At 44.1% G+C, this 71,624-nt stretch overlaps 3 protein-coding genes, 1 long non-coding RNA gene and 1 pseudogene across 9 annotated transcripts; 1 reads left to right on the forward strand and 4 right to left on the reverse strand.

Moving 5' to 3' along the window:
- Nucleotides 1-13,324: 13,324 nt before the first annotated feature.
- LOC123395298 lies at nucleotides 13,325-15,679 on the reverse strand. 2 transcript variants are annotated; one of them, XM_045090278.1, is made up of 2 exons: nucleotides 15,479-15,679; nucleotides 13,325-13,712 (listed from the first exon to the last, which is right to left on the reverse strand). In XM_045090278.1, exons 1-2 carry the CDS (start codon nucleotides 15,544-15,546, stop codon nucleotides 13,466-13,468), a joined length of 315 nt encoding a protein of 104 aa, XP_044946213.1. In that variant the 5' UTR covers nucleotides 15,547-15,679; the 3' UTR covers nucleotides 13,325-13,465. The 2 variants fall into 2 exon arrangements, 1 of the variants encoding a protein (XP_044946213.1); XR_006609695.1 differs by lacking the exon at nucleotides 13,325-13,712 and adding an exon at nucleotides 14,151-14,970.
- Nucleotides 15,680-16,445: 766 nt separating this feature from the next.
- LOC123452900 lies at nucleotides 16,446-19,728 on the reverse strand. Its single transcript, XR_006632668.1, has 3 exons — nucleotides 18,261-19,728; nucleotides 17,885-17,968; nucleotides 16,446-16,774 (listed from the first exon to the last, which is right to left on the reverse strand). It is a non-coding gene; the product is annotated as an uncharacterized LOC123452900 (long non-coding RNA).
- Nucleotides 19,729-20,067: 339 nt separating this feature from the next.
- LOC123452898 lies at nucleotides 20,068-22,194 on the reverse strand. Of its 3 annotated transcripts, XM_045129632.1 has the most exons (3): nucleotides 21,778-22,177; nucleotides 20,285-20,368; nucleotides 20,068-20,194 (listed from the first exon to the last, which is right to left on the reverse strand). In XM_045129632.1, exons 1-3 carry the CDS (start codon nucleotides 22,085-22,087, stop codon nucleotides 20,139-20,141), a joined length of 450 nt encoding a protein of 149 aa, XP_044985567.1. In that variant the 5' UTR covers nucleotides 22,088-22,177; the 3' UTR covers nucleotides 20,068-20,138. The 3 variants fall into 3 exon arrangements, 1 of the variants encoding a protein (XP_044985567.1); XR_006632667.1 differs by having other exon boundaries at nucleotides 20,068-20,368; nucleotides 21,479-22,194; XR_006632666.1 differs by having other exon boundaries at nucleotides 20,068-20,368; nucleotides 20,522-22,194.
- Nucleotides 22,195-22,505: 311 nt separating this feature from the next.
- On the reverse strand, nucleotides 22,506-26,997 carry LOC123396534 (annotated as a pseudogene).
- Nucleotides 26,998-29,031: 2,034 nt separating this feature from the next.
- LOC123452901 lies at nucleotides 29,032-41,138 on the forward strand. Of its 3 annotated transcripts, XM_045129635.1 has the most exons (23): nucleotides 29,032-29,384; nucleotides 29,519-32,017; nucleotides 32,144-32,288; nucleotides 32,392-32,724; nucleotides 32,831-32,912; nucleotides 32,992-33,095; nucleotides 33,225-33,602; nucleotides 33,979-34,638; nucleotides 34,742-35,035; nucleotides 35,123-35,281; nucleotides 35,377-35,709; nucleotides 35,825-35,872; nucleotides 35,960-36,127; nucleotides 36,329-36,505; nucleotides 36,601-36,933; nucleotides 37,059-37,134; nucleotides 37,228-37,331; nucleotides 37,469-38,608; nucleotides 39,005-39,086; nucleotides 39,172-39,275; nucleotides 39,355-39,636; nucleotides 39,734-40,393; nucleotides 40,502-41,138. In XM_045129635.1, exons 1-23 carry the CDS (start codon nucleotides 29,271-29,273, stop codon nucleotides 40,525-40,527), a joined length of 8,301 nt encoding a protein of 2,766 aa, XP_044985570.1. In that variant the 5' UTR covers nucleotides 29,032-29,270; the 3' UTR covers nucleotides 40,528-41,138. The 3 variants fall into 3 exon arrangements, with proteins under 3 accessions (XP_044985570.1, XP_044985568.1, XP_044985569.1); XM_045129633.1 differs by having other exon boundaries at nucleotides 29,519-32,288; XM_045129634.1 differs by having other exon boundaries at nucleotides 29,519-32,288; nucleotides 32,840-32,912.
- The last annotated feature ends 30,486 nt before the right edge of the window (nucleotides 41,139-71,624 follow it).

The following is a 71,624-nucleotide window of genomic DNA, read 5'->3' on the forward strand; positions in this document are numbered from 1 at the left end:
ATGTGAAGCGGAGTACATGGCTGCCTCGGAGGCGGCTAAGGAGGGTGTCTGGATGAAGCAGTTCATGACGGATCTTGGAGTGGTGCCAAGCGCACTGAATCCAATAACCTTGTTCTGTGACAACACTGGTGCCATTACCTTAGCAAAGGAACCGCGGTTTCACAAGAAGACCAGACACATCAAACGACGCTTCAACCTCATCCGCGACTACGTCGAGGGAGAGGACGTGAATATATGCAAAGTGCACACGGATCTGAATGTAGCAGACCCGCTGACTAAACCTCTTCCACGGCCAAAACATGATCAGCACCAGAACTGTATGGGTGTTAGATTTATTACAATGTAATTCACATGGTGATGTGAGGGCTAGATTATTGACTCTAGTGCAAGTGGGAGACTGTTGAAATTATGCCCTAGAGGCAATAATAAATATAGTTATTATTATAATTCCTGTACCAAGATAATCGTTTATTATCCATGCTATAATTGTATTGAATGAAGACTCATTTACATGTGTGGATACATAGACAAAACACCGTCCCTAGCAAGCCTCTAGTTGGCTAGCCAGTTGATCAAAGATAGTCAGTGTCTTCTGATTATGAACAAGGTGTTGTTGCTTGATAACTGGATCACGTCATTAGGAGAATCACGTGATGGACTAGACCCAAACTAATAGACGTAGCATGTTGATCGTGTCATTTTGTTGCTACTGTTTTCTGCGTGTCAAGTATTTATTCCTATGACCATGAGATCATATAACTCACTGACACCGGAGGAATGCTTTGTGTGTATCAAACGTCGCAACGTAACTGGGTGACTATAAAGATGCTCTACAGGTATCTCCGAAGGTGTTAGTTGAGTTAGTATGGATCAAGACTGGGATTTGTCACTCCGTGTGAACGAAGAGGTATCTCGGGGCCCACTCGGTAATACAACATCACACACAAGTCTTGCAAGCAATGTAACTTAGTGTAAGTTGCGGGATCTTGTATTACGGAACGAGTAAAGAGACTTGCCGGTAAACGAGATTGAAATAGGTATACGGATACTAACGATCGAATCTCGGGCAAGTAACATACCGAAGGACAAAGGGAATGACATACGGGATTATATGAATCCTTGGCACTGAGGTTCAAACGATAAGATCTTCGTAGAATATGTAGGATCCAATATGGGCATCCAGGTCCCGCTATTGGATATTGACCGAGGAGTCTCTCGGGTCATGTCTACATAGTTCTCGAACCCGCAGGGTCTGCACACTTAAGGTTCGACGTTGTTTTATGCGTATTTGAGTTATATGGTTGGTTACCGAATGTTGTTCGGAGTCCCGGATGAGATCACGGACGTCGCGAGGGTTTCCGGAATAGTCCGGAAACGAAGATTGATATATAGGATGACCTCATTTGATTACCGGAAGGTTTTCGGAGTTACCGGGAATGTACCGGGAATGACGAATGGGTTCCGGGAGTTCACCGGGGGGGCAACCCACCCCGGGGAAGCCCATAGGCCTTGAGGGTGGCACACCAGCCCTTAGTGGGCTGGTGGGACAGCCCAAAAGGGCTCTATGCGCCAGGAAGAGAAAATCAAGAGAAAAAAAAAGGGAGGAGGTGGGAAGGAAGGGGGACTCCCTCCCACCAAACCAAGTCCAACTCGGTTTGGGGGGGGAGTCCTCCCCCCTTGGACTCGGCCGACCCCCTTGGGGCTCCTTGAGCCCCAAGGCAAGGTCCCCTCCCTCCCACCTATATATACGGAGGTTTTAGGGCTGATTTGAGACGACTTTTCCACGGCAGCCCGACCACATACCTCCACGGTTTTTCCTCTAGATCGCGTTTCTGCGAAGCTCGGGCGGAGCCCTGCTGAGACAAGGTCATCACCAACCTCCGGAGCGCCGTCACGCTGCCGGAGAACTCTTCTACCTCTCCGTCTCTCTTGCTGGATCAAGAAGGCCGAGATCATCGTCGAGCTGTACGTGTGCTGAACGCGGAGGTGCCGTCCGTTCGGTACTAGATCGTGGGACTGATCGCGGGATTGTTCGCGGGGCGGATCGAGGGACGTGAGGACGTTCCACTACATCAACCGCGTTCACTAACACTTCTGCTGTACGATCTACAAGGGTACGTAGATCACTCATCCCCTCTCGTAGATGGACATCACCATGATAGGTCTTCGTGCGCGTAGGAAATTTTTTGTTTCCCATGCGACGTTCCCCAACAACACCAGCCCACTAGGGGTTGGTGCGCCACCTTTAGGCCTACTAGGTCCCCTCCCGGGTGGGTGGCCCCTCCCGGTGAAACCCCAGAACCCATTCGTCACTCCCGGTACTTTATCGGTAATGCCCGAAATCATTCCGGAAGCCAAATGAAACTTTCCTATATATCAATCTTTACCTCCAGTCCATTCTGGAACTCCTCGTGACGTCTGGGGTCTCATACGGGACTCCGAACAAATTTCGGTCACCAACATACATAATTCAATAATACTGAAACGTCACTGAACCTTAAGTGTGGAGACCCTGCGGGTTCAAGAACTATGTATACATGATCGAGACACTCACCGATCAATAACCAATAGCGGGACCTCGATGTCCATATTAGCTCCTACATATTCTACGAAGATCTTTATCAGTTGAATCTCTATGTCAAGGATTCAGTTAATTCGTATGACATTCCTTTTGTCCTTCGGTATGTTACTTTCCCAAGATTCGATCGTTGGTATCTCCATACTGCTACTTCTTGAGCTTGCGTTGGTTTTCCCTTGAAGAGGAAAGGGTGATGCAGCAAAGTAGATAAGTATTTCCCTCAGTTTATTGAGAACCAAGGCATTAATCCAGTAGGAGGAACAAGCAAGGCCCCAATCGTAGTACCTACACAAACAATCAAACACTTGCACCCAACGCTAAAAAGGGGTGTTCAATGGTGGCTCGTGCGCCACCTTTAGGCCTACTAGGTCCCCTCCTGGGTCGGTGCCCCCTCCCGATGAAACCGTGGAACCCATTCGTCACTCCCTGTAATTTACCGGTACTGCCCGAAATCTTTCCGGAAGCCAAATGCAACTTGCCTATATATCAATCTTTGCCTCCGGAACATTTCGGAGCTCGTCGTGACGTTCGGGATCTCATCCAGGATTCCGAACAACTTTCGGTCACCAACATACATAACTCAATAATACCGAAACGTCACTGAACCTTAAGTGTGTAGACCGTGCGGGTTCGAGAACTATGTATACATGATCGAGACACTCTCCGATCAATAACCAATAGCGGGACCTCGATGTCCATATTGATTCCTACATATTCTACGAAGGTCTTTATCGGTTGAACCTCTATGTCAAGGATTCAGCTAATCTCGTATAACATTTCTTTTGTCCTTCGGTATGTTACTTGCCCGAGATTCGATCGTCGGTATCTCCATGCCTATTTGAATCTCGTTACCGGCAAGTCTCTTTACTCGTTCCGTAATACAAAATCTCGTGGCTAACTCGTTAGTCGCATTGCTTGCAAGGCTTGTTGTGATGTTTTATTACCGAGTGGGCTCCGAGATACCTCTCCATCATACAGAGTGACAAATCCCAGTCTTGATCCATGCTAACTCAACGGACACCTTCGGAGATACCTATAGAGCACCTTTATAGTCACCTAGTTACATTGCAACATTTGATACACACAAGGTATTCCTCGGTGTTAGTGAGTTACATGATCTCATGGTCATAGGAACATATACTTGACATGCAGAAAACAGTAGCAATAAAATGACATGATCACATGCTACGTTCATAGTTTAGGTCTAGTCCATCACATCATTCTCCTAAAGATGTGATCCTATTATCAAGCGACGACACTTGCATATGGCTAGGAAACCTTAACCATCTTTGATCAATGAGCTAGTCAACTAGAGGCTTACTAGGTAGAGTGTGTTGTCTATGTATCCACACATGTATCTGAGTTTCCATTCAATACAATTCTAGCATGGATAATAAACGATTATCTTGAATAAGGAAATATAATAATAACTATTTTATTCTTGCCTCTAGGGCATATTTCTAACATCTCCCACTTGCACTAGAATCAATCAAATAGACATCAAATGCCCATGGATCTAACGTGCCCCTCATGCTTGGGTTATGGAAGCGGCTTAGTCAACGGATCAGCGACAGTTGCATCTGTGTGAATCTTGCATAAATTAGTATCACCATTTTGTACGATCTTTCGTATCACGTGATATATTTGGTCTATCTGCCTGGTCTTGTGGTGTTGTCTCGGCTCCTTGGCCTATGCAATGACACCTGAATTATCGCAATAAAGGTCCAACGGTTTTGACCAGCCCAGGAACACACCAATATCCTCCAGGAACTTTTGAATCCAAACGCCTTCCTTTGCAGCTTCACAAGCCGCAATGTCTTCGGCCTCTGTTGTGGAGTCGGCCACCGTATCTTGCTTGGAACTCGCCTAGCTCACTGCTCCTCCATTCATGACATACACGAATCCAGTTTGCGATCGACAATCATCCCTGTCGGTTTGGAAACTAACATCAATGTAACCTTTATGCTGAGCTCCTCCTCGCCTCCATAAACTAGGAATATCTGTTTAGTCCTTTTCACGTACTTCAAGATAGATTTCATCGCTGCCCAGTGACTCTCACCTCGGCCGGCATGGTATCTGCTTGTTAAGCTTATTGTATAGGCAACATCAGGTCGTATACATAGCATGGCATACATGATGGATCCTATTGCCGAAGCATATGGAATCCTACTCATCCGGTTTCGCTCATCAGAAGCCGTAGGACACCGAGTCTTGCTTAGCCTTATACCATGTGAACGGGCAAGCACCCTTTCTTAGCCTCACTCATGTTGAACCGCTTCAACACTTTGTCTATGCATGTGTTGTGGCTTAAGACGAGTAGCCTCCTCGATCTATCTCTATAGATCTTGATGCCTAAAATGTACACTCCTTCATTGAAAACTTGCCATTCAATGATTCCTTGACTGAGTTCAGCATCGAAACATCATTTCCGATCGGAAGTATGTCATCCACATATAAGATCAGAAATACTACCGAGCTTCCACTAGACTTCTTGTATAAACAATAGTCCTCTTCGTTCTTGAAGAAACCAAGGTCAACGATGACTTCATCAAAACGAATATTCCAACCCTGAGTTGCTTGCCTCAATCCATAAATGGATCTCTTGAGCTTGCATATTTTACCAGCGTTAGTTGGTGATGGGTAACGTAGCATAAATTCAAAATTTTCCTACGCCATATTCAGATCTTCCTATGGAGAGACCAGCAACGAGAGAGGGAAGAGTGCATCTTCATACCTTTGAAGATCACTAAGCGGAAGCGTTGCTAGAACACGGTTGATGGAGTTGTACTCGCGGCGATTCAGATCGCGGTGTGATTCCGATCTAGTGTCGAACCACGGCACCTCCGCGTTCAACACACGTGCAGCCCGGTGAAGTCTCCCGCACCTTGATCCAGCAAGGAGGAGGGAGAGGTTAGGGAAGATCTCCGACAGCATGACGACGTGGTGTCGATGGAGAGACGAGGTCTCCCGGCAGGGCTTCGACAAGCACCGTGGGAGAGGAGGAAGAAGAGGGACATGGTTGCGCTGAGGGAGAGATGGAAAACCGTGTCTCCAATGGCCAAACCCCCCACTATATATAGGGGGAAGGGAGGGTGGCGCCCCCTTTAGGGTTTCCCCCTTGAGGGGGGCGGCAGCCCTAGATGGGGAAAGGGGTGGCGGCGAGGAGGGGAGGGGGTGGCGCACCCCCTGGTGGGCTTTAGGCCCACCTGCGCTAGGGTCCCCCCCTCCCCCTCTTAGGCGCCATGGGCTGGGTGTGGTGTGGGGGCGCACCAGCCCACCGAGGGGCTGGTTCCCTCTCACACTTGGCCCATGTAGCCTTCTGGGGCTGGTGGCCTCTCCCGGTGGGCCTCTGAAACCCTTCCGGTGGTGCCCGAAACATTTCTGGCATCCAAACCCATCCATCCTATATATCAATCTTTACCTTCGGACCATTCCGGAGCTCCTCGTGATGTCCGGAATCTCATTCGGGACTTATAACAACCTTCGGTAACCTCGTATAACAATTCCCTATAACCCTAGCGTCATCGAGCCTTAAGTGTGTAGACCCTACTGGTTCGGGAGGCATGCAGACATGACCGAGACACCTCTCCGGCCAATAACCATCAGCAGAGTCTTGATACCCATGGTGGCTCCCACATGTTCCACGATGATCTCATCAGATGAACCACGATGTCAAGGATTCAATCAATCCCGTATACAATTCCCTTTGTTTGTCGGTATAGAACTTGCCCGAGATTCGATCATCGGTATACCTATACCTTGATCAATCTCGTTACTGGTAAGTCTCTTTACTCGTTCTGTAGCACGTCATCTTGTGGCTAACTCCTCAGTCACATTGAGCTCATGATGATGTTCTACCGAGTGGGCCTAGAGATACCTCTCCGTCACACGGAGTGACAAATCCCGATCTCGATTCGTACCAACCCAACAGACACTTTCGGAGATACCCGTAGTGCAACTTTATAGTCATCCAGTTATGTTGTGACGTTTGATACACCCAAAGCACTCCTACGGTATCTAGGAGTTGCACAATCTCACGGTCGAAGGAAAAGACACTTGACATTAGAAAAAGCTTTAGCATATGAACAACACGATCTAGTGCTATGCTTAGGATTGGGTCTTGTCCATCACATCATTCTCCCAATGATGTGATCCTGTTATCAATGACATCTAATGTCCATGATTGGGAAACCATGTTCATCTATTGATCAATGAGCTAGCCAACTAGAAGCTTGCTAGGGACACATTATGATCTATTTATTCACACATGTATCACTGTTTTCTGTTAATACAATTATAGCATGAACAATAAACAATTATCATGAACAAGGAAATATGATAATAACCATTTTATTATTGCCTCTAGGGCATATTTCCAACAGTCTCCCACTTGCACTAGAGTCAATAATCTAGTTACATTGTGATGTATCAAATGCCCATAGCATTGTGGTGTTGATCATGTTTTGCTCGAGAGAGAGGTTTAGTCAACGGGTCTGCAATATTCAGATCCATGTGTACTTTAGAAATATCTATTACTCCTTTGTGGACCTGGTCCTGGATGGAGTTGTAGCAGCGTTGGATGTGCTTGGTCTTCCGGTGAAATCTTGGCTCCTTGGCTATGGCAATGGCTCCAATGTTATCACACAAGAGTGTCATCGGACCTGACGCGCTTGGAACCATTCCAAGGTCAGTGATGAACTCCTTCATCCAGATCCCTTCATGAGCCGCTTCCGAAGCAGCTATGTACTCCGCTTCACATGTAGATGTTGCCACGACGTCTTGCTTGCTGCTGCACCAGCTCACTGCCCACCATTCAAAACATACAGGTATCCGGTTTGTGACTTAGAGTCATCCGGATCTGTGTCGAAGCTAGCATCGGCGTAACCCTTTACGACGAGCTCTTCGTCACCTCCATAAACGAGAAACATCTCCTTAGTCCTTTTCAGGTACTTCAGGATATTCTTGATCGTTGTCCAGTGTTCCATACAGGGATCACTTTGGTACCTCCCTACCAAACTTATGGCAAGGTTTATATCAGGTCTGGAACACAACATGGCATACATTAGAGAGCCCACGGCTGAAGCGTAGGGGACAGTACTCATCTTCTCTCTGTCTGCTGTCGTGGTCGGTGACTGAGTCTTACTCAATCTCATACCTTGCAAAATTGGTAAGAACCCCTTCTTTGAGTTTTCCATATTGAACTTCTTCAATATCTTGTCAAGGTATGTACTTTGTGAAAGACCTATGAGGCGTCTCGATCTATCTCTATAGATCTCGATGCCTAATATGTATGCAGCTTCTCCAAGGTCCTTCATTGAAAAACTCTTGTTCAAGTAGGCTTTTATGCTCTCCAATAACTCTATATTATTCCCCATCAATAGTATGTCATCCACATATAGTATGAGGAAAGCTACAGAGCTCCCACTCACTTTCTTGTACAGACAGGCTTCTCCATAAACCTGTATGAACCCAAACGCTTTAATCACCTCATTAAAACGAATGTTCCAACTCCGAGATGCTTGCACCAGCCCGTAGATGGAGCGCTCGAGCTTGTACCTTGTTAGCACTCTTAGGATCGACAAAACCTTCTGGTTGCATCATATACAACTCTTCCTTAAGATACCCGTTAAGGAACGCTGTTTTGACGTCCATTTTCCAAATTTCATAATCATGAAAAACGATAATTGCTAACATGATTCGGACTGACTTCAGCTTTGCTATGGGAGAGAAAGTCTCATCGTAGTCAACTCCTTGAATTTGTTGAAAACCCTTTGCGACAGGTCGAGCTTTGTAAACGGTCACATTACCGTTTGCGTCAGTCTTCTTCTTGAAGATCCATTTATTTTCTATAGCTCGTAGATCATCGGGCAAGTCCACCAAAGTCCATACTTTGTTCTCATACATGGATCCTATCTCGGATTTCATAGCCTCAAGCCATTTGTTGTAATCCGGGCCCGCCATTGCTTCTTCATAGTTCGAAGGTTCACCGTTGTCTAACAACATGATTTCCATCACAGGGTTGCCGTACCACTCTGGTGCGGAACGTACCCTTGTGGACCTTCGTGGTTCAGTAGCAACTTGCTCCGAAGCTTCATGATCATCATCATTAACTTCCTCTTCAGCTGGTGTAGGCGCCACAGGAACAATTTCCCGCGCTGCGCTACTCTCCGAATCGAGAGGGGGTACAATTACCTCATCAAGTTCTACTTTCCTCCCACTTACTTCTTTCGAGAGAAACTCTTTCTCTAAAAAGGATCCGTTCTTGGCAACAAAGGTTTTACCTTCGGATCTAAGATAGAAGGTATAGCCAATACTTTCCTTAGGCTATCCTATGAATACACATTTCTCCGCTTTGGGTTCGAGCTTTTCTCGTTGAAGTTTCTTCACATAAGCATTGCAGCCCCAAACTTTTAGAAACGACAGCTTAGGTTTCTTGCCAAACCATAATTCACATGGTGTCGTCTCAACGGATTTAGACGATGCCCTATTTAAAGTGAATGCTGCAGTTTCCAATGTGTATCCCCAAAATGATAGAGGTAAGTCGCTAAGAGACATTATAGATCTTACCATATCCAATAAAGTGCGATTACGACGTTCAGACACTCTGTTACGTTGCGGTGTGCCAGGCGGCGTCAGTTGTGAAACAATTCCACACTTCCTTAGGTGTGTGCCAAACTCGTGACTCAAATATTCTCCTCCACGATCAGATCGTAGATACTTTATTTTTTTGTCAAGTTGATTCTCAACCTCACTCTGAAATTCCTTGAACTTTTCAAACATCTCAGATTTGTGCTTCATCAAGTAGATATACCCATACCTACTCAAATCATCAGTGAGAGTGAGAACATAACGATAGCCACCGCGAGCTTCAACGTTCATTGGACCACACACATCAGTATGTATTATTTCCAATAAGTCGGTTGCTCTCTCCATTATTCCTGAGAATGGAGTCTTAGTCATCTTGCCCATGAGGCACGGTTCACATGTGTCAAATGATTCAAGGTCAAGAGACTCTAATAGTCCATCAGTATGGAGATTCTTCATGCGCTTAACACCGATATGACCAAGGCGGCGGTGCCACAAGTATGTGGGACTATCATTATCAATTTTACATCTTGTAGTACTCACACTATGAATATGTGTAACATCACGATCGAGATTCATCAAGAATAAACCATTCACCAGCGGAGCATGTCCATAAAACATATCACTCATATAAATAGAACAACCATTATTCTCTAACTTAAATGAGTATCCGTCTCGCATTAAGCAAGACCCTGATACAATATTCATGCTCAAAGTTGGTACTAAATAACAATTATTAAGGTTTAAAACTAATCCCGATGGTAGATGTAGAGGCAGCGTGCCGACGGCGATCACATCGACCTTGGAGCCATTCCCGACGCGCATCGTCACCTCGTCCTTGGCCAGTCTCTGTTTATTCCGCAGTTCCTGCTTTGAGTTGCAAATGTGAGAAACAACACCGGTATCAAATACCAGGAGCTACTACGAGCGCTAGTATGGTACACATCAATAACATGTATATCATATATACCTTTAACGTTGTCGACCTTCTTGTCCGCTAAGTACTTGGGGCAGTTCCGCTTCCAGTGACCTTTTCCCTTGCAGTAGAAGCACTCAGTCTCAGGCTTGGGTCCATTCTTTTTCTTCTTTCCTGTATCTGGCCTACCGGGCGCGGCAGCGGCTTTGCCGTCTTTCTTACCCTTGCCCTTCTTGAAACTGGTGGTCTTGTTGACCATCAACACTTGATGCTCTTTCTTGATTTCTACTTCTGCAGATTTCAACATCGGGTACAACTCGTGAATGGTCTTCTCCATCCCTTGAATGTTGTAGTTCAACACAAAACCCTTGTAGCTTGGTGGGAGAGACTGGAGGATTCTATCAATTACAGCGTCATCCAAAAGTTCGACTCCAAACGAAATCAGACGACCGTGTAACCCAGACATTCTTAGTATATGCTCACTGACATAACTGTTCTCCTCCATCTTACACCTAAAAAACTTATCGGAGACTTCATAGCTCTCGACACGGGCATGAGCTTAAAAAACTAGTTTCAGCTCCTGGAACATCTCATATGCTCCATGTTGGTCAAAACACCTTTGGAGCGCCGTTTCCAAACTGTATAACATGCCACAGCTAACCAGAGAGTAGTCATCACTCCGCGTCTGCCACACGTTCTGAATGTCTTGGATCGCTGCGGGAGCAGGAGGGTCACCTAGTGGCGCATTAAGGACATAAGCCTTTTTAGCCGCTTCGAGGATGAGCTTCAAGTTGCGGACCCAGTCCACATAGTTGCTACCATCATCTTTCAGCTTGTTTTTCTCTAGGAACGCGTTGAAATTGATGTTGACAGGTGCGTCGGCCATTGGATCTACAATATTTGTAAAGACAACTTTTAGACTGAGTTCATGATAATTTAGTTCATTTAATCAGATTAAGTATGAACTCCCACTTAAATCGACATCCCTCTAGTCATTTAAGTGATACATGATCCATGTCGACTAACCCGTGTCCGATCATCACGTGAGACGAACTAGTCGTCATGGTGAGCAACTTCATGCTGATCATATTCAACCATACGACTCATGTTCGACCTTTCGGTCTCTTGTATTCGAGGTCATGTTTGTACATGCTAAGCTCGTCGAGTCAACCTAAGTGTTTCGCGTGTGTAAATCTGACTTACACCCATTGTATGCAAACGTTAGAATCTATCACACCCGATCATCACGTGGTGCTTCGAGACAACGATCCTTCGCAACGGTGCACACTTAGGGGAATACGTTCTCGAAATTTTATGGGGGATCATCTTATTATGCTACTGTCGTTCTAAGCAATAAGATGAAAAACATGATAAACATCACATGCAATCATATAGTGACATTATATGGCCATTATCATCTTTGCTCCTTCGATCTCCATCTTCGGGCATCGCATGATCATCATTGTCACCGGCGTGACACCATGATCTCCATCATCGTGTTTCCGTGAAGTCGTCACGCCAACTACTACTACTACTATAACTAACCCGTTAGCAAAAAAGTAAAAGTAGTAAACACATGGCGTTGCATCTCATACAATAAATTAAGACAACTCCTATGACTCCTGTCGGTTGTCATACTCATCGACATGCAAGTCGTGAATCCTATTTACAAGAACATGGTCATGCCATACATTACACATGTAACATCACAACTTTGGCCATATCACATCACATGTCATAGCCTGCAAAAACAAGTTAGACGTCCTCTAATTGTTGTTGCAAGTTTTACGTGGCTGGTTTGGGTTTTAGCAAGAACGCCTTCTTACCTACGTGACAGCCACAACGATGATATGCCAAAGCTATTTACCCTTCATAAGGACCATTTTCATCAAATCCGATCCGACTAGAGTGGAAGAGACACACACCCGCTAGCCACCTTATGCACCTAGTGCATGTTAGCCGGTTGAACCAGTCTCACGTAAGCGTACGTGTAAGGTCGATCCGGGCCGCTTCATCCCACAATGACGTCGGAAAAGAATAAGACTAGTAGCAGCAAGCAATTGACAAATCAGCGCCCACAACCTTTTGTGTTCTACTCGTGCATGGAATCTACGCATAGAAAACCTGGCTCGGATGCCACTAATGGGTAACGTAGCATAAATTCAAAATTTTCCTACGCCATATTCATATCTTCCTATGGAGAGACCAGCAACGAGAGAGGGAAGAGTGCATCTTCATACCTTTGAAGATCACTAAGCGAAAGCGTTGCTAGAACGCGGTTGATGGAGTCGTACTCGCGGCGATTCAGATCGCGGTGTGATTCCGATCTAGTGCCGAACCACGGCACCTCTGCGTTCAACACACGTGCAGCCCGATGACGTCTCCTGCACCTTGATCCAGCAAGGAGGAGGAAGAGGTTGGGGAAGATCTCCAGCAGCACGATGGCGTGGTGTCGATGGAGAGACAAGGTCTCCCGGCAAGGCTTCGCCAAGCACCGTGGGAGAGGAGGAAGAAGAGGGACAGGGCTGCGCCGAGGGAGAGATGGAAAACCGTGTCTCCAATGGCCAAAAACCCCGCTATATATAGGGGGAAGGGAGGGTGGCGCCCCCTTCAGGGTTTCCCCCTTGAGGGGGGGCGGCAGCCCTAGATGGGGAAATGGGTGGCGACGAGGAGGGGAGGAGGGGGTGGCGCACCCCTTGGTGGGCCTTACGCCCACCTGCGCTAGGGTCCCCCCTTCCCCCTCTTAGGCGCCATGGGTTGGGTGTGAGGGGCGCACCAGCCCACCCAGGGGCTGGTTCCCTCTCACACTTGGCCCATGTAGCCTCCTGGGGCTGGTGGCCTCTCCCGATGGGCCTCCGAAACCCTTCGGTGGTCCCGACACTTTGCCGGTGGTGCCCGAAACATTTCCGGCGTCCAAACTCATCCATCTTATATATCAATCTTTACCTCCGGACCATTCCGGAGCTCCTCGTGACGTTTGGGATCTCATCTGGGACTCCAAACAACCTTCGGTAACATCCAGTATGGGTAGAGAAAGCGGTTGTGTCGATCACCAATGGACAATGGTAGGCGTGACACAAAGTCAAATGAACGGCCACACTGTGAAATAAGAATATTGTCTTCTCTCTTACTCATTTCATTGACTAAGTGACAAAGTAGGGAAATCTACTCTCATTGTAAACAATAACAAACAACTTGAAAAATGTAATTTTGAAGAGTCTAATAGAAGGAGACGGACAACAATGTAATTTAACAAGGTCACACTGAATATTTTGGGCAGCCGACACCACTACAGTGAGCATTGTGCGAATTATGTCCAACAAAAAAATAAGACTGAACTGCTACATGCACTTGTGTGTGACCTAACTCAGCATTGATATGACTTTTCACATGGTTAAGGCCTGAAAATGAGAATCAATAACTGAAGAGGTTCTTAGTTGGGATAGTTCATCCCTGAAAAGGTTGTAACCCCTCTTCATTGCTTTACTACCTAAATCATTTTTTATTAGATCTCCCAACTCTATACATGCATTAGTTACCTCGCACTTTGTGATTATGGAGAGATTAACAAGATAATGTCGGTGTATAGTGTACTCTTGGGAGTCCTTGGCATCCATGGGCGCCCCAAAAAAGCTGCATATATTAAAGAAAAATGATGCGAGCAAAACTAAAATGATAACATCAATTAGATAATATACATGGACAAACTATATCAATAAAAACAAAGAATCTATGAGTAAAGAATAATGTGGAATGCTGCTAGGGGAACGTGGAACAAAGAAGTTCCGCAAGCCTCTTCAGTGTATTCCTTGAAAAGTAATACGAAACAACTAATATAAACATATAGTGAAAGCCAAGGAAGCAAAGCCATGAAAAGAAGCATGGTCAGCCTGTCCGGACACTGGTGGTGAAGAAGGTATCCCCCATGGACCGTGCTTCATCCTGGTATCTTATACTCCAGTCAACATCATATAAAATCACAGTTGGCAAATGTAGTAAACATACCAATTTCTTTCAAAATAGAAATTCCCTTTCATGGTGTACATTTGAAACTAGATTTAGAAGTAGGCATACACCGACTAACTTCACCTCTTGAGTTTTGAAATATATTAAATGTTGTACAAACAGAACCCATGAGATTAAACATTTGCAAATTTTTCTTGCACCAAAATTGCACTTACCAAGTCCCCATAGCATCACCCTCCAAGGTAACAAAAAAGTAATTGATATGTTAGCACACAACCACAAAATTTACAAAACTGAAAATAATGCACAACTTAACAAGTTGGCCTCATTAGCAGATAATCTTCATCCAAAATAACACCAACTTCATTTATCTTATACCGGTGATGCTGGAGCTAAGAGGCTGAATTCGTCAAGGCCGTTGGAATAGAAATCCTTGCTCTTGACCGATCTTCATGGAGAATACAATTATGATTACTGGCAGGATGATTTTGTTCCTTGTAGGTTGCAGTAACATCTTTACATATCTCCCTAAAGGAACATATTTAATGGGAATAATTGAGCAGAAATATACAATCCTATATACACTACACTAAGAAGGACGAGCAGTTAGTATTTGGTTCATCTAATCCATTTTGACGTACTAAATCCAATGGTCTTGAGAACCTGGCAACCCGTGCAAGTGTACCATATGCCCATATGTGCAAGCTCCAACTCGTTGAGAAGGTATTAGTATAATGAGGAAGCAGTGTTAGGGCCTGTTCGGAAGCCCTCCGCTCCGTAACCCCACTCCCGGAGTTGGTGGAGCAGCACTTAAAAATCGTGAAGCCGGGAAAAGGATGCTCCACAAATCCTCAGATTTCACGGAGTTGGAGTATCGCCGAACAGCTCCTTAGTATTGTGGAAAGTTTAAAAGTACCTAGGAAAACTGAAAGAAAATTATTCAAACGCACTTCAACTCGTGTCGTCGACATGTCCACAAAAACTGTAGCAAAGTTCCTCGTGCTAGGACAGATGCAGTATCTAGCCTCATGTCTTCTTTCAAGGAAGTTATATGACAAATACTTAAATAATTGGAAATTCACGCACCACAACTATTGCATAGAATCCAAGATCTGTCGGCAAAATAAGCAAATACAGCTACTGGAAATCTTGTTAAAACAAAAAAAAAACGCACTTATACAAACAATTGAACATATGCTCAAATAGAAGTGTTCGATTCAGAAATTCCTTGCGCGTTCATGGGATCGATGTGGCTCCCAACTCGGACATGGATACATGTAGGTGTATGTTCTCATCAGGACTTGGGGGGATCAGATCAGATTAGTTTCGTCTACTCCATCCAGCGCAAGAATTTCTAGATTTACTTCTTGTGGAACTTGTGATCAGCTCAGATCAATTGATCGACCATGGTTGTCGTCCTCGATGAGGCGTACCTGAGTTCGATGGCGGAGGTCCCGGAGCTATTGATGGCGGTCCACGAGGCACTGGCGGCGCCGGACATGGCGATCCATGTCCCGAACAGGCATCCACGACCGGGGCCGAGGGTCCCCTCCTGTTGGCCACGACCGAGGATCGTGACGGAGGGAGGTTGTAGAGCAGAGGGACGCCATTCACGGGAGGGAGGGAAATGAGTGGGGGTGTGGCCGAGCGGATAGGGATCCTGGAGGGGTTCGATCAGTCCTAGCCAAACGGGCCGGGCCGGCCTACGTGCCCAGCCTTCCGGCCCAGTCACGACACGGAAGCTATACGGACCGGCTCGTGGGCACGCCAGGCCCGCTAGCCTATTAGTTTTTTATTTACTAGCGAAATAACCCGTGCGTTGCCATGGAAGAAAGAAAAAACATAATCTTCAATGACGATCACCACATTATGTTCACATATCATCGTTTGATTTAGAAATTTTATGTACAAATGCAAAAAAATGTTTCTTCTTTTAAATTTACTAGTTTAATGCCCGTGCGTTGCCACGGGATAATATATGCTAGCTACATGGGTAAAATGATAGATCTTTTTAATAACACATATGTCATGTTTCCAGTTTACTCTCGCTAAATATTGACAACTACCAAGCACGCAGTCCTTCCTCGCAATGGGACATCTCCTTCTCCATCAGGCCGTTAGAGGACAAGTTAAGTGTCTTACTATCATCTCAATCTACCATGACAAAAAACATACTAAATAATAATATCTCCATTGTACACCCTCCGTCAACTAATTTATGATGTTTTGAATATTTAAATATAGACTACATAATGACTGAAATGAATGAGAAAGACACATTCTAGAACGTGTCTATATACAAGTCGGAAAAGAGTTAGAACATCCGATATATTTGTGAACAGAGGGAGTACTAAATAAAATTAAAAGCATGGAAGCAAAACCGGAAATAATTGTTGAAAAGGAAGCAAACATTCAGATCTATAATTTGATTGTAATATTTACAAGATAAATGAAATCCATGTTAGAACTAAATTGTAATGTGCTCCGAACGAAAACAAACATGTATAAGAGAAAGGGGCAACCACATTTAGCTTGTACAGTATCTTGAGCTTTTACACCCCCAACCCACTTCTCGTCAACAGTGCATGAGAGACATCTCTTCCTCTCACATCAATTGCATCTTGTTCAAACTCCAATCCTCATGGTCCAATCTTTCGATGCCTCAGACACCAGATTTGAAGCTCTGAGGTGGGGAAGATGTTGGTTTGGGCACCATTGCCTCCTTTATCCTAGGGCAAACAGAGTGGCCAGATGTTGATGTGAGAAAGAAAATTCACCAGTGGGAATAACAGGCACCCCAACGCTACATCCCAATGCCATCTGCCCTTTAATTTGAACTCAAACCAGCCTGGAGGAAGGGGACGGAATCTACCAAGGCACTGGTGAAGGATAGCAATCCTAGCAAGGCCTTGAGTTATGTCCGTCACCAGGCTATATAATGCTTGTCCTCTGTGTGTCAGTGTTTCCTTGCTAAAGCCAGCAGCATGAGCCAAGAATGGCACTATCCAGGAACCCACAAGCCAAAATGTCGCAATCCACAAAAACATGACTTGTATTCATAAAATATAACTGGGTACCATTAATATCAAATTCATGTAAAGTGCAAAGAGATCATTATATTCAAATCAACATTCCCTGTTTAACTGACATCTTTAGAAAGACAACCAATAACCAACAGGAATAGTCATCCATTCCTTTCTATTATATATGTACATAATATGCTACACATGCATCATAACTTATTTTTCTTTAAGGGGGCATATTTTTATACCCAGCCTGTTTGGAGTGGCCCCTGTGTTATGATTGTGACTTTAATCCCACATTAGAATTAGAAGCCTAAAGGTGAGTGACACGATAATGTAATTCTTCTTCTGTCGTCCCCATCCCTGTTAGCCCTTTAACAAGAGGAAGCGACAAAATTCTAAGTGAGGTGATATGCATGAATAACATGTCCCACACAGGAGCTGAGTTGGGGACGACACAAAAAAATAAAAAAAGAACATTATGGTAATGCAGAGTACCTTGTTATAACTTATAAGATCTCCTACAGAGTAAGAAAATCATAGGTGGACACATAAGGGCAATATTAATATCTGTCTAGTGTCTCATATCATATTCGAAATAAAGTATCAACATGGGTTTGACATCTTATATATCAGATTCACATTTGATATGTCTATGTCCATATAGAGAAAATCTAACGGAACAGGGACGAATTACGTTATGAGAAAAACAACAACTGGCCCTACATCCCGTAGGATATCCAGAAGATATCTGCTGAATTAGTAAAATGGATATCCGATAAGACCAAAACTTAATAGAATGAGTAGAGAACTAACCTGGGCAATTGTTTGTCCAGTCCAAGGTACCGCCCAGCGCCCATTCCAAAATCTGAATATTGTTTCCTGTAGATTTTCCTTTATCTGTGACATATATTCAGAATTCTCATTGATTCACATGACAAAGTCGAAGTCTTAAAAATGAAAACGAGTAGCAGTTGATATCTGCTCCCTCCGTTTCGAATTATAAGACGTTCTAATTTTTTTTCTAAATCGGGTGTATACATATGTGTTTTAGTGTGTTTGTTCGCTCATTTCAGTCCGTATATAGTCCATATTGAAATATCCTAAACGTCCTATAATTAGGAACAGAGGTATTAGCAAATTAGACACAAGTGGGAATAACAGGCACCCCAACGTTTAGGATATATCTCACTTCAACATGAGCCTAAAACACATGGGCTCCTCGTACATCGATAATCAATGCCGGCCAGTTTGGTTGATAGTAATGCCACCATGGCCCTACAAAAATATGGACAAAGTAACATTAAAATATTATCTTTTTTGTGAAAAAGGAGAATGTAGCATTAAAACGGAGTGGAGAAACACATTATGCAGTGATGAACAAGACTTTTCCTTAAGTGGAACAACAGAAAAAAAAATCAGTGAAATGGAAACCAATGAATGACTATCTAACAGTTAATTTACTTCTGTACTAATTGATAAGCATATTGTCTAGTTAATGGGTGCAAATGACTTGCTGACATCAAAGCTGGCAAAATCTTAAACAACTACATGCCATTTTAGTCTTAAACAAAACAAAGAAAGCAGATGTGTGACTGTAAGGTATGCATTCATTACCCAGCTCATTATGAACTTGCAACCAAATATATGGTTCAGTAGGATGTTCATAAGATTTGTCAATATGTTAGAGCTAACTATTCTGTGCATCAAGCTATGCATATACAGCAATAAAAAACATTCCTTTTGTGCATAAGAAGTTAAGCCAATGATGTATCTCATAGTACTTACTATGTAAATTAGGAACTACTTGATATACTGTATGCACAAGATGCCATCAATTTCAGAATAAAAAAATAGAGTGCATTGTAGCACGTCCTTGCATCTGAACCAATCTGATATCAGAAGTACTTACTATGTAAATTAGAAACTACTTGATATATTGTATGCACAAGATGCCATCAATTTCAGAATAAAAAATAGAGTGCATTGTAGCACGTCCTTGCATCTGAACCAATCTGATATCAGAAAAAGGCATGCTAATTTATTTATGGGCGACATATGAATGAGAAGGGAAAACATTTGGGGACAGTTTTCGCTAGTTCATTCTATAATCAACGCATAGTTTATTTATTATGTCCAGTGATCTCATTTTGGAAGGGCTTGGGAGTTTCTATAAAAATCTTGCACACATGCTTTGATTTTCGCTTCCAATTTGGTTGGAAACTAATAACTTTGGCCATCTGCAATAGAAACGGTAGTGCAGATCATGAACTTTTTAGTCCATGTCCTTTACCTCATAGTGAAAAAGGTATACTACAGTAAAAATTGTTGTCATTTTTTGTTAGTATAATCTTGAAATTTTTAACTGTTTGGTATGGCTGCTCAGTACTATCAAACTGTATTCATGCAGAAACATACCATCTACATTTACTTAATAGGGGTAAAATTAGTGGCAAAGTTACTTTTGCATCCGAGAGAACTCCCACTTAAACGGTATTAGTCCCGTGAGGTCAGTGGAACTGAAGAGTGCAATATCCAAATGGGGGATGAACTGAAGTGTTCATGCGCACGTACCTCCCAATGAAGGTAATGAACACTGCTCACCTTCGTTGTGGAAGAACGACAACTCAAGATGCATCGGCAACAAGATAACCTCTTAATCTGAGATAGATTTAGATAGAAACTCAGTGACTTTTTCTTGAATGCAAAGGGTTACTTAAAGTTGCTTAATCTGAAGAACAAAAGAAAGCGGACTGACACATGTTGCAGTTTTAGGAATAGTAGAACGGACTACTTGAGAAAAAATAACGAATGCCCAAAACTTAATTAGGTGCAACAAGAGAATCTAAGTGTGCACTAATTAAGGGATGAAATACCCAATGCATCTGCTCCAAGTGAGAAAAATTGCTTTTCTTGATTACAGACTACTATAGCTTATATTTTGATGAAAGCCAGAAAAATGATTTTTGTCATACCAAAAAAATCAATGCTCATATACCTGAACCTCACATCGATCCTGGAGCCATGCCCTGCTCTCCTAGTTCCTCCCGAAGTCCAAAATTATCGCAGATCAAAACAACTCCACCTCGACGGCGTTATTGTGATTCCCAGTGGTCTCTTCAACCGCTGACCATTAACGACCAAAATTAAATCAGTGAGGAGCAGGGATGGGGAAGAAGTCACATGAGCATGATAACCCATCATCTTATCACGTGCTTTTCAAGCCCGCATGGAAACCGGTGATGTTGCCACCATGTACGTCCAGCTTCGCCATCCAACACCAGATATCACCAGGTGTCTCTGCACACAAAACAAGACCAAGATCAATACAACACACCACATGCCTGGGAAATTCGGAACAAGCAAATCTAATTCAAACAGAAAAGAACAAGGGGCATCTTATTCTAACAATTCTCAAACAACTCATAATTTTGAAAACAGGCAAACATATACCTCTCCCGATGCGGCCATCTCGGCCATGGTGGATCTGGCTGCCGCCCCGCTAACTTGCTCGAATCCATCTAGGTGATGGAGAGGAGGGTGTCGGTGGCGGCCATGGCCGAATCCCGGAGGATGGGAGCAGATGGTGATGTATCGAGGATGAGGAGGCGAGGACATATATTAGACATGTAATTGTTCTCCATTTACAGAAATTTTGCCTTTAGCTTTTGGGTTCATAGCAAATTATTTCTGTAGCAGAATGACACAAATTTCCTGTAGCATAATATTTAACTCTGCCTTAACTTGTCAACTAATTGTCGTACATTTTTCTTCTTCTTACAATTCATATGTAATCTTTTTTTTTTGACTCTGCATTATGCTTTTGGCAAATCCTGAACAGGAGAGGGGCTCCAAGAAGTTGTGATCGTTTGCCCCAAAAGTTGTCGTTAAACAAAGAAAATGACAGAAGTTGTGGTTTTCTAAAAATCTTTTTGTGCAGTTAAATGGATTTTTTAAGTAGGACTATAATCTTCCTTTATTGTGCTAGGAACCTGAGATCATATTGCCCAACAGTTGTCGCAAAGCCCATCTCAGATCGTCTGTCATGTCGTGGGCGACGAACCAACTAATAGGTAAAAAATGCATGATCACCTGTTCAGGTCCTCCTTAATGTTGTTCGACATGGTTAAATCTGGATTTTGGTCGGCAGATCTGTATTCTTTTATTTCTTCTTGGATGATGATTGGGTCATAAGAGATTGTATATGTATATTTAAGTTCAATATGGCTAGACTTACTCATTGGTTCTTCAGTATTATTAGTCAAAAAGATTTTTGATAGATGAACATACAACTATCGGTTTTGGTCCGTAACTAAGGTGTAGGATCATCGATGGGGCGGCAGCAAGGGACGTTCATGGAGCGGCATAACTGGGATTTAATCTAACTGGGACCAAGATGAGCATGCAAACCTGAATGGGGTGATGCCGCTCTCGAACCTGGTAGAGATGCATGCATGGCATTACTCATCAGAGAACCACCGCATGCAAAGTATCGGGTTAACACCCAAGGCCCCCACGTTGACAAGAAAAATCAAGCCCATATTGGCTAATTAGGCGTTGCCGGTTAATTAGCAATTAAATGAATCAAAAAAAAAGAGGAGGGCTGCCAGATCGAATCGAACCGGAGCACGGGTGAGATCCGGAGGAGGGGATGATCTGAACTGAACACGAGGAGGCGGGGAGGGAGCAGGATGCGGCTGGGTAAATACCTTGGTCGCGTCCGTCGTCGTCGTGGGAGGAGGAGACCGTGGATCCCGGCGACGGCGAGGGGCCCACTGCGATGGCGGCGACGCGGCCCACCTCAGCGCGCGTCGACTGCTTGCCCTCCCCGCCACTGCCGTCTCCCTGCTCCGTGGCGGGCGTGCCGGGCGAAGGCGAACGAGCTGGGGGAGAAATCGGAGGAAACGTATCAGAATGAGGAACCGAGACGCGGATGCTGCTCGCAGAACCCCCGACCCTGATGCGTGACAAAGTTCCGACGGACAAGGAGGCGGCGCCGGGTCTCGGGGGAGACGTCATCCTTCGATGGAGAAGGATGCATCGGGGTGGTTGCGAGGGAGGGGGTGGGGGAGAGAGATCTGGCGATGGAGACCGACGGGGAAAGCGGAGGACGTGCAGGTCATTTCGGTTTTTCACTCGCCTCGAAGGTGGGATTTTTTTTCTGCGCTTTTTTTGTTAGGGGATGGGTAAGACGAGGTGGGATCGCTGGGAGGTCGAACCATAAGCGAGGTTGAACCATCACGACGGCACATCCTGCTTTAATAGTAGAGATTCACAAGTTGAAGCAATATTTACATTTTCAAAAAATATATATCATGGTTGTCAAATATCTTGGTAACTCACAGATTTATTCTGAATTTCAAGATTTTTTTTTAGAAAACATACAATAATAATCCAGGCGATGGACCCGACTCTGTTTAATGCAGTCTCCTCTGCGTCAGCGATGACATCCAGAAAGGCGCGCAGCTTGCGCTTGAGCACCCTGTGCTGCTCGCTCCTCCATCACCTTGTACTTCTCGAGCAGGTGGCTGGACACCTTCTGCTTCACAATGGACAGCAGCGGCCGAACCACTATGGTGGCCACGAGCTCTGCCATCAGACTGCTCAGAGCTCGTAGCTGCACACGCAGAACCACTCATAGGGCGGAGGAGATAATGATGGTGTGAGCAAGCTAGATCCTTGCTGCTGAACCTGGAGAAGGGGCTGGGAACCAAAGCTGAAGTCCAGCCATTTACTGCATGTTTGTGTGGATCAATTGGTTGTGACGAATAAGAATAGAGGAAACAAAGCATACCTGGTGTTGTCGACGGCAAGCAGGACCAAAACGGTTGTGACATCCAAGACGGTGAACCTCAACCACAACACCAGCGTTCTCCTTCACAATAGTTAATGACCAAAACTTCAGAGTCTGCTAGGTGAGGCATAAAGATATATTACGATTTACAACACATAATTAGCAAATGGCCAAATGTTCCAACTAAGAGCAGTGAAGACACTTGATTCAGAGGATGTGAGAGATCCAGCAGAGCAGACTAAGAAAGACAACAAATACTTACCAGGACGAAGGGATGCCATCATGCACCTCCATCGCCTTGTACTGGTCCAGGCTTCACAATGGACTGGCCACCAGCTCTGCTATTGGAATGCTCAGAGCTCGTGACACATGCACAACACAAGGAAACACTATTGCAGTCCAGTGTGGAAAAGAAAGTAGTGGAGTGAGTAGATGCTTGCTTATGAGGAAAAATGGAAGCCAATGCGAGTATTGACTTTCTGGGGAACAAGTGGGAGCGTTTGGTTGCTTCCATCGATCATTACAAATATAAATTCTTGGTTGTGCAAGTTAAAAAAATGTTGGTTGTGCAAGTTCAAAAAAGAAAATGTTGGTTGTGCTTAATAAAATACCTCTATGGAGAAGTAGAGCGGGATCTACACTTCTTCAGCTAAAATGCAAGTCAACTGTCCAATCTTGCAATAGCTCAGCACCGGGTACTACTTTTAGACTGCACAATCAACTGAGTTTAAAATAAAATTATTCACTCCAGCTGACAACACCTCTGCAGGGCATTGTTAATTTTTGTGTTGATGCATAATAACAGGGACACCTAACTGAACCTTCTGACATCAATAAATTTTCTGGTTGATATAAAAAGAAAATAAATCAAATATATTTTTCGAGAAGATAAAGGATAACTGAATTCTCGCCTTAGTAGAGAAAGAATAATTAGATTAAGGATAGTTGGATGAGAAATATGCTTAGAACAATTTCATCAGTTTAAAAGGGAGCACATACATATAGACACAAAATCAGCAAATGTGCTACATGAACACCAACAAATAAGTGATAATAATACTCAGACCGGCAAAGCCATATTTTGCAGAAATTAGGTGTAACAAGTGGGTTGGTCATAGACTCAAAGTTATTCAAATTTGTGTAAAGATTCATAGATCAAGTGTCAACAACTCTAAATTTCGTAAATCTTCTCATTAAAGCAGCCCTACTGCCTTAAAAAAAGTGCAAGTACACATGCAGATCATGAGGGCATTGGTTGATGGGTAATGGGTTGGCCAGTAAAAATTCCATGTGCTCGTAACAAAACCATCTTTCCTGCCTTGAAGCCTAAGAAAGAATATGTATGCTGAGTACTTCGAGCGACAAATTTATTGATCCCCAATTTTTACTGATGCCCATGTGAAAAAATGGATCTGAAAAATAATAAAAAGAGCACATACCTTGGTGGCAGCTATTGCGGCCTACGAATCGAACAAACAGGTCCCAAATTTGCAGTTTACTGAAAGATAAGAAAGGACAACACCGCAATAAACACCTGAGTAGAGAATGACCAAAATGGAGCGCTCCATTTTCCTACATGACATTACTTTCTAGAAATGTCACAGGGTGCTTTTATAAAGACAACTACCATATGGGAGACCTGTTAAGAGTACAAAATAACATCTATTACCTTTAGGGTGTTTGGAGAACAGAGTTCACAACCATATGCATTTGATTGTACACCTAGCATTGATGATAGGAACTCGTCCTTGGGGTTCTAAATCAATTCCAAGAGGAAAGGCTTGTGCTTCAGCTCAAATCTCTAGTAGCTAGACGCTTTTCTGCAAGCACAAAGAGAAATAAGACAAACATATAAATAAATGTGTTCTTGTTCTCAAAAGGATGTGTGCGATAGCTACCGTACCTGATGCTCTAGTTTAGTTGGATCGAAAGTTCCCGCTATGAGGAAACAACTAATGATAAGGATGTTCACAGGGTCATGTCATTGCTTAGAAAGACTACTATCACAAAACATTGTTTTGTGCATATAAAGGTCTTTGTCTGAGTCAGCAACGGCCAACACAATTTGTGACATTGTATGATCAAGTTATCTGCTTCCTCGCGAATTTCCTGGTCATCTCATCTAGCTTTACATGCATACCATGCCTAATGCAAACCTGAAAAACACGAGGAAATGATCAAGGGAGAGGTCAAATTATGAGGGCCTGGCAGAATCGAGCTCGTTGGCTCGACAACCTTGGTCTTTGGAGACATCTCCACTATAGCAATGACCAGCCGCAAACATTACTAATTATCTAACACTGCCCAAAATAATTGCACTACAAAAGCAATCTTTACACTACAACTTATAAAGACTATAGCTCTCATCTCCTCTGTTTAGAGACATAGCTTACCACACTTATTTTTTTGTCATTCCATCTTCGTCCAGGCAGCCTTCCTGATTGAATAGGAGATTCCATCTCATTGGACTTGGTGTGCAGTGAGGCTGCCAAAGAACAAGAAAGAAATCAGTATAATGAGTTGAAAAATTAATGCACTCAATGACAATACACGACAATATTCAATTATGTCTCTAATCAGCTCTTGGGACTGTGAATTTTTATACATAGGCATAGAGGATGATCTAGAGATAGGGGTTGATACTTATGGCTATTAGTAGTACTCTTACACCACCGCGAACCCCGACGGGCACCCGCTATACGGCGCGTGCGCCGCAGCCTCCGCGGCGTCCTTCAGGCGCCCCTCTAGGTCGCCGACGGCTGATGTATGCCAAGACCTGCCATGCTCTGGCCCGTCTCGGCGTTCACCAGCCCGCCGGTGCGGTCCACCCGGTAGGCCAGCTCGTCCTTGTTGGCGGCGTCGATGTACACCGTGCAGTTCTCGTCGATCTCCTCCTGGATCAGCATCTTGGACAGCTGTGTCACCACCTGCTTATCGATCCACCTCCGGATCGGCCGAGCGCCATACACCTGCAACAATGTGGAACAAATTCAGAGTCAGCGTCCGAGCCCAAAGAAGGTGAAGAAATTCAGATTGTTGTCACGTACTGGATCGTAGGCTAGAGACAGGATGACGTCCAGCGCGGCGTCGGTGACGGCCAGGGCGACGCCCCGCTTGGCCAGCCGGACGGCCACGTCCTTCATCTACAGGCGAGCGACCTTCCTCAGCTGCTCGTGGAACAGCGGGTCGAACACCACAATCTCGTCCAGCCGGTTCAGCAGCTCTGGCCTGAAGTGCCTCCTCACCTGCACACATAAGCCACACGAAGTTCAGTATCAGAATACAGATTACAGAGATAGTTTTGGTGGTTCTGGAATCGAAAACGAACTAATCCATACATACCTCCTGCATGACGAGGTCGCGGGCGACCTTCATGGAGTTCTTGCCCACCATCCCGGCGAGGAGGTGCTCGGCGCCGAGGTTGAAGTCCACAGTCATGCCTTGCCCGTCGGTCAGCCGGTCGTCGTCGAGCACCTGGAGGAGCGTGTTGAACACGGCCACGTGCGCCTTCTCCACCTCGTCGAACAGGATAACGCTGTATGGCCTCCTCCTCAACTGCTCCATCAGCTGCCCGCCCTCCTCGTGTCCAACATACCTGCATTCAGAGAAACAATTTAATCAGCACCCAACAAATTCAGTCTTTGTTTACCCTCACAATTGCAGATGGAGGGTGAAATGTGAATAAGTAGTATCACTTAACAACATGAATTTAGTATTCAGAATTATAAATTAAATCCTGTAAGCATCCAATTCAGTCTTTCTCTACAGCTAAAAAATCCAGGGATAAAACGTTGAGCTGAATCATCAGTGACTCGGTGTGCTTACCCAGGTGGTGCTCCGATGAGGCGAGCGACGGAGTGCTGCTCCATGTACTCGGACATGTCGATGCGGATGAGCAGGTTCTCGTCGTCGAACAGCTGCTCGGCGAGCGCCTTGGAAAATATCAAGCCTTATATGGCATGAGGGGAAATTTATGTTTCCCTCCGTCCCAACGCGCGGCCGCCGCCTCCCGCGGGCACGACCTGCTCTTCGCCCGCGCGCTCCTCTTCACCGCCACTCCCGCCTCCCCCACCCCCGATGCGCTCACGCTCGCCGAGCCCCTCCTGGCCGACCTCGACGCCTTCGTCGCCGCCATGGACGAGATCTCCGGCGGGGCCTTCCTCCGCGCAGTGCCGAGCGGCGCGGGGGCGTGTCTCACTCGCGGAGGCCCGGCGGGGAGGGAGAGGGCGAGGCGGCGAGGAGGGCCGGTGGGAAGGGAGAGGGTGCGGGGGTGGCGGCGGCACCGAGCGGCGCGGGGGCGTGTGCGGCGGCGGGGGGCTGCGCGAGAGGAGCGGTTCGCCCTCGGGGATGGGGTCGGGGAGTGCGGGGATGGGGGGATGCCGTCGTGGGTTCGCACGATTACGAGTACGAGGAGGGTGGGGGAGGAGCGAACGAGGGGTCGATTTTTTCTTTCTTGCGAGGTGGGATCGATCGAGGTTTTTTTTTCTTTCTTGTCTGGTTAATCGTTTGGTTTACGAAGGGATGAAAAAAATCGAGGGAACTGTTAGCGAGGTCGAACCATCCTGAAGGTTGAACCATCACGACGGCACATCCTGCTTTAATAGTAGAGATTTTAGACTGTTATTTGGGTTGTTTTTGTCCTGTTCAGCTGTATTTTGGACTGACTTAAACATATTGGGTTGTTTTTGGCCTATTAGGTTGTTTTTTATCCTATATATATAAAAATAAATAATAAATATGGTAAACGGGACGTGTCGTGCCGGCCCGCGTGCCCAGCCCTCAGATCCAGGCACGGCCCGAGGCGGGCTGCGTGTCTGGCACGACTCGATTAGCCCGTGGCGTGTCGGGCCCATGTGCTTGCGGGCCGGCCCAAAAAGCACGACCCGTTTGGCCAGCTTTGGGTTCGATTAGGTTTCACCGGCCTGCTTTTTTTCAAGGTTTTCTCCACCGGTTCTTACGAGGATAGAAAAAAAACTGGCGGGGAGGGTGGTGGGAAAACGTGGGATTAAGGGATGAAAATCAATAGAAATCAGGAATAATCGTCCATTCATTTAATTCAATATTGTTTTACTCTAACGGAAGACACGTGGAGCGGTTTGCCTCATCCGGACCCGTTACACACACTCCACACCCTTTCCCTCCCTAAAAAAGTCTATACCCGTACCCTCCTAAGAGCATCTCTATCAGACCCCATAAACCGGTCAAACCCGTAAAAAAACGATCTGTTTAATATTTCGGTCGGAAAAACGTCATGAAGCAGACCCCGTAAAACTTGTTCGACCCTTAAACTTTTTAAGGGCCACGGTAAATCCATTCGCGAAAACCTTATATGTACAATTCCAAAGACAATATACAGTTCAATCCGTAAACCGGTCAAACCTCGGTGAAGCAGATGCGCCGCCGTGGAACTGGCCGGAATGTACCTCGAATTCATCGGAATCCGTCGCCGCACGCGTGAAGAAGCCCTACACGCCAGAATTTGCCGCCGCCGGCCCAAATTGCGGCTGGTTCGACCTCCATCGCCGAGGCGAGGCCATCCACGGTAGGGCGGAGCAGGCCACTGGCGGCCCGAATTAGGGCGGGGCGGCACGAGAGAAGAGCGAGGGAGGGGTGGGGGAGCTGGCGCGACCATGTCAGGGGGCGTGCATGCGGCGACGGGCAGTGTCGGACTCAAATCGGGGACGGACGGGCGCGTCAACGAGCGCATGGTCGGGGCGTACGACGCACCGCTCCTCCACTGCATGCATGGCCCAGAACGGGTGGCGTAGTGACGAGACGGGGGCGAGGCGGGCGGCGCCGGAGCGAGCTGGGGTGTCAAGGCGAGGCACGCCGTGGCCGGAGACGGCTTGTCAAGACGAAAGGGAAAAAAATACGGTTTCATTTACGGGTAGATGTAATTTCACACCTAAAAAACAGTTTACGGTGGCCTTTATATGCGTTTTTAAGGATTAACCCGTGTGCTACCCTCGTCTTTCCCTACCCCACCCATCAGCCGAATGAATACCTGGCACCTCGTCTTTCATTTACGGGCACGCGCCGGTTTAATTTCGCGTCTTTTACTGGGCGGGAAGCCCCAAATTTCGAAGCCCATGCCTCCTTCCGCAGCAAGCCTCGGGCTCTCTGTGACTGCCACACCGTTCCCACCGCCACCGCCCTTCCGGGACCCACAAGTCAGTATCCCACCAACTAGCCCGCACTCCCCGGCCGCGACGAACCCAAAATCCCCCGACGCCTGGGATTCGATCGATTGAAATCCGAAACTAAAAATCCGCCGAGAGGTTCCCCCGCTCCCCCGCCCCCTCCGGAAGTTCGAAAGCAGCGAGAGCCTGGATCCGCGGAGATGGCCGGTGCTCTCGCCGGATCGTGGTGACCTGCGGGGTGGGGTTTGGGTTCGTGCGCGCGGCTAAGATGGATTTCGCGGCGATGAAGCGGCGGGAACTGCAGGCGCTCTGCAAGGAGCACGGCCTCAAGGCCAACGGATCAAACGCCGACCTGGCCGCCCGCCTCGCCGCCACGCTCCCGGTATGGACTGTGGGTCCCCAGTCGCTCTCCTCGAACCCTCGCTTTTTCTCTTGGTTCCTCGCTATGCTTCACGCGACTCGAGCGGCTGTCAAAATGGAGGTGACTGATCCTTGTGTTGTTTGAACGCTTTGCAGATTTCCGGCGGTGCGGAGGAGGACGCCGTCGGCGTCGTTGTGGGGAAGGGATGTTTGAAGCGATCGTCCGGCGGCGCTATCGGCGGGGATTCGGATGCGGCCAAGAAGGTGACGTTTGTGTTGGAGGAAGAGGAGGAAGAGGAGGAGGCGGAGGTGGGTGACAGACGCCGGAGGTCCCAGCTGTTGTTGTCGCCGGTTGTTGCCAGGACGAGGGGTAGGCGGAGGGCCGAGGGTGCTCTCTCTCTCGCTGAAGAAGCTGGGGGGGAGGGTCGTACAACGCGTTCCCAAGTTGGTAGTGATTCTGCTGACGAAAGTGATGGTGGGAAGGCAGGTGCAGATGCTGTGACGAGGCGGCACACGAGGAATGCAGCCAATTTGGGTGCAGGTGATGTGGTTGAGAGGGTAGCTGGAGCTGCAGGTCGGAAAACCCCTGCCAAATCCGAGCAACAAGAGGTGGACGCTGGAGAAGCAGTTGGTAAGAAGCATCAGCTGAAGCGGAAGACCAGGGAGAATGAGGCTGACGATGTGGATGTCAGTGTGCAAGTTGGAGTTTCTCGCAGAAGCGCAAGGGCTAGTGCTCTTCAGTCTGAACCTGCTGCCGCACCGTCTCCTGTTGTTCACAACAAAAGAGGGAGGAAGAAGGCAGGAGATATCAAGGAACAAGATCGTGTCAAGGAGCAACCTACTGAAATTCAACATGTGGGCAGAAGATCTGGATCGGTTGTTGTCACTCCACTGACGCCTGCTGTTTCTGAAAATAAGAGAAGTAGGTCAAAGGTGCTGGAAGGGAAAACTGCCGTGGAGAAGGTTGCTGATGTGGAAATATCTGGTAGGACTACAAGATCAAGCTCCGTAGCAGCTGACGCGACGTCACCAATTGTTGTTGTGAACAAGAGGAGAAAGAAGGAAAGTGTCTGCTCAGATGAAGGGCCACATACAGTTCCAGATGTGACAAATGGTGCTCCTGTTACAAGGGTCTTGAGGAATAGAGCTATTCAGACCGTTGGCAGTACTGACTTGAAGGTAGCTCAGCCAACCATGCTCAATTCCGCCAAAGATGGCGTAGAAGATGGTGTGGCTAAGCGAGGTGGGCATGTGGGGTCCAAAAAGAGGAAAATGCCGAATGGTAGGGCTACAGTAGCCACAAATGGCGGTGAAATCCCATTTTCTGATAGCAATGGTAAGGCTTCTGCTATGGACATGCACTTAGAGATACCTGGGCCTGTGAGAAGATCAATGCGGAAATCTGTTGTTCCATTGTTTCTTGAGCATGAAACCAAAGGTATGCATGGAGATGTGGAGATCAAAGAAACAGTGACAAAACCTGTTGGGCGATCAACCCGGCGGTCTGTTGCCCCAGTTATACTTGAGAAAGAGTGCAAGGGTCTCACAAAACCTGTGGAGATCAAAGCAACAGTGACAAAACCTGTTGGGCGATCAAACCGCCGATCTGTTGCCCCAATTACTCTTGAGAAACAGTGCAAGGGTCTCACAAAAGAAATGGTTCCTCAAGCGCATGTTAAGGGACCAGCAAAGAAATCTGTTGTCTTGTCTATGACTGAGAAAGGAAGAAAGAGCATCGTTACAGACATGATTCCAGAAGCGCGTGCTGGAAGGTCAACGCGGAAACCTGCTCTTGCTATTGTTAATAGTAAGAAGAATGATCACTGTGAAGCAGCCAGCAGTGAGAAGTCTTCAAGTGCTAAGAGTGAGGAGTTGGAGAAGCAACAAACAGTCAAGGAACCTGTTAGACGGTTAACACGGAAATCATTTGTCCCAGCTGTGCTTGAGAAGGACAGGAAGGTTGTACCTGCAGAAATGAATCCTGATACACAGGTCAATAATGAGAATGGTGATCACACTAATATGGAATGTGCTAAGGGTGAACACTTGGAGAAACAACTAGTAGTGAAAGAACCATCTAGGCGATCAACGCATGAATCTGTTGCCCCACATGTGATGGAGAAAGAAATTAAGGGTTTACAAGAAGAATCAAAGTCTGAAGATCCTGTGAGCACATCCGTTCGTAAGCTGGCTGGTCCTAATGCGGTTGATAAGCAGAGCAAAGATCACAGAGAAATTGTCCCACATGTGATTGAGAAAGAAATTAATGGTTCTCAAGAAGAATCAAAGCCAGATGTTCCTGTGAGGACAGTGTGTAAACTGGCTGGTCCTAATGTGGTTGATAAGGAGAGCAAGTATCACACTGAAATTGTCAGAAGGGAAGAGTCAAGTGTTCGCCCAAGAAGCGCACAAACAAGACATTCTGTTCAGAATGATGCGAGTCTGCGGCACACAAGATACAGATCTTCAAAGCTAGCAATATCACCGCTACAGTCAAAGCCCACAGCTTCAAAGGGAAGACTGACAAAGAGGAGTGGAACTGCATCTTTGGAAGAAGTTATGCCTCCTGAAGAGCAGAAGGAAGAACAAATTGCTCATGGTGTCGACACGAGTGATACGATCGATGTTGCCAGTGCTAATAGCTTGGAAAGTGGGGTGCTACCTTCCCCAGCTGAAAAATCTGATTTGCGTGACTCCCAGCTTAAATCTCAGCCGGAGGGCACAGTTGTTGATTCCAGCATCAGCCTTGGTAAAGATGTTAGTAATAGCTTGGAAAGTGGGGTGCTACCTTCCCCAGCTGAAAAATCTGATTTGCGTGACTCCCAGCTTAAATCTCAGCCGGAGGGCACAGTTGTTGATTCCAGCATCAGCCTTGGTAAAGATGTTAGTACCAGCTTGGAGTTTGAGCTCGAGAGCCCAGTAGTAGGTCAGTAACTCAGTGTTATTGTTACTCTGAATTTGCTTTCTTATCATGTTGTTCTGTACAATTCCTTTTGGGGTAATGCGTATTTGTTCAAATAATGTTTCAGGTACCACTGACACTGAGAAGCCTTCGTCCGATTTAACTATTCCGGACTGTAAACATGTAGGTGATTTATCTGAGGAAGCCCTGGACTCAACAGAAAATGATGCTGGAAGGTGCTCACCAGATCTTGGAAACATAGAAGGACCTGATACACATAATACTAGTCCATCTTTTAAAAATGGCATAGAAGAATCAGATGTTCACAAGGTTGAATGTCAAGTTGAAACAGTTGCTTCATTAAAACCTGACTCATATCAAGGCTCTGATGAATATTCAACCAGAGTTGAAGAAAGTGTAGGTTTAATGTTTTCGTCTCAGCATAATAATGAACAAGAAGGTATATATTTTGTCTTCTGTCACAGGTTTCTATTGTAGAATGTCTAATTTGTGCTGTTCCTTTTTTTTCTGTGCAAAATATGAAGTGAAATCAATTTGTTTCTTAGGATTTACAGTTTCCACCCTCAGAAAAGATTGGGTTGCATCCGTGCAGCTGTATTCGTCAGAGGATGTACATCATACAGTAAGGTAAATGTATTTTTGATACCTAAAATTACAGATATGGTGAACGCTTCACTCTTCTAAAATTGTTAAATGCAATTTACAGGGATGTTACTAGAAAGGACGGGATCTGCTACAAGGAAGAGAAAACGGCCCTTATTCCTTCAGACATTAATGCTCTCCATGAAAAATCACATGCGGATGAACCTGGTAATCTTCTAAATTATTTCTTTTCTTTTTAGTGACTGTTTTGCGCAAACTCTCGTTTTTATCTTCTTTTATACTAATTCAGTAATATAATTGATATCTCTAGGCTGACCTGTGCATCTCCTACTGCAGCTGAGCACGTTTCTGGTGTTAGTGGAGCTCTATTTCGCATTTCACAGAGCACCACTATTGTTGATGAAGTTAATTCGGATTCTTCACAACTAGAATCAGTTGATGCTTTAGATAATCATATAGTATCTTCTAATACCAAAGGGCTTCAAAAGGATAACATAGAGGAATGCAATCTATACAATGCTAGAGTTACAGAAGGCATCCATGCAAGTGTCATGTCTGAAGCTGAACGGGTTGCGGTACCAGAAACATTAGCATTGCATGAGCTGCTTAAGCGCAATCTGGAGGGTGATGATCTCGAAGTACAAAGCTTTAACCACTGTGAAGATGAATCTCCAAAACAATCTACATGTGAGGGTCAAAGCTTTTTAGGGTCAGGTAAATATTTCTGATAACTTATTAGATTAATCTGGGACACGGTCTGTTTGATTCGATAGTACTCTCATCATTTTGCAAAAAAGTGACATTTTGGGTATTGATTTTGTCTGCAAGATTTAACACTGACCAGTAGTTTCTACCATGTATATATATGAAACCCAACAAAATTAAAATACTCTGAAATATTTATGAGTCACATCTTAACATATGGTTTTTAAGTTCCCAATCTAAATATTTAAAAGAATATTGGCAGTCAAGAATCTAAAAAGTTTGAATGAAGGTGCTGTTTGACAACACCACTTCTAGTTATTTGTCAACCGGAGACAGTAAAATATTTGCTCTCCATATTATCTTATGACTTGCACTTTTACATCAGGTATTTGTCAAACTGTTTCACAAAGGTATACAGATTTAGTTTGTGTCAAGGATCATGAAGATGAATGCAATCAACACAGTGAAGATCAGCTTACTTCAGGCATCCTAGGAAGTGGCATGTCTGAACCTGCACTTGTTGAACGATCGGAAATTGGAATGGCTTTGTTCCCAGCTGCAGAAACATCACCATTTTCAGATGAGCAGCTTAACACCAAGCTGGAGGGCAACGCTGAACAAAGCCTTATCAGTGACAAAGACAGCAGCAATATTACTCTCACTGATTTTTTGGGAAAGAATCATCTGTCTAGCTTCAAGGGCCCTATAATGGATCCTTGGCATGACCAGGAGCTCCCAAATGACATGCCTGCACCTAAACCTCCTGAAGAATCTGCAGTTTTTCTGGATGACAAAGTCTCGGGTTCCGTGCAAAGCCGTAGCTCTGATAAAGATGGTAGCAACATCTCTGACACTGGATCTTTGGGAAACAAGAATCTGTCCAGCATGAAGGACCCTTCAATGGATCCTTGCCATGACCAGGAACTCCCCAGTGACCTTTCAATGGATCCTTGCCATGACCAGGAACCCCCCAGTGACATGCCTGCACCTAAATCTCCTGAAGATCTTGCAGCTTGTATGGATGAGAGAGTGTCAGGTTCAGTAGGTTAGCATTGGTCCTCTTTTGTCTTGTCAAATAAATTCCTTAAGTTCCTTTGTATGATATTTACTTTCCCTAACGTGTTTCCTGATTCCAATTTTTACATCAGGGATTTGTCAAACTAGTGCAAGTATAGTCAAAGGAAACCACATTGCTATGGATCCCCACTGTGCTGTGAAGCAAGTGGATAACCTGAGCCAATCTGCAGCTGCCTTGCTGAGAAATAGGAAGAGAACACCTTGTAAGCCCGATGGTCTTGAGCCTCTCAGTGATGACTTGTTTGTGATTGATTCATCAACACCTATGGAGCCTCTACTGGCGGAAGCAGGACTCAAAGTTGGCAGTCCTGACAAGAAACTACCTATGGAGCAGGTTCAGCAAGATGATTTACAAGTGCAAGAAGGTAAGGATCTGTTGTCTCAAGGAGAAGTGCTTTGTTTGCTCCATTGAGTTATATATTATTTGACAGGAATATATAAATATCTGTCAGGTACCGTAGAGAAGCCATCATTAGATTCAGCCACATCAGAGAGTAAACATGAATGTATATTACCTGATAAAGCAGGTTATCTCTCATTGAAGAATGAGATATATCCATCAAGTATTGAACAGTCCCTTTCCTCGCAGGATGATGTACAAGTAGAGGCAGGTTAGGATCTTTTATATAATCTCTAAAGGATGAGTAGTTTGGCTGCCCAGTTGTGTTATGTGTTAATTTGAGAGGAATATATCAAAATTTGTCAGGTACCCTAAAGGAGACAGCACTAGGTTCGACTACACCAGAGTGTAAAGATGAATATGAATTTCTTGATGAAGCAGATCCACACTCATTGAAGCACGAGAGAGGTTCATTGATTGTTGAACAATCACCATTTAGTCTGCCGAAGACCCTTTTCTCGCAGGGAAGTGTAGAAGAACCCAGTGAATGTGTTGTCCTTTCTTCAGCAAGAGTTCAGTCTGAAAATGGAGTTTGCGAGTCAAATTCTGGTTCCGACCGTGATACTAGTGTAGACTTTAGTGCAGTTTCCAAAAGTAAAGATTGTCTGGATACTTCTGAGCAAGATAAGGAAAATGAAGGTATATTATAACAGAGTCCCTTCGTTCTTTCATAATGCGTGGAAAAGATACATGTTATGATATTCAGCTGTTTGAAGGCTAAATACGTGATGTGAATGATAACATATTCTTTCAGGATTAACGGAGGCTAGTCATCAACAAGGTGATCTCCAAGTACAAGAAGGTAATGATCTGTTATCTAAAGGAGGAGTGGCTTGTTTGCACCATTGAGTTATTTTCTATTTGACACGAATATGTAAATATCTATCAGATACCGTGGAGAGGACAGTACTAGGTTCAGATGTACCAGAGTGTAAACATGAATGTGGATTACCTGCTGAAGCAGAACCCCGCTCATTGATGAATCAGAGATCAAGTATTGAGCAATCGGCATTTGCTGTGCAGTCCCTTATCTCAAAGGAGGATGTTCAAGTACAAGGTAAGGATCTATTATTCCCTCCGATCCATATTACTTGTTGCTCAAACGGATGTATCTGGCATTGAAATACGTCTAGATACATCCGTTTCAGTGACAACTAGTCTGGATCGGAGGGAGTATATATATGCTCTAAAGGATGGGTGGTTCAGTTGCAACATTGAGCTGTATTTTATTTGATCTGTATATATAATTATTTGTCAGGTATTGTAGAGAAGACAGTAGTAGGTTCAGCTACACCGGAGTGTAAACATGAATGTGTATCACCTGATAAAGCAGGACCACGCTCATTGAAGAATGCGAGATATCCATCAAGTATTGAACAATCTAAATTTCATCTGCTGTCCCCTTCCTCGCAGGATGATGTACAAGCACAGGAAGGTAAGGATCTTCTATATAATCTCTAAAGGATGAGTAGTTTGGTTGCCCTGTTGTGTTATTTGTTAATTTGAGAGGAATATATCAAAATTTGTCAGGTACCCTAGACAAGACAGCACTAGGTTCAGCTACACCAGGGTGCAAAGATGAATATGGATTTCCTGATGAAGCAGATCCACATTCATTGAAGCACGAGAGAGGTTCATTGATTGTTGAGCAATCACCATTTAGTCTGCCGAAGACCCTTTTCTTGCAGGAAAGTGTAGAAGAACCCAGTGAATGTGTTGTCCTTTCTTCAGTAAGAGTTCAGGCAGAAAATGGAGTTTGCGAGGCAAATCTTGGTTCAGACCATGATACTATTGCATACTTTAAAGCAGTTTCCAAAAGTGGAGATTTTCAGGATACTTCTGAGCAAGATGGTGAAAATGAAGGTATATGATAACAGCCCCTTTGTTCTTTCATTGTTCTTCTATGAACATGTGGAATAAATACACATTATGATATTCAACTGTTTGAATGCTATATACACAATGTGATTGATAACATATTCTTTCAGGATTAACGGAGGCTAGTCATGGACTAGAGCAGGTGGCAACTGGTCAGCTAGATTTGGAGGCTGTAAATATAATGGAGTATGTGTAATTCATCTCAGAATCAATAGAAGCATGGATATAACTGTTTTGTTTGACCGCTTTAACATGCAAATTATTAATTTCCAATCCCAGGGACGCTGATTCTGAGGAAGTAGCCTATGATGAAGAAAATAAGAAGCTTGTTCATCCTACAGACATGAATTCTTTGTGTGAAAAAATAATTGTCAGCAGACCTGGTAATCACCTTAATTTGTTGAGGAACTACCTTTCATATCAACATTGTTTCATCGGTAGATTAGCAGTTTCCTGTTGGGCATACAAGTAGCATGCACCTATACTTGTGCAGAATCTAATGATTTTTCACTTACTGCAGTTGAGCATGCTTCTGGTCTTGGTGATTCTTTATTGAGCAGGTCACTAATTCCTTCTACTGACAACAATGATGTGCTTCTGAGTTCTAATCCTTGCCTGTTTGAATCAACTAATTTCCTGGATGAAATAGATTCGTCAAATACTAAGGCTTTGCAGCAGGGTCTCAAAAAGCAGCAATGTGATGAGTGCAAGGAATACCAAATTCCTTTTGAAGCCGGTATAAACGATATGATTGAAACTGGCACTGAAAAAGACAGAGACAGTGGAGTTCCACCACTTCCATCTGAACAAACATCAAATATTCTTATGGAGCGGCTTAACACTAAGCTGCTGGGCACAGAAGCTCCGGAATTTGACCTTAGCTGTGACAAAGATGGTAGCGATTATTTAGAGACTGAACCTGCTGTGAACAATGTTTGTAGAAATATTCTTATGGACTACAGTTTACCAAAGGATTGTTCTACGGATGATTACCAGCAAATGGGGCTCTTTGAAGACCTTTCTGAACAAAAATCTCCTGACAATGCTTCTGTGTGCTGGGAGGACAGTGATCCAAGAGGAGTGTCAGCTACCATTGAGAAGCCTTCACCTTCATTTGATTTAGCAATTCCAGATTTTAAACATGAAGGCGCTCTAGCAGAGGAAGCAGTGTACTCAATGAAGAATAACACTGAAAGCTGTTCACGAGATCACAGACGATCGTCCATTGGGCTTCATCACTTGTTCTTGCAGGAGTCATTAACAGGATCAGATTTGCCTGGTGATCTTGTGCTTCCAAGTACTGAGAATGAAGATGGTTCCAACACTTGTCATGCTGAAAAAATTCCAGGATTTAAACATGAAGGTGCTCTATCAGACGAAGCAGTGTACTCACTGAAGAACACTGAAAGCTCTTCACGAGATCAGAGACGATTGTCCATTGGGCTTCATCACTTGTTCTTGCAGGAATCATTTAAAGGATCAGATGTGCATGATGATCTTGTGCTTCCAAGTACTGAGAATGAAGATGATTCCAACACTCGTCATGCTGAAAAAATGGTTTCTTCAGAACCTGATTCACATCAAGGCTCTCGTGTAGATTTAAGTATGGTTGAAGAAATTAAGGGTTTGTTTTCATCTCAGAGAGACTATGAACAAGAAGGTATGGATTTATCTATTACCTAGTACTCCCTTTGTTTCTTTTTGCTTCGCATATTAGGTTTATCATCAGTATCTTTTTGATGTTTGACCAAATGTATAGAAAAAAAATATCATCATTCCAAATACCAAACTAATATCATTAGATCTATCATGGAATATATTTGTACATTCTATGTATTTATTAGGCATTATATATGTTAATAACTTTTAGAACAAATTAATTCAAGCTTAATATTTGCTACACAAAGTTTGACTTGAGACAAACCTAATATGTGAAGTAAAAAGAGATGGATGGAGTACTAGTAGGTGTCGGTTTTAGAATATCAATTTCTTGTTGTTCCTCTGTTTACTATTTTTCTATGCAATACCAGAACTAAATTATGTTATATTCTTTTAGGATTCTTGAGTTCCAGCCACAAAACAGAAAATGTTGCATCTGCCCAGTTGGATATATCAGAGGATCGTAATCTCATGAGAAGGTAATTTTACTCTAGATTAAAATAAGTAAATCTGCAATGAACGATATGTGGCCATTTTTATTAAAATGAGAAGTCCAACCTATAGGGATATTATTACCGAGGTGATCTGCAAGGAGGAAGAGAAACGTGAACTCATTCCTTCTCTTGACACTGACACCCCTTGTGGAATATCACATACTGATGAACCTGGTAAACCTTGATTTTGTTGTTCTTGTTTGTACAGACTTAAACCATAGAAGCTTTATTAAAATATATTTCTTCTATTCAGATGAACAGCAAATAACACTGCTGCAAGCTGCGGAAACATCGGCGTCAGCAGATAAGCAGCTTAGCTCTGAGTCGGCGGAGGATGAATTTAAGGAACACAACGTTAGTAGTGAAGTAACAAGTGGCATTTTTGGTGTTGGATCGGTGAAGAGTAATCTATTCCATTTGCACGAAGACTCTCACACCAATCCTATCCAGGGAAAGGATCTCCCAAATGACCTATCTGCACCTAAATCTCCTGTACAATCCACCACTGGTCAGGCTGAGAGTCTTTTAGGATCAGGTCAGTAGTTGTGATGACCTGATTGGATTTTCTAACCTGGATGTATTTTAATTCCTTGAAATTTACTTATTGCATTGTGCTGAGACACTTTTATCAGGCCTTTGTCACACTGTTGTTCGAAGGAGTACAGAAGAAATCCACACGAAGCTCCAACATAAGCGTAAAGAGGAATGCAGCGAGTACATTGATGATCAAGCCACTCTCATGTCTGAACGTGCACTGTTTGGAGGATCAGTAAGTGGAATGACACTGCTGCCAACTGCAGAACCATCTTCATTGCCAGAAGAGCAGTTTGACCCTGAGCCCGAGTGTGATGGATTTGAGGAACCTGACTGTAGTTATGATGAAGATGCAAGCTACTTATTTGGTTCTGGATCTGTGAAGAACAATGTACCCCATCTGGGTCATAAGGAGGAATACTATGAGCACAGTGATGATCCATACATAAGTGGCATGCCCAAGCCCTCACTGAACGGAGAATCAGAAAGTGGAGTGGCACTGCTGCCAGCTGAAGAAACACCAGCATTGACAAATGAGCACCTTAACTTCAAGATGGAGGAACCCAGTCTTTACTTCGATATAGACATTAGTGACATGTCTGATACTGGATTAATGGAGAACGACAATCTATCTAGCTTGCCCAAAGAGAATTATATGGAAACGTGGAAACAAGGTGAGATTTCAATTGGCACGTCTGCAGCAAAGTCTCTAGGAGAATCTGCAGTTTGCTCAGATGACAAGGTTCCTGGGTCAGGAGGTCAGCATATTTCTTTAATTTTTATACTGTTTCTTTTTGCCAGGAACTATTTTAGTTCCATCCCTGCTATATATGTTGCTTATTACGTTTCCTGACACTTGACATCAGGAACCTGCCAAACTAGTGGGCGATGACGTATAGATGAAATTAGCACAAAGCTGCTGAGCTTCAAAATTTCGAGCGCAGTCAAGGGAAGTTACATTGCCCTGGACTCTGCCGACCCGAAGCAAGGCGACAACCCAAGTCCGTCTGCTTTACTAGGGAACTGGGAGAATGTTCCTGCAACCGAAACAGATGATCCTGCAAAGCAAAACAGTGACTGCTCGGTTCCAAAGGACTCCTCAAGGCGAGAGGCCACCGACGGATTGTAGATTGTTAGGCTAGTGTTTTGGTTCCGTTCTTCAACCTTTGCCTGAAGGAAGTGATTATGTCTTCTAGGATGCGAAATCGATATCCATGCTTGTCTTAAAACCATTACCGTTTAGTGTGTCCATGATAATAGTAAGAGATTGATGCAATTGTCCATAATAGGTTGGTTTTTGCAGTCTATGAGAAAAGCGTAGTTGTTAATATCCCTGCGTTTGTTCAATATCATATCTCTACGTTCTGCTGTCTTATTTTGAGTCGAATGTATGTTCAGGAGTTGCGTTTTGTAGTTCGGCGTTTCTGGTCAATTGGTTCGTTGCAATTGTATGCCTCAGAACAACGTGGGCAACCCTTTGAAATTTAACAATTGTTATCTGTATTTGAAAGTGTTTGCTGAACCTTCTAGACTGCTTTAGATTCTCAACGGCCGCAGAGAGTCCTAAAATTCAAACTGGTGCAGTTCTAGATCAGGTAGGAGAAGAAAAAGAACACACGGGCAATTCTCCAAATATGATTAATTATAAGGTGGTGGCCATGGTCGACAAGAGCGATGTGCGGCCACGTAGAGGTTCGGTGAAGCCCAAAACTGGGGGTCCTGAGCAAGCATCCCAATAGTTGATATTTAAACAAACTGCAACGGACATGTGAAATTCCGTTATATCTATGTCAATTAGAGTCGGTGATTAGTCATTTTTTATAAATTCTTTATTGAAGAATTACTAAGTGAAGAAATATAAAAAAAATAAAAACTACGTAGCGCATAAAGTACTCACGTGCATGTGAAACATGATAATAATAAAGTCGTCATGATGAAATAAAGTAAACACGAGGTATAAATAACATGTAACCAAAATAAGCAGGCGGAAGGTAAAGTGATTGAAGAATTTGAATTGAGAAAATTATGAAATTCTCGAGTGAAAGTCTTCAAACAATATGGATCAATTTCATCAACATGTAATGAGGAAATGAAAAGGTTGAAGAAATAAAACTAGTTACTCGATGAAGACAATGATTTGTTCTACCAGTTCGAACTCTTGTGACAATTGTATGTCTGGTTGAAACGGTGTGAAATTCAAACGAGATGACACACATCCCTCACTGTATTCTCCTTGAGCTAAAATTACACAGACTCCGTCCAACCACTCGTGATAAGTCTTCAAGGTAGACTTCCAAACCTTCACGGACTTGGTCACACGACAATCCACAATTAATCTTGTATGCTCTAGACCATGACACTTAACCGTCTGAAAGATACATAGTCTTCAATGGTAACAGACGTCGATTTCATACAAAACAATTTCTTCAGTGATGCTGAATCACTTTGAGGCTCTGGGTGTATAGGCTTTTCCTCACTCAGAATTCTCTCAAAATCTTCAGAGGAAGGGTTGCTCTAGATGACACTTGTCAATCTCTCTCTCGGAGTAGCCAACCAATAAATGGTTGTGGGACTGACTATTTATAGTTAGGGGGCAACCCGATATGATATGACATAAATGCCCCCCTTTAGATATTACGATTGTCGGGACAAGGATCCACCAGACAACTCCCATACAGCGTAGCAACGATCAGAAATTTGAACTCACAAATTCTTTGGTGCTATCAATTTCCTCACGGTAGGCAATTCACATTGGTCAAATCCTAACTCCTAAGTCAGACCAATTTCCTTAGTGGTCAGAATAATTTCGTACCTGTCACTGAAGAACTCGACTGTACAATATGATATTTCCAAAGTCTTAAGTCAAAGAAATAGATAGGCGTAGGTTTTGATAAGAACATCACTTGGCAATACACCTATGTATTACCTGGACCACCTTTAACTGTACGGTGTTTTCTTGTTTTCTATGACTCAATAAGAGGAAAATATTCTATGAAAACAAAGTCTTCAAGCTTCAAAGTCCTCACTTCAATTTCTTCAAAGGTCACACCAGATTCTTCACATCAATTCCTCAAGAAGAGCACGAAAGTATTCACTTGAAAAAATAATTAAGGGTCGTATTTCATCCGTTAAACCAAACTCTTGAGGGACTATAGTACATGTGTAGACTCATAAACATATTAGTCCCTTAACCCATTTGTCTTTAATACTCCAAAACCACTAAGGGGGCACTAGATGCACTTACAACCTCCCTCTTTTTAGCGATTGATGACAAATAGGTTAAGTTTTCAATGAGAATAAAAATATAAAGTGTAAGTAAAGAGTATGAATAATTTGATTATAAGATATAGAGGAACTCCCCCTCAAGATGTACATATTGAAGAATTTGCTTTGGATTGCAAATGTACATGGCATGATGAAATTGTGTAGATCTCCCATTATATCTTGGAATCCATTCGTGCATTAAAAATATAATATGAAGAATTTGAAATACATGATGGAAAATGGTGTATCAGGAAATTCAGCATGCGTGCATAGATAAGTTTGAGGAATAAGCATCCACAAAAGGTTCAAAAGAGTCAGACCACCATCGATCTTAAGTTTACAACTCGTTACATAAAACACGACAGAAGAACGAGAGTTGTAACTTAATCAAAAGTATCAACCCATATAAAGACCCGCTGGAAGACTAACTTAAATTTCTCTCCCTTTGTCAATAAATGACCAAAAGAAGACGAAATTGAGGACCAATGCCCGTGAAGAATTTCATCCTGAAGGTGGTGGAGGAGCGCCCACGTTATTGTTGGGGTCGATTGTTGAAGAAGAACCATCATCAGTATCATCAAGGTCTCCAGCTTCACTAGTGATGCGCAACGACGAATATGAGCCGGGCTCAAGTGGAGGAACTTGAACTTTCTTGAACTTCTTCATGGGTGGGTATGACCAATCAAAGTTTTGTTGGAAGTCCATGGCTCCATTTTCTTTAGCAAACTTGAGATATGATAGAATGGCCGACCAACAATCAAAATTCTCACGGGCTTAATAGTGATTTTTCCTCACTGAGTTCCGCGTCACCGTCATGTTGTGCACAATAGTACCAAGCTGAGTGTAGGATCGAAAGTATGTCTAGAGGGGGGGGGGTGTGATTAGACTATTTGACAAGATAACTTTTTTGCCTTTTCCCAGTTTTACTTGAGAGGCAACTATGACAGTTATAACAAGTAAAGTACACCCTACACATGCAGTTCTAATAGTATAACAGCGGAAAGTAAACATGCAAGTGTAAACAGAGGAGTAAGCTAGGGAGATCAAACACATAGGTTGACACGACGATTTTTGACATGGTTCCGATAGGTGGCGTTATTGTACGTCCATGTTAGTGGAGACTTCAACCCACGGAGGGTAACGACTGTGAGAGTCCACGGAGGGCTCCACCCACGGAGGGTCCACAAAGAAGTGGCCTTGTCTATCCCACCACGGTTTACGTCAACGTCCTTACTCACGGTAGATCTTCACAAAGTAGGCGATCTCCTTGCCCTTACAAACATCTTGGTTCCACTCCACAATACGAAGTAGGAGGCTCCCAAGCGACACCTAACCAATCTAGGAGGCACCACCCTCCAAAAGGTAGTAGATGGGGTAGATCAATAAACTCCTTGCTCTTGTGCTTCTAAAGATAGTCTCCTCAACACAAATCACACTCTCACAGAATATGAATGGGTAGGAGAGGTTGATTTGGTGGAAAGCAGTTTGGGGAGGCTAGAGATCAAGTTTCAAATGATTGGATTGGAATATCTTGGTCTCAACACATGAGTAGGTGGTTCCCTCTCAGAAAATGGATCTGGAAGTGAAGTGTGTGTTTTCTGAGTGCTTCTCCCACGAATGAGAGGTGGGTGAAGGGGTATATATAGGCAGCAGCCAAAATCCAACCGTTACACACAAAATTTCAAACTCGGTGACACCGAAGTGGACAACTCGTTGGTACCGACTAGTACTAAAAGTGTGAACTTTTGAATCTCGGTGAGACCGATATATAGAACTCGGTGGCACCAAAAAGGTGCCTAACGGTCAGATGACCAAACTCAGTGGCACCGATACTCAAAGTCGGAAATTCCGATTTTATGTATCTTGGCAACAGAATGTTGGTCACACTGAATTCGGTAGCACCGATGTAGTTTTGGTTGCACCGATTTGGTGGAAATGGCTAGGGTTCTTTTCGAGGTTCAAACTCAGTGTGTCCGATGTGGAAATGTTGGTGACACCGAATTTGTGAATGTGAAACTTGATAGGGTGTATATGTGGAAAAAATGACTGAGTGTTTTGGTGGCTAACTTTGAGCATTTGAGCAATCAGTTCATTTTACAACCTCACCCCCTTTAATAGTATTGGCTTTCATATGGACTCAAAAGTGATTTCTCACAAATATAAAATGAAGAGTCTTCTAGCTTGAAGCTTGAGCCAATATTATTCCTTTCTTGCATCAAGGGGTATCTCCACATAAACCTTAAGCCATAACATCTTGTGAACTTTTCTAAAATATACCCGGAAAACACATTGGTCCAATGATGCATATGTTGTGATCAATTATCAAAACCACCATAGGGAGCAATTGTGCTTTCAATCTCCCCCTTTTTGGTAATTTATGACAACATATAGATCAAAGCTTCAACAAAAGATATAATCAATGATTAGCATCGACGCTTTGAGAATTATGTGAAAAGCAAGAGCTCCCCCGAAATTTGTGCATTATTTAAAATTTGCATTTGAATGCAAATGCACAATCGATTAGGATCATGGGTTACTCTTCCATGTCACATACATCTTGGTGGTGCGTAAAAATAATAGCAATGCACATGACACCAACAAGATAAGTGAGTGATCATCAGAAGGATAGCTAAAGGATGATATTGTAGCATCACACAAGATAAAGCGTATGATCAATCACACAGATAGGATAAAGTCATCCAAAAACGAAAGTTTCTAAAACCAAACAGAGCAAATAAAGTCAAAAGCTATCTCTCACACAAAGTCTATGATCTATACATTTCTCCCCCTTTGGCGACAGGTGAGCATCTGAATGTAAGGTGCATATCCACAGGATCTCTTCTCATCCACAACAGTCCTTCGGATAGTCTCAACTATCAAGTCCATCACTCTAAATCTGGTATGGGTATTAAGTACGTGCAGCAGGTTGATAGAATATCCTCTAATCATCTTCTCATCTCCTTACTTAGGCATGAGGGTGTATCGTAGTATAGTGTTCCTCGTGGGAATGCCAGCTTGCAGAAAATATACTGAACCAAACTTGTGAATGGCCAAGTACTGATGTGAACTGGTCTTGTACATATTGTGCATACACATCTACATCCGCATGCCTATTGTACATATTGTGCATATGGAGTTGTGCATATGGATACACATCTACATATTGTACATATTGTGCATATGGAGTTGTGATTCTGCTTTGCTTGTGCATACACATCTACATCCGCATCTTCCTGCTTGGGGACACCAATGATTGCAGCCCATTCAACAATTGTGGCTTCATACTTGTGACCATCAGTCATCCAGACTAAAGTGTCATCTCCATAGAAATGAACAATTGCATAGAATTGCATGATAAGCTCGTCATTCCATGGGGTCATCTCCTTTCCAACAAAATCTTCTATGTCAACTAGTCTGAAGTTCTCTTGAACACGTGGAAAGAAATTCTCATTTTCCTTAATGTATGCCCAGTCGACTGTGACAGCCCGAGACTGACGCTCCAGAAGATTCCCCTCTTTTCCGTTGTTGGCGTGTGTTTATTTTTATTTGTCGCATCATCATTGCATCATGCGCATCATCGGCATTGCATCGGCATCGCGTTGCTTCCAGCTTTCAAAACCTCCATCTGATATTAGTTGTCGGTTCTCTTCGTTTTCGTCGTTGTCCGTTTTGAGCCCGACCACACACGCACGCGCCCACGACATCGTCAAAACCTTGTTTTTAAAAATGTGTATAAAACTTTCTTTGATCGGGTTGAAACTTGGCGTGCAGTCTTATTTAGTTGTAGGTAGGCCGCCTGCCAATTTTTGTTGCAATCGGAGTCCGTCTGGTACCCGAACGGTCGACCATAGCGGCACCGTCTTCGGTTATTCGTCGGACGTTTTTCGGTATTTTAAATCGGTTGCCGCGCCGCACTACTTGTTGGGGAACGTCGCAAGGGAAACAAAAATTTTCCTACGCGCACGAAGACCTATCATGGTGATGTCCATCTACGAGAGGGGATGAGTGATCTACGTGCCCTTGTAGATCGTACAGCAGAAGCGTTAGTGAACGCGGTTGATGTAGTGGAACGTCCTCACGTCCCTCGATCCGCCCCGCGAACAATCCCGCGATCAGTCCCACGATCTAGTACCGAACGGACGGCACCTCCGCGTTCAGCACACGTACAGCTCGACGATGATCTCAGCCTTCTTGATCCAGCAAGAGAGACGGAGAGGTAGAAGAGTTCTCCGGCAGCGTGACGGCGCTCCGGAGGTTGGTGATGATCTTGTCTCAGCAGGGCTCCGCCCGAGCTCCGCAGAAACGCGATCTAGAGGAAAAACTATGGAGGTATGTGGTCGGGCAGCCGTGAGAAAGTCGTCTCAAATCAGCCCTAAAACCTCCGTATATATAGGTGGGAGGGAGGGGAGGAGGCAGCCTCAAAACCTAAAGGTTTGGCCGAAATTGGAGGTGGAGGAGTCCTACTCCAATCCTACTTGGAGTAGGATTCCACCTTCCCACTTGGAAACTCTTTCCACCTTGTGTTTTTTCCTTCTCAAACCTTATGGGCCTTAGTGGGAACTTATTCCAGCCCACTAGGGGCTGGTTTATCTCTTCCCATAGCCCATGAGACCCCTTGAGGCGTGACACCCCTCCCGATGGTCCCCGGCACCCCTCCCGGCACTCCCGGTACACTACCGATGAGCCCGAAACTTTTCCGGTAATGCACGAAAACCTTCCGGTAACCAAATGAGGTCATCCTATATATCAATCTTCGTTTCCGGACCATTCCGGAAACCCTCGTGACGTCCGTGATCTCATCCGGGACTCCGAACAACATTCGGTAACCAACCATATAACTCAAATACGCATAAAACAACGTCGAACCTTAAGTGTGCAGACCCTGCGGGTTCGAGAACTATGTAGACATGACCCGAGAGACTCCTCGGTCAATATCCAATAGCGGGACCTGGATGCCCATATTGGATCCTACATATTCTACGAAGATCTTATCGTTTGAACCTCAGTGCCAAGGATTCATATAATCCCGTATGTCATTCCCTTTGTCCTTCGGTATGTTACTTGCCCGAGATTCGATCGTCAGTATCCGTATACCTATTTCAATCTCGTTTACTGGCAAGTCTCTTTACTCGTTCCGTAATACAAGATCCCGCAACTTACACTAAGTTACATTGCTTGCAAGGCTTGTGTGTGATGTTGTATTACCGAGTGGGCCCCGAGATACCTCTCCGTTCACACGGAGTGACAAATCCCAGTCTTGATCCATACTAACTCAACTAACACCTTCGGAGATACCTGTAGAGCATCTTTATAGTCACCCAGTTACGTTGCGACGTTTGATACACACAAAGCATTCCTCCGGTGTCAGTGAGTTATATGATCTCATGGTCATAGGAATAAATACTTGACACGCAGAAAACAGTAGCAACAAAATGACACGATCAACATGCTACGTCTATTAGTTTGGGTCTAGTCCATCACATGATTCTCCTAATGATGTGATCCCATTATCAAGTGACAACACTTGCCCATGGCCAGGAAACCTTGACCATCTTTGATCAACGAGCTAGTCAACTAGAGGCTTACTAGGGACAGTGTTTTGTCTATGTATCCACACAAGTATTGTGTTTCCAATCAATACAATTATAGCATGGATAATAAACGATTATCATGAACTAAGAAATATAATAATAACTAATTTATTATTGCCTCTAGGGCATATTTCCAACAGTCTCCCACTTGACTAGAGTCAATAATCTAGTTCACATCACCATGTGATTCCAACGAATCCAACACCCATATAGTTATGGGGTCTGATCACGTCTTGCTCGTGATAGAGGTTTTAGTCAACGGTTCTAAAACTTTCAGATTCGTGCGTTCTTTACAAATCTTTATGTCATCTTATAGATGCTGCTACTACGTGCTATTCGGAAATGCTCCAAATATCTACTCTACTATACGAATCCGTTTCACTACTCATAGTTATCCGGATTAGTGTCAAAGCTTGCATTGACGTAACCCTTTACGACAAACTCTTTAACCACCTCCATAATCGAGAAAAATTCCTTAGTCCATTAGTTACTAAGGATAAATTTCGACCGCTGCTGGTGATTCAATCATGGATCACTCTCTGTACCTCTCAACATACTTTGAGTCAAGGCACACTTCAGGTGCGGTACACAGCATGGCATACTTTAGATTCTACGGCTAAGGCATAGAAGACGACCTTCGTCTATTCTCTTTATTCTGCCGTGGTCGGGTTTTGAGTCTTACTCAAATTCACACCTCACAACGCAACCAAGAACTCCTTCTTTGCTGGTCTATTTTGAACTCTTTCAAAAACTTGTCAAGGCATGCATCTTGTTGAAACTTCTATTAAGCGCTTTCGATCTATCTCCATAGATCTTTGATGCTCAACCTTCAAGTAGCATAATCCAGGTACTCCTTTGAAAACTTCTTTCAAACAACCTTGTATGCTTTACAGAAATTCTACATTACTTCTGATCCACAATATGTCAACCACATATACCTATCAGAAATTCTATAGTGCTCCCACTCACTTCTTTGGAAATACAAGTTTCTCATAAACCTTGTACACACCCAAAATCTTTGATCATCTCATCAAAGTGTATATTCCAACTCTGAGATGCTTGCACCAGTCCACTGAAGGATCGCTGGAGCTTGCATACTTGCTAGTATCTTTAGGATCGACAAAACCTTCTGGTTGTATCACATACAATGTTTGCTCAAGGAAACCGTCGAGAAAACAATGTTTTGATATCCTACGTGCAATATTTCATAAATAATGCATCAACAACTAACATAATTCTAACAGACCTTTAGCATCGCTACGAGTGAGAAAGTCTCATCACAGTCAACTGTTTGATCTTGTCGAAAACATCTTTGCGACAAGTCGAGCTTTTCTTAATAGTGACTTATCACCATCATCGTCTGTCTTCCTTTAAAGATCCATTTTTACTCAATAGTCCTATGACCATCAAGTAGTTCTACCAAAGTCTTCACTTTGTTTTCACACATGGATCCTCTCTCGGATTTCATGGCTTCCAGCCATTTGTCGGAATCTGGGCCCACCATCGCTTTCTCCATAACTCGTAGGTTCACTGTTGCTCAACAACATGACCTCCAAGACAGGGTTACCGTACTACTCTGCAGCAGTATGCGACCTTGTCGACCTACGAGGTTTGTAGTAACTTGATTCGAAGCTCAATGATCACCATCATCAGCTTCTACTTCAATTGGTGTAGGCGCCACAGGAACAACTTCCTACGCCCTGCTACACACTAGTTGAAGTGATGGTTCAATAACCTCATCAAGTTCTACTACCCTCCCACTCAATTCTTTCGAGAGAAACCTTTCCTCGAGAAAGGATCCGTTTCTAGAAACAAACACTTTGCTTTCGGATCTGAGATAGGAGATGTACCCAACTGTTTTGGATATCCTATGAAGATGCATTTATCCGCTTTGGGTTCGAGCTTATCAGACTGAAACCTTTTCACATAAGTGTCGAAACCCCAAACTTTCATGAAACGACAGTTTAGATTTCTCTAAACCTCAGTCTATACTGTGTCATCTCAACGGAAATACGCGGTGCCCTATTTAAATTGAGTGCGGTTGTCTCTAATGCATAACCCATAAACGATAGTGGTAATTCGATAAGAGACATCACAGTATGCACCAGACTAAATAGTGCGTGGCTATGATGTTCAGACACATCATCACACTATGATGTTCCAGGTGGCATGAACTGTGAAACAATTTCCACATTGTCTTAACTGTGTACCAAAAACTCGTAACTCAGATATTCATTTCTATGATCACATCGTAGACAGTTCATCTTCTTGTTACGACGAACTTCACTCTGAAACAGAATTGAACTTTTCAATATTTCAGATTTGTGATTCATTAAGTAAATACTTCTGTATCTACTCAAGTCGTCAGTGAAGTAAGAACATAATGATATCCACTGCGTGCCTCAGCACTCACTGGACTGCATACATCAAAATGTATCACTTTCCAACAAGTTACTATCTTGTTTCATCTCAACGAAAACAAGGCCTTGCTCATGTGGTATGATTTGCATGTCACTAGTGATTCGAAATCAGGTGAGTACAAAGATCCATCAGCATGGAGCCTCTTCATGCAATTTATACTAACATGACTCAAGCGGCAGTGCCACAAGTAAGTGGTACTATCATTATTAACTCGTATCTTTTGGCACCAATGTGTAACACTACAATCGAGATTCAATTAACCATTGAAGGTGATTATTCAAGCAAATAGAGTAACCATTATTCTCTTTGAATGAATAATCGTATTGCAATAAACACGATCCAATCATGTTCACGCTTAACGCAAACACCAAATAACAATTATTTAGGTTCAACACCAATCCCGATGGTAGAGGGAGCGTGCGACGTTTGATTATATCAACCTTGGAAACACTTCCAACACATATCGTCACCTCGCCTTTAGCTAGTCTCCGTTTATGCCGTAGCTTTCATTTCGCGTTACTAATCACTTAGCAACCGAACCGGTATCCAATACCCTCGTGCTACTAGGAGTACTAGTAAAGTACACATCAACATCATGTATATCACATATATACTTCTCTCGAATTTTCCAGCCTTCTTATCCACCAAGTATCTAGAGTTGCTCCGCCTCAGTGACTGTTCCCCTTATTATAGAAGCACTTAGTCTCGGGTTTGGGTTTAATCTTGGGTCTCTTCATTAGTGCAGCAACTGTTTTGCCGTTTCACGAAGTATCCCTTCTAGCCCTTGCCTTTCTTGAAACTTAGTGGTTTTACTAACCATCAACTATTGATGCTCCTTCTTGATTTCTACTTTCGCAGTGTCAAACATCGCGAATCACTCAAAAGATCATAGTATCTATCCTTGATATGTTATAGTTCATCACGAAGCTCTCATAGCTTGGTGGCAGTGACTTTGGAGAACCATCACTATCTCATCTGGAAGATTAACTCCCACTTGATTCAAGCGATTGTCGTACTCAGACAATCTGAGCACACGCTCAACGATTGAGCTTTTCTCCTTTACTTTGTGGACAAAGAATCTTGTTTGGAGGTCTCGAACCTCTTAACAAGGGCACAAGCATGAAATCACAATTTCATCTCTTCGGAACATCACTTATGTTCCGTGACGTTTTACAACGTTTTCGGCGCCTTGCTTCTAAGCCATCAAGTATCTTGCACTGAACTATCGTGTAGTCATCAGTAACGTGTATGTCGGATGTTCATAGCATCCACAGACGACGCTCGAGGTGTAGCACACCGAGTGGTGCATTAAGGACATAAGCCTTCTGCGTAGCAACGAGGACAATCCTCGGTTTTACAGACTCAGTCTGCAAAGGTTGCTACTATCAATTTTCAACTAAATTTTCTCTAGGAACATGTAAGAACAGTAGAGCTATAGCGCAAGCTACATCGTAATTCGCAAAGACCATTAGACTATGTTCATGACAATTAGTTCAATTAATCATATTACTTAAGAACTCCTACTCAAAAAGTACATCTCTCTAGTCATTTGAGTGGTACACGATCCAAATCCGCTATCTCAAGTCCGATCATCACGTGAGTCGAGAATAGTTTCAGTGGTAAGCATCCCTATGCTAATCATATCAACTATACGATTCATGCTCGACCTTTCGGTCTCATGTGTTCCGAGGCCATGTCTGCACATGCTAGGCTCGTCAAGCTTAACCCGAGTGTTTCGCGTGTGCAACTGTTTTGCACCCGTTGTATGTGAACGTTGAGTCTATCACACCCGATCATCACGTGGTGTCTCGAAACGAAGAACTGTCGCAACGGTGCACAGTCGGGGAGAACACAATTTCGTCTTGAAATTTTAGTGAGAGATCACCTCATAATGCTACCGTCGTTCTAAGCAAAATAAGGTGCATAAAAGGATTAACATCACATGCAATTCATAAGTGACATGATATGGCCATCATCACGTGCTTCTTGATCTCCATCACCAAAGCACCGGCACGATCTTCTTGTCACCGGCGCCACACCATGATCATCCATCAACGTGTCGCCATCGGGGTTGTCGTGCTACTTATGCTATCACTACTAAAGCTACATCCTAGCAAAATAGTAAACGCATCTGCAAGCACATATGTTAGTATAAAGACAACCCTATGGCTCCTGCCGGTTGCCGTACCATCGACGTGCAAGTCGATATTTCTATTACAACATGATCATCTCATACATCCAATATATCACATCACATCATTGGCCATATCACATCACAATCATACCCTGCAAAAACAAGTTAGACGTCCTCTAATTTTGTTGTTGCAAGTTTTACGTGGTGACCAAGGGTATCTAGTAGGATCGCATCTTACTTACGCAAACACCACAATGGAGATGTATGAGTTGCTATTTAACCTCATCCAAGGACCTCCTCGGTCAAATCCGATTCAACTAAAGTTGGAGAAACCGTCACTTGCCAGTCATCTTTGAGCAAAGGGGGTTACTCGTAACGATGAAACCAGTCTCTCGTAAGCGTACGAGTAATGTCGGTCCAAGCCGCTTCAATCCAACAATGCTGCGGAATCAAGAAAAGACTAAGGAGGGAAGCAAAACGCACATCACCGCCCACAAAACCTTTTGTGTTCTACTCGAGAAGACATCTACGCATGAACCTAGCTCATGATGCCACTGTTGGGGAACGTCGCAAGGGAAACAAAAATTTTCCTACGCGCACGAAGACCTATCATGGTGATGTCCATCTACGAGAGGGGATGAGTGATCTACGTGCCCTTGTAGATCGTACAGCAGAAGCGTTAGTGAACGCGGTTGATGTAGTGGAACGTCCTCACGTCCCTCGATCCGCCCCGCGAACAATCCCGCGATCAGTCCCACGATCTAGTACCGAACGGACGGCACCTCCGCGTTCAGCACACGTACAGCTCGACGATGATCTCGGCCTTCTTGATCCAGCAAGAGAGACGGAGAGGTAGAAGAGTTCTCCGGCAGCGTGACGGCGCTCCGGAGGTTGGTGATGATCTTGTCTCAGCAGGGCTCCGCCCGAGCTCCGCAGAAACGCGATCTAGAGGAAAAACTATGGAGGTATGTGGTCGGGCAGCCGTGAGAAAGTCGTCTCAAATCAGCCCTAAAACCTCCGTATATATAGGTGGGAGGGAGGGGAGGAGGCAGCCTCAAAACCTAAAGGTTTGGCCGAAATTGGAGGTGGAGGAGTCCTACTCCAATCCTACTTGGAGTAGGATTCCACCTTCCCACTTGGAAACTCTTTCCACCTTGTGTTTTTTCCTTCTCAAACCTTATGGGCCTTAGTGGGAACTTATTCCAGCCCACTAGGGGCTGGTTTATCTCTTCCCATAGCCCATGAGACCCCTTGGGGCGTGACACCCCTCCCGATGGTCCCCGGCACCCCTCCCGGCACTCCCGGTACACTACCGATGAGCCCGAAACTTTTCCGGTAATGCACGAAAACCTTCCGGTAACCAAATGAGGTCATCCTATATATCAATCTTCGTTTCCGGACCATTCCGGAAACCCTCGTGACGTCCGTGATCTCATCCGGGACTCCGAACAACATTCGGTAACCAACCATATAACTCAAATACGCATAAAACAACGTCGAACCTTAAGTGTGCAGACCCTGCGGGTTCGAGAACTATGTAGACATGACCCGAGAGACTCCTCGGTCAATATCCAATAGCGGGACCTGGATGCCCATATTGGATCCTACATATTCTACGAAGATCTTATCGTTTGAACCTCAGTGCCAAGGATTCATATAATCCCGTATGTCATTCCCTTTGTCCTTCGGTATGTTACTTGCCCGAGATTCGATCGTCAGTATTCGTATACCTATTTCAATCTCGTTTACTGGCAAGTCTCTTTACTCGTTCCGTAATACAAGATCCCGCAACTTACACTAAGTTACATTGCTTGCAAGGCTTGTGTGTGATGTTGTATTACCGAGTGGGCCCCGAGATACCTCTCCGTTCACACGGAGTGACAAATCCCAGTCTTGATCCATACTAACTCAACTAACACCTTCGGAGATACCTGTAGAGCATCTTTATAGTCACCCAGTTACGTTGCGACGTTTGATACACACAAAGCATTCCTCCGGTGTCAGTGAGTTATATGATCTCATGGTCATAGGAATAAATACTTGACACGCAGAAAACAGTAGCAACAAAATGACACGATCAACATGCTACGTCTATTAGTTTGGGTCTAGTCCATCACATGATTCTCCTAATGATGTGATCCCATTATCAAGTGACAACACTTGCCCATGGCCAGGAAACCTTGACCATCTTTGATCAACGAGCTAGTCAACTAGAGGCTTACTAGGGACAGTGTTTTGTCTATGTATCCACACAAGTATTGTGTTTCCAATCAATACAATTATAGCATGGATAATAAACGATTATCATGAACTAAGAAATATAATAATAACTAATTTATTATTGCCTCTAGGGCATATTTCCAACACTACTTCCCTCTTATCTCTGCCTAAGCCACTCTACATAGCCACTTCGCCGTCCCCGCGTTCGAGGCCGTCCGATTCCGATCGCGTGGTCGAAATCGGGGCAGAAAACCCAAACCCTAGCTCCCAGCTATAAAAGGAAGGGCCTCCCCTTCCATTTTTGGTCTCTCCCTCTCTCCTCCTAGAAAACCGCGCCACCAAACCTAGCCGGCGCAGCAACCTACCCTCTCTCTTCTCCCAGCCAGCCAGGGCCCGCCAAGCCCGCAACAGGCCTGCCCCGGGCCCAGATCCCGCCGCCGCTCGCAGCCCCCTCGTGCTCGATCCAATCTGGATCAAGGGAGGAGTCCCTCCGAGCCGGAACCCCCCCGCGCCGGCCGCCGGAGCAGTCGTCGCGCCGCCCCGCTGCCTTGGACCATCGGCCGCCGCCGCGCAGCCCCGGCGGCCGGACCAGCTCCGCCCCGCGTCGTCGCGTGCCTGTCCTCCTGCCGCCTCCGAGCTCTAGCCCGTCGCCACCATGGCCCGTGTGTGCCTCCCCAGATCCCGCCGAGATCTCGTTGACCGTCGTGGTTGCCGCCGGAGCCCAGTCCGCCTCTCCCCGTCGCCTCCTCTGTAGCGGTGACGCCGGAGGTCTGCAGCAGCGCCGCCGCCGCCTCATGGCTCGGTCCCGAGAGGGATCGGGACGAGGGGAGGAGCCCGAGCACTCCTAGTGCCCTTGCGGGCCGTCCTCCCACAACGGCCTCGATTCCGCGACCCAGGAGCCCGAGCCGGCCAGATTCGACCCAAGTGGCCGAGGTGAGCTTCCCCAGCGCCCTATCCCACGCCCACAGGCGTCAAATAGTTATTTTGCGCTATCGGTTCAAGCCTGTTTAGTATTTAGGATTTTCTGCGAATTAATATTTTCAGAAAAATGTTAGATATCAAAACGTCCGTATCTTCTTATCCGTGTGTCGAATCGCGATGTTTTATACATGTAACTCGTGTAGTTTTTCGCATAGAATAATATTTTGTAACTTGCATGCATAATTGAAGTGGTTTGACCCGCTGTTTACCTAGTTTTGCGTGTTGTCCTAATAGGGAATTATCCCGTATTTATTTTTGTGCGTGTCCAGATTGCTCAAACCCCATAGATGAAATGCTCATGCTATTAGGGACCTTTTGCCATGTATTTTAGAGTAGTTGTTTGCATTTTTTGCATGTAGGTTCCGTCGCTAGTTTGCCGTATCGTGTTTAGGACATATTCCGCATATACGTGTGGCGTTATTTCATTTTTACAACCATGCATGTTATATATGTTCTCGGGGCAAAAAAATCCATAGAATTTAACCGTGCATTTAGTTTTAGCTTTTGAGCAAGTTAGTGCGCGTGATATTTACCATGTTGCCCTTTTGTCTACTTTGTGGGATTTATTCCGTGCATGATATGAATGAGTTGTCAACTAGAGATATGCCCTTGGATGTGTACGCTAGCCTCTGGTAATTTTGGTTGCAATAGAAATCCATGTTTAGATGTTGCTTGCTTGTTGTCAACATGCTAGAAAATAATGCTGATTTGGAGATGCTGAAATATTTTTAAGTCTGAAATCTGTTATATTTTGTTGCTGTCTTGCCATGAGTTTATCTGGTGATCTATAGCTCTTTTGAGGTTGGTGCAATGGAGTTAGTTGTAGCCTTTAAGATTCTCTAGCATGGTGTGAGTTTTCATGTCATTCGGAGACCTCTAGAATATAGTTTTTCTGCTGTCAATATGCCTTCAGATCGAAAACTGCACTGTCAAAAACTGATGTTTTCACTAAGTCTGAAACTGTGTGTGAGATGCCATTTTGTGAGTTCCTTTCCTAGTGATCCAGGCTTCCATGCTAGATGTTATTAGTAGCATGTTATAGTGCATGTTGCCCTCTACTATATCATGCCTTGTTTGAGCATTTGGATTTGTGTAGCTTGTTGTTCGAGGGTGTAGAAAATGCTATGTGGCTGATTTTGGCAGATTATGACTATTTCTTGTAAAGCTTGTAGTTGTTGAACCGTTGCTCCGTTTTGATCGTGTCCTATATGAAACTTGCTTAGAATCTCGTGTAGTTTCATATTATCTTTTTGATTGTATGTTTTGGGATGCTTGTGATTGTTGTTGCACACATATTGCATGCATGCCATCATATCTTGCGGTGTTCGTATCTTTTGAACTGTAGCTCCGTTGGAGATGTTCTCTATGTGTAAATTGATTGGAACGACGCGTAGAATCACGTGAACCTATTTATCTTCTTTTTAACAAACATTTAAACATGTTAGTTCAGATCTGGTCAGAATTGTAAATTAACGCATGAGGTCATCTCGGAGATGCTATATGTCGTTTCCGGCCTCATTTAAAATGCCTAGATAGGTAGTTTAATTACGCTTTACCTCTTGCCTTGTTTAACCACATTTAATATTGCCGGGTACCTAATTGGGATAGAACTAAATAATTCGAATGTGGAGTTTCGTCAATATGCAACTCGTTGCATATTGAACTTCACTTAATGTGTAGTGTTTGATTGTTGTGAATTGACATGCCATGCCTTGCATATATTCAACTGATCATGCATCATATGTGGATTGCATCTTGTCGTGCATGTGCCGTGGTGAATATCTGTTTTGATGCTTGTTTTCGGTTTCCTTCGTCTCGATAGAGTTCCGCAAGCGTGTCGGAAAGTGAGGACCCGTTCAACTACGTCGGTTCGTCTGCTTCATGGAGTCGTTCTTCTTCCAAGCGGGATCTCAGGCAAGATGACCATTTCCCCAGATACCATTACTATCAATGCCATGCTAGTTTTATCGTTTCTATCGTTATGTCTCGCTGCCTACCACCTGTTAAATGTCAGCCTCTCAACATTGCCATGAAAACCTTCAACCTGTTCACAACCTAGCAAACCACTGATTGGCTACGTTACCGCTTGCTTAACCATGTGTTAGCATTGCTAGTTGCAGGTGCAGTTGCTTCCATGTGATAACATGGGTTCCTTGTTATATCACGCTATTAAATGTTATTTAATTTAATGCACCTATATACTTGGTAAAAGGTGGAAGGCTCGGCCTTTCTAGCCTGGTGTTTTGTTCCACCTTTGCCCTCCTTAGTTTTGGCTACCGATGTTATGTTCCATAATTGAGCGCTCCTAACACGATCGGGGTTGTTATGGGAACCCCCTTGATAATGCGTTTGAGATTAAAGCTGGTCTGGCAAGGCCCAACTTTGGTACTACATTTTCCTAATAACCTAATAAAAATGCATAGGGACCCGCCGGCACCCGTGGAGTAATTAATCAACCCCCGGGCCAGTGCTCCGCATGAGTGTTGGTCCAACCTGAGTGATGTCCCGTGCCCCCTGGTCACCCAGGGTTTAGCCAACCCGACGTCTAGCTCATCCATCGTGTCCTGAGAATGATATACATGGCTCCTATCAGGATCGTCGACACGTCGGGCGGCCTTGATGGATTAGTTTTACCTTTTACGAAATATCTTGTGCATCGGGATTCTGGTGATGCTTTGGGTAATCTTAGAGTTGATGTTTTCCACTAAGGAGTCTGACGAGATCGTGAGTTTCGTGATCAAGGATTTCTATGGGGCTTGTGGTAATTTGTGATGGACTAGTTGGAGCACCCCTCCAGGGTTAAATCTTTCGGAAAGCCGTGCCCGCGGTTATGTGGCAACGTGGAAACTTTGTTTAACACTGGTTCTAGATAACTTGAAGTAAGCTTGATTAAAACTTGCCAACTGAGTGCCTAACCGTGACTGTCTCTTTCGTGAGCTCCTTCTCCGATCGAGGACACGGTGGGGTTATGATTGACGTAGGTAGGTGTTTAGGATCATTCATTTGATCATTATTAGTTCACGTCCGCTATGCGTAGATCATCCCCCTCTTTATTCTTGTACTCGTAAGTTAGCCACCTCATATAATGCTTAGTCGCTTGCTGGAGCCTCACCACTTAACCATACCTCACCTAATAAGCTTTGCTAGTCTTGATACCTTTGGAAATGAGATTGCTGAGTCCCATTGGCGCACAGATTACTACAACACCAGTTGCAGGTACATGTAAAGGTTACTTGACGCGAGCGCGTTGATTGTTCATTTGGAGTTTTCTTCTTCTTCTTCATCGATCTAGGATGGGTTCCAGGCCGGCAGCCTGGGATAGCAAGGATGGACGTCGTTCTTTTCTCGTTTGTTTTCGTCCGTAGTCGGACCCTGCTCTTCTCCGTGATAATTATGTATTGTACTGATGTGACTCTGATGTAGCTTGTGGCGAGTGTAAGACAATTCCATATATCTCATCTTTTTAGTACATGTACTTGTAACGATATCCATTCTTGCGAAACGACGAGATGCGCTTATATTCCTGTCGAGGCCCTCGCGCCAAAATAAGGATAGGATCGCATCTTGGGCTTCACGTCGACATACCTCATATCATTGACAACAGCACTCTTGTCATACAAGACAGTCTCATAAAAATCTTGTTGTTCCTTGGTGTGAAACCTCAGATCAACAACAATTTTTCTTCTGACATCATATGGATCAATAGCTCTCCACTTTATTAGTCCGACATCCTTCCTCTTCTTCATATATTCTGCTACAGGATGAGCATCATTGTGGAGTGGAAGGAATGGTCTGAGCTTCCTGAGAACTGGAGCATTCTCATCTTCTTCTTCTTCTGCAACATGGGCACTAAATGCATGGCCTTTTCTCTTAGCAGCTGCAGGTATATCTTTGATGGTATTCCTGGAAGCTACAACCTTATTTTCTTTAGCAGCAGGCTTTGGAGCAGACTTCATGGCATCAGCCATCAACTTTTTCTTCTTGGGAGGAACTGGGATCTCCTTAGGAGCTTCTTCTTCAACTTCTTCTGGATCTTCAAACATAGAAGTCTTTCTACCAACAAGATGGATAGTTCTTTTCCTGGGACTGTTCACACCAACCTTCTTTGCAGGTGCATCCTTGGCAATTGCTTTGCCCTTCTTGGCATAATCATGTGCTCTCAGATCAGCAGCACTAGCATATATCTTCCTGACAACTTTCCTTGGAGGAGCCCGAGGAGGGGTTGAAGTTTCTTATGGAAAAAATTCCGAGTCTTCCTCATTAGAAACTATCTTCCTCCTTTGCCTGGTGGCTGCCTTTGGCAAGCCATGAGAACTAGGAGAACTAGGGTCTGAAGCAGTCTTCTCTGGACTGGTGCGTGAGTCCATCTCGACACACCGCTCTCTGAAGTCATTCTGACTATCATCTGAACCTGACATACTGATAGACACGCTCAACAGCAAACAACATAACCTCTGGAGTGGATATAGGAAAGACAAAATGGATGAGCATCGCAAAATTCAGATGTTTTTTGAAAATTTAAGTTTGAAACTTAGGGTATGATCTTCTGCAGGATGTAAATCGGTAGCACCTAGTTGTCATTTTTGGAGTCACCGAGAAGGCTTACTCGCTTAACAGAGACTTGACACTCATTTTCTGTGGCACCGAAAGAGCTGCTCGGTCTCACCGAGTTACTTCTCAGGAACCCTAAAACAAGAATCGGTGGAACCGATTTTGCAAACTCGGTCTCACCGAGTTGCATGCTGTGTCAGATCATATCCAAAATTTCTACTTCTACTACACTACGAGATTCATCTGGTGGAAGGAAGGGTTTGCACACAAAACTTTCCCAATGCGTAAGAATCAGATGGGGAACGCAAAGGAAGTCGGATCCGTACCCTAACTTAGCGACGGTTCGGCTATGACGACGACGGTGGAGCATATTGCTCGAAGGGCGGCGAATCACGAAAGCAGCGGCGCTCAGGGAGACAAAGGCGATGACCTGGGGTCTCGGGGGCAGCGAGGGTTTTGGCGAACGAAACATTTTGACGAAGTGAAGTCAAAGATTCGGTCCACGGATATATATACCTGTGCGCTGTCGGTGTCACAGAGATGGCAAAATTGGTGTCACGGAGTTCCTCAAGTGCCAGCACACGGGGAAACTCGGTGCAACCGAGGTTGCGATTTCGATGGTATTGAGATTGAAAGCTTGATCAACGTTGAAAATCGGTGGCGCCGAGTTTGTGGAGTTGGTCACACCGAGTTTTTCAAAGAGGTTTTTGAAGGCGGCCTTTGATGATACGGAACTCCAAGTGCACCTTCATAGTGAGGGATCGACAAGTGCTTGTTCAAGTTTTGTGATGAAGCATTAATAGAACTTGAGATGAGATAGCATAGATAGCTAGAGAAGGGTCCTAGGCATTCTTGTCCATCTAATTGGCAAAAGATAAATCAAAAGCCAAAAACAACAATTGGATGTCCTCCAATGATCAAACACATGTAGACCAACATGCTCTCACAATAAGAATGATGAATAAAACATGGTGAACATGGACACACATCCTAGCAGCTATCAAGCACTTGGGCAATCACAAAGTCATCTATATATGAGTATATTGACATAGGAGCCAAGTAAGATTACTTGATCATAGGTCATACTCATCGTTAAGCACAGGTGGGGTTACCAATTTTACATAAGCATTAATGTGTGCATATCCTTAGGAGATGCTTATACTCAAGTCTTAGAGTAAAGCTCCCCCTTGATATGATATCCTCACTAAGAGGGATCAACTAACCTTGGGTTTTGTCGTAGAAGACTTCAAGTAGGTGAAGTAGTGGTGGATGCTCAATGTTGATGAAGATCATCTTGAGTTGGGAGAAATCCTTGTTGTTTTCATACTCTTCTCACCTACATGGGTTAGTCCCAAAGCAAAAGGAACATATGCAAGAATATCTATGGACATGGAGTGAAGCACACATGGGATAATATCCAAAGATGCATTAAGTACTTTGTTCCTTGCTTACCTTTGAGGGAATGTGTGACTCTTTGAACTAATTCATATGGTTGAGGTTGATTGCATATAGTTCTTGCCAAAATGAATATAAGAGTGGATTTCATTGGCAGAGTCACCCCTCAAGAACTTCTAGTTCTTCCTCTTGGGAATCCACACCAAATTGATGGGAATCCTTGGTGTTGTGGTAGCACTTGTTGAGGTAGAGCTAGTAGTATCCTTGAGAATCAACTTGACCTTAGCTTGGGGTTCTTCTTCAAATAGGTCAATGTCATCTTGAAGCTTTCCCTTGACTTTGTGGTCTTATGGTAGAAGGCCATCTTGTGAGCTCATTCCTTTGGAAGTAGTGGACTTATCCTCTTGGGGAACAAACTTGGGAGTGGGATATGGACCTTCTTCCCAAACAAATCCGTTGACGTTGAAGTAGCCAACACCTTGTTTCTTCCGATGTCCTCCTTGCTTGCGCACAATTTCCTAAAATTGCTTACTTCCAGAAAGACTCTTGAAGACCCCTCTCTCTATAATCCCTTTCAATAGATCATTTTCTTGCTCAAGTGTAACTTGGCTAAGAGAATCGTTAGTGGAATCAATAGAGGTACTAGCAACAACATTATTGGATTTAGCTTTAGCATTGTTGTTACTAGATGAGGAAACCTTCTTGCCTTTGTTACTAGTGTTCCTAGGTTTAACTTGTGGAACAAAGTTAGATAATAGTAATCGTTTGGCTAGATAAGAAGAACTCTTCTTTCGAAGATCATCATTGATTGCTTTTAAGAACTCATGCTCTTGCTCCAAGTTGAGCTTCTCGAAGCTTAGCTTCTCATTGGTTCTTACAAGCTCTTTATGATCTTCTAGAGTAGTCTCATGAGCTTACCTAAGAGTTTTTAATTATTGAGTTAGTCATTCCATTTCTTTCTTATCATCATCATTTGATTTCTCTTGACTAGCATGATAAATAGCAAGTTCATTTTCAGTGCATTCACTAGTTTTATTTAGAAGCAATTCATCTTCTCCTAACAAGTCATCCTCATCACTATTGAAATCAAGATACTCAGGATGTGAAACCTTGGGGCCTTTAGTCATGAAGTAGTTTCCGACTTCCTCATTTGGCGAATAAGTCGTAGGAGTTGGTGGAATCAAGCGCAATTCCGGCAACACCTTCATCTTGACTATAGTCGGAGTTGGAGTGATAGCTTCTTTAGGAGTGGTGATCAGACTCGGAGCCAGAGACCCATTCACCAGCATGAGATTGATGTTTTCTTCCTGAACTGCTCTTGGTGTATTTTTCCTTCTTCTCCAATTCCTTGCCTTTTCGTGAGTGTATTCATTCATAGTGATCTTCTCTACTCCTTCTCTCTCTAAGAGGTGACTCATCTCTTGAGATTCATCTTTGAGGTGACTCCTGTCTTCGTTTGTAGGGAGTCGAGCACTCATTTGAGTAGTGTACGGGTTCCCACACTTGTAGCAGTTTCGGTCACGACTGGACGAACGATTCTCATCATGTCTTGAACTTGAGCTTCTATCTTTGCCTCTACTCTTGTAGAACTTGTTGAATTTTCTGACCATGAGGCTTATCTCTTCATGAGTGAAAAGATTGTATTTTGAAGTAGCGGGAGCATCACATGAAGCTTTATAAGCATCGCTTGACTTGTTGTGCATCTCATCTTTGTCCTTGAGTGACATATCATGAGCAACAATCCTACCAATGACTTCAGTTGGCTTGAGATCTTTGTAATTTGGCATCATTTGGATCAATGTGCACATTGTGTCATACTTGCCATCAATAGCTCTAAGTATCTTCTTGATAATGAATTTTCCGGTCATCTCTTCGCTTCCTAAGCCGGCAATCTCATTGGTGATGAGAGCTAGCCTAGAGTACATTTCAGCGACTCCTTCACCATCCTTCATCTTGAACTTGTCAAGCTGACTTTGAAGCACATCCAACTTAGATTCTTTGACAGAATTAGTACCTTCGTGCATATCAATCAAAGTATCCCAAATTTCTTTTGCATTCTCAAGACGACTAATTTTGTTGAATTCTTCAGGGTGAAGGCAGTTGAAGATGATATCGCATGCTTGAGCATTAAGTTGCAACATCTTCAGTGCATGAGCTACCGCATCACAATCTGGTTCACGCCCTTCTCCAAAGAAGTTACCTTGTATTCCAACACGAATAACAACCCAAACATGAGGATTAAAGCCAAGTATATGCTTTTTCATTTTATGCTTCCAACTAGCAAAATTAGTGCCATCGAAGTAAGGACCTCTATGGTGATAATTCCCCTCACTAGATGCCATACTCTCCTAGGTTGCTAAACCAATGAAATGGAGACCAAAGCTTTGATACCACTTTTAGGATCGAAAGTATGTGTAGGGGGGGGGTGATTAGATTACTTGACAAGTTTTTTTGCCTTTTCCCAATTTTACTTGAGAGGCAGGTACAACAGTTATAACAAGTCAAGTACACCATACACATGCAGTTCTAATAGTATATCAGCAGAAAGTAAACATGCATATGTAAATAGAGGAGTAAGGTAGGGAGATCAAACACATGAGGTTGACACAATGATTTTTGACATGGTTCTGATAGGTGGCGCTATCGTACGTCCATGTTAGTGGAGACTTCAACCCACGGAGGGTGACGACTCCGAGAGTCCACGGAGGGCTCCACCCACGGAGGATCCACAAAGAAGCGACATTGTCTGGCCCACCACAACTTACGTCCACGGAGGACTAGCCTTACTCACGGTAGACCTTCACGAAGTAGGTGATCTCCTTGCCCTTACAAACATCTTGGTTCAACTCCACAAAACGAAGTAGGAAGCTCTCAAGCGGCACCTAATCAATCTAGGATGCACCACCCTCCAAAAGGTAATAGATGGGGTAGATCAGTGAACTCCTTGCTCTTGTGCTTCTAAAGATAGTCTCCTCAACACAAATCAGTCTCTCACAGAATATGAATGGGTAGGAGAGGTTGATTTGGTGGAAAGCAGTTTGGGGAGGCTAGAGATCAAGTTTCAAGTGATTGGATTGGAATATCTTGTTCTCAACACATGAGTAGGTGGTTCTCTCTCAGAAAATGGATCTGGAAGTGAAGTGTGTGTGTTCTGAGTGCTTCTCCCACGAATGAGAGGTGGGTGAAGGGGTATATATAGGCAGCAACCAAAATCCAACCGTTACACACAAAAGTGCAAACTCGGTGACACCAAAAAGGTGTCTAACGGTGAGATGACCAAACTCGGTGGCATCGATACTCAAACTCAGAAATTCTGATTTTGTGTATCTTGGCAACAGAATGTTGGTCACACGGAACTCGGTAGCACCGATGCAGTTTCGGTTGCACTGATTTAGTGGAAATGGCTAGGGTTCTATCTGAGGTTCAAACTCGGTGTGTCCGATGTGGAAATGTTGGTGACACCAAATTTGTGAATGTGGAACTTGACAGAGTGGATATGTGGTAAAAATGACTGAGTGTTTTGGTTGCTAACTTTGAGCATTTGAGCAATCAATTCATTTTACTAACTCACCCCCTTTTAATAGTATTGGCTTTCCTATGGACTTAAAAGTGATTTCTCACAAATGTAAAATAAAGAGTCTTCTAGCTTGAAGCTTGAGCCAATATTATTCCTTTCTTGCATCCAGGGGTATCTCCACATAAACCTTAAGCCATAGCATCTTTTGAACTTTTCTGAAATATACATGGAAAACACATTAGTCCAATGATGCATATGTTGTGATCAATTATCAAAACCACCCTAGGGAGCAATTGTGCTTTCACTGACGCTTTACCTAGTTGTGATTGTGGTCCACCTTCTGAAGCAAACCGATGAGGAGCTCATGGTCTATCATGACACGAGGAGCAATACCTTAAGGAATTTGATATGAAGCTATTTCTGCAGTATTGCGTGAGGCAATGTCATCACGAGTCGATTTTGAAGTAGGCTGATGAAATTTCCCATCCAGAGGACGCATGCCTTCTTCAATAATAGCTTTGCCTTTCCCAGGTACCAAGGAAATTGTACTTTGAAGAATTTCAACTAGCAGCAAATAGCCGAGGTGATTCTAAAAGTCCGCTTGGTAGTTGACTGAATACTTGGATCTGATGAATCTCATAATCCAAGGTGCATAAGTGTGATGCCCCAACTTAATAGTACGCTAATCATACACGCAAATGCGTACAACCAAGATTAGGGACTCACGGGAAGATATCACAACACAACTCTAATGATAAATTAAAGTCATACAAGCTTCATATTACAAGCCACATGGCTCGAGGGCTCGAATACACACGAGTTAGCGGAGGCAAACAATATCTCAATACAGACATAAGTAAAAAAGTTATGCCTTAAGAAGCCTAACACAAACATAACATCAGATCAAAAAGGCAAGGCCTCCTGCCTGGGAGCCTCCTAACTACTCCTGATCGACAGCGGCCTCCGCATAATAGTAGGCTCCGTCAGGGTAGTAGTAGTCATCAGCGGGATCAACCATCTCCTGGGCTCCATCATCTGGTCACGACAATCATATCAAGAGGAAAACGGGGAGCAAAACAATAGTGAGTACTCGTCCAAAGTACTCGCAAGACTAACATCAGAACTATGCTAAGTATGCAGCAGTATCAAAGGAAGGGGGCTATATCTTTGGACAAAACTGCAAAAATACCAGAATAGAGAGAAGGCCTAGTCCTATCGAAGAATAACATATTCAATGTCTTGCAGCATTAGAAAAGTGCAAATGAGTAACACATATGTAATATGTTGCAGTAAATTCATTTAAAAACACCCAAAAATCCTTCCTCGACTTCCTGCGAGAAAGCAATCTCGAGGCCAACATTCAATTTAACACCACAAGTATTCAGTTCCAGTTAGAAGACAAGGATACTCTGTGAGCGTCTGTTACCGTGGACACCGCTATTCGAATAGATATACTTCCCCGCAGGGGTGCACAAACTTACCCAACAAGCTCGATCAACTTCGGTTGTACACACATTCGTGTGTCATGCCCGACCTCAGCTTATTGACACGCCCTAGTCCTACCTAGGGTCAACACAGAGATCACATGCCAGTCTACATACTAATTGCAAAGGGGTCATGGGCCATCTCCCTTCACAATCCCGCGCATTGCGAGGACGGCCGGTGTCAGTCCTAGCACCTCTTAATACAAGATCAATGCTTACATGGACCCCCCGGGTGCGTGCCGCTCAACTATGACATTAGAAGAGTTTTCGCGCGAATGTATGATGCAGAGTGCCCATACTTATTACCGCGTGGTGGTTAGTGTGAAATAGGCCACATGCCTTCTCAGATCACATATCCAAACCCATTAAAGCTTTGTTAAACTACGGTGACGATCAATGTGTTGGAAATATGCCCTAGAGGCAATAATAAATTAGTTATTATTATATTTCCTTGTTCATAATAATCCTTTATTATCCATGCTAGAATTGTATTGATTGGAAACTCAAATACATGTGTGGATACATAGACAACACACTGTCCCTAGTGAGCCTCTAGTTGACTAGTTCATTGATCAAAGATGGTCAAGGTTTCCTAGCCATAGACAAGTGTTGTCACTTGATAACGGGACCACATCATTGGGAGAATGATGTGATGGACAAGACCCAAACTATAAACGTAGCATATGATCGTGTTAGTTTATTGTTACTGTTTTCTGCATGTCAATGTATCTGTTCCAATGATCATGAGATCATGCAACTCCCGGACACCGGAGGAATACCTTGTGGGTTATCAAACGTCACAACATAACTGGGTGACTATAAAGGTTCTCTACAGGTATCTCCAAAGGTGTCTGTTGGGTTGGCATGGATCAAGACTGAGATTTGTCACTCCGTGTGACGGAGAGGTTTCTCGGGGCCCACTCGGTAATACAACATCACAATAAGCCTTGCAAGCAATGTGACTAAAGAGTTAGTTACGAGATCTTGTATTACGGAACGAGAAAAGAGACTTGCCGGTAACGAGATTGAACTAGGTATAGAGATACTGACGATCGAATCTCGGGCAAGTAACATACCGAAGGACAAAGGGAATAGTATACGGGATTATATGAGTCCTTGACATAGTGGTTCAACTTATAGAGATATTCGTAGAATATGTGGGAGTCAATATGGACATCGAGGTCCCTCTATTGGTTATTGACCAGAGAGTGTCTCAGGTCATGTCTGCATAGTTCTCGAACCAGCAGGGTCTGCACACTTAAGGTTCGGTGACGTTTTAGTATAGTTGAGTTATGTGTGTTGGTGACCGAAGGTTGTTCGGAGTCCCGGATGAGATCACGGACGTCACGAGGGTTTCCGGAATGGTCCGGAATTGAAGATTGATATATAGGAAGTTGGTGTTTGGATTCCGGAAGGTTTTCGGGCATTGCCGGCAGTGTTCCGGGAGTGACGAATGGGTTTCGGGGGCCCACTGGGTGGGCCCACCACGCCCCAAGGCGTCACATAGGTTTATTGGATGTGAAATAAGGCATAATTGGCTGACAAAGTCATTCAAGGAAAGCCCATGAGGAAAAATTGGAAAATCCAAAAGAGGTGGGAAATTAAGGAAGGAGTCCTAATCTAGGTGGAGTTGGAGGAGGACTCCTCCCTCCTCTAGTTCGGCCGACACAAGGGAGCCTCCCTTGTGGCACTAAGTCTTCCCCCTCCCCGCTCCTATATATACTAGAGGTTTAGGGCTTTTGAGACACAACTTTGCCACGTGCAACTCAAACCTATACCTCGTAGTTCTACCTCTAGATCGAATTTCTGCGGAGCTCGGGCGGAGCCATGCAGGAGTAGATCATCACCACCACCGGCGCGCCGTGACGCTGCCGGAGAACTCATCTACTTCTCCGTCTCTCTTGCTGGATCAAGAAGTCCGAGATCGTCATCAAGCTGTACGTGTGCTGAACATGGAGGTGCCGTCCGTTCGGCGCTAGATCGGATGGATCATGGGACGGATCGTGGGACGACGGTGATTTGAATCACGAAGCTGTACCACTACATCAACCACATTTCTTAAAAGCTTCCCGCTTAGCGGTCTACAAGGGTATGTGGACCTAATCTCCTCTCGTAGATGAACATCACCATGATAGCTCTTCACGTGCGTAGGAAAAGTTTTGTTTCCCATGCAACGTTCCCCAACAGTGGCATCATGAGCTAGGTTCATGCGTAGATGTAATCTCGAGTAGAAGACAAAAAGTTTTTGTGGGCGTTGATGTTCGATTTTCTGCCCTCCTTAGTCTTTTGTAGATTCGGCGGTATTGTTGGATTGAAGCGGCTCGGACCGACATTACTTGTACGCTTACGAGAGACTGGTTTCATCGACCAACATGCAACTCGTTGCATAAAGATGACTGGCGGGTGCCTGTTTCTTCAACTTTAGTTGAATTGGATTTGACCGAGGCGGTCCTTGGAGAGAGGTTAAATAGCAATTTGCACATCTCCGTTGTGTTTTTTGCGTAAGTAAGATGCGATCATACTAGATACCCATAGCAGCCACGTAAAACATGCAACAACAAATTAGAGGACGTCTAACTTGTTTTTGAAGGGTATGCTTGTGATGTGATATGGCCAAAGACATGATGTGATATATTGGATGTATGATATGATCACATTGTAATAGTTAATATCGACTTGCACGTTGATGCTACGGCAACCGGCAGGAGCCATAGGGTTGTCTTTAAACTAACGTTTGTGCTTGGAGATGCGTTTACTATATTGCTAGGTTGTAGCTTTAGTAGTGATAGCATATATAGCATGCCAACCTCGATGGCGGCACGATGATTGAGATCATGATGTGGCGCCGGTGATGATGAAGATCATGCCAGTGCTTTGGTGATGGAGATGAAGAAGCATAAGATCATGGCCATATCATGTCACTTATGAATTGCATGTGATGTTAATCCTTTTAGGCACCTTATTTTGCTTAGAACGACGGTAGCATTATAAGGTGATCCCTCACTAAAATTTTAAGATAAAATCGTGTTCTCCCCGACTGTGCACCATTGCAACAGTTCGTCGTTTCGAGACACCACGTGATGACCGGGTGCGATAGACTCAACGTTCACATACAACGAGTGCAAAACAGTTGCACACACGGAACACTCGGGTTAAACTTGACGAGCCTAGCATGTGCAGACATGGCCTCGGAACGCAAGAGACCGAAAGGTCGAGCATGAATCGTATAGTTGATATGATTAGCATAGAGATGCTTACCTCTGAAACTATACTCAACTCACGTGATGATCGAACTTGAGTTAGTGGATTTGGATCATGCACCACTCAAATGACTAGATGGATGTATTTTATGAGTGGGGGTTCTTAAGTAATATGATTAGTTGAACTAATTATCATGAGCATAGTCAAAAGGTCTTTGTGAATTATTATGTAGCTTGCGCTATAGCTCTACTATTTTTATATGTTTCTAGAGAAAATTTAGTTGAAAGATGATAGTAGCAACTTTGCGGACTGAGTCCGTCAAACTGAGGATTGTCCTCATTGGTGCGCAGAATGCTTATGTCCTTAATGCACCACTCGATGTGCTGCACCTCGAGCGTCGTCTGTGGATGTTGCGAACATCTGTTATACATGTTTTTGATGACTACGTGATAGTTCAGTGCGTAATACTTAATGGCTTAGAAACAAGGCGCCGCAGACGTTTTGAAATGTCACGGAACATAAGAGATGTTCTAAGAGATGAAATTGAGATTTCATGCTCATGCCCTTGTTGAGAGGTATGAGACCTCCGACAAGATTCTTTGTCTACAAAGTAAAGGATAAAATCTCAATCGTTGAGCATGTGCTCAGATTGTGTGAGTACAACAATCGCTTGAATCAAGTGGGAGTTAATCTTCCAGATGAGATAGTGATAGTTCTCCAAAGTCACTACCACCAAGCTGCTAGAGCTTCGTGATGAACTATAACATATCAAGGATAGATATGATGATCCTTGAGCGATTCTCAATGTTTTGACACTGCGAAAGTAGAAATCAAGAAGGATCATCAATTGTTGATGGTTAGTAAAACCACTAGTTTCAAGAAGGGCAAGGGCTAGAAGGGATACTTCATGAAACGACAAACCAGTTGCTGCTCTAATGAAGAAACCCAAGATTGAACCCAAACCCAAGACTAAGTGCTTCTGTTATGAGGGGAACGGTAACTGAGGCGGAGCTACCCTAGATACTTGGTAGATGAGAAGGTTGGCAAAGTCGACAGAAGTATATTTGATATACATGATATTGATGTGTACTTTACTAGTTCTCCTAGTAGCACGAGGGTATTAGATACCGGTTCGGTTGCTAAGTGATTAGTAACTCGAAATAAAAGCTACGGAATAAACGGAGACTAGCTAAAGGCGAGGTGAAGATACATGTTGGAAGTGTTTCCAAG

The sequence above is a fragment of the Hordeum vulgare genome, chromosome 5H (genome assembly GCF_904849725.1).
Source record: "Hordeum vulgare subsp. vulgare chromosome 5H, MorexV3_pseudomolecules_assembly, whole genome shotgun sequence".
Lineage (NCBI taxonomy): Eukaryota > Viridiplantae > Streptophyta > Magnoliopsida > Poales > Poaceae > Hordeum > Hordeum vulgare.

Bases quoted from the DNA above. Each gene is read 5' to 3' on its own strand.
- LOC123395298 (XM_045090278.1), bottom strand. From the start codon at position 15,546: ATGTCCGGCGCCGCCAGTGCCTCGTGGACCGCCATCAATAGCTCCGGG. The intron at 13,713-15,478 runs GTACGCCTCATC...TAATATATGCAG, and splicing joins ACCTCCGCCATCGAACTCAG to CTTTTTTGGGGCGCCCATGG.
- LOC123452898 (XM_045129632.1), bottom strand. From the start codon at position 22,087: ATGACGTCTCCCCCGAGACCCGGCGCCGCCTCCTTGTCCGTCGGAACT. The intron at 20,369-21,777 runs GTATTTACCCAG...TTTTGTGTGCAG, and splicing joins CGACGACGGACGCGACCAAG to AGACACCTGGTGATATCTGG. The intron at 20,195-20,284 runs GCACGTGATAAG...GTTAATGGTCAG, and splicing joins TTTCCATGCGGGCTTGAAAA to CGGTTGAAGAGACCACTGGG.
- LOC123452901 (XM_045129633.1), top strand. From the start codon at position 29,271: ATGGATTTCGCGGCGATGAAGCGGCGGGAACTGCAGGCGCTCTGCAAG. The intron at 32,913-32,991 runs GTAAATGTATTT...TGCAATTTACAG, and splicing joins GATGTACATCATACAGTAAG to GGATGTTACTAGAAAGGACG. The intron at 35,873-35,959 runs GTAATGATCTGT...AATATCTATCAG, and splicing joins TGATCTCCAAGTACAAGAAG to ATACCGTGGAGAGGACAGTA.